This window comes from Miscanthus floridulus, chromosome 4, assembly GCF_019320115.1.
Source record: "Miscanthus floridulus cultivar M001 chromosome 4, ASM1932011v1, whole genome shotgun sequence".
Classification (NCBI taxonomy): domain Eukaryota; kingdom Viridiplantae; phylum Streptophyta; class Magnoliopsida; order Poales; family Poaceae; genus Miscanthus; species Miscanthus floridulus.
In genome coordinates, this window is record NC_089583.1 from 102,513,277 (window position 1) to 102,585,365 (window position 72,089).

A 72,089-nucleotide genomic window follows, 5' to 3' on the forward strand; every position below is an offset into this window, starting at 1 on the left:
GAGTCAAATGATTTGAACCTTGAACAAAGTTATATAGAAAAGTACTAATATTTATACTTAATATAAAATAATGAACTTATTTGACTGATGAATAATGTAATTATTATATTTTATTTAGAGTGAGGGAGCATTTTATAATAAATAAAATAAATAATATAAAAGGTAGTAAAGCCCCACCTACGGCTACGGCTACGGCTACGGAAGCAGTCATCTTCTTTTAGCCAATCTTCAAAGAAGGCTCAAACCCGACTCGCAAACCTATAAAACCCCGGAAGAATTCGCGAGCTTCCCACGCAAATGATCCGTCCGCTCTACCGACCAATCCCACCTCCCCCGCCCACGGCCGCGCCTGGAGCGGCGGGCCGCGGGCGGCCACCCTTGCCGTCATCACGCCACCGCGGGGAGCGCGGCGCCCACCCGCGCACCGTGCGCACCCTCCCCCACGTGTCCCCTCTGCCGCCCGGGGGCCCCGCCTGTCACCGACCGTCCCCGGGGTGGGCAGCCGAAAGCGACGCGTGAAGCGCTCTGCCCTGCCTGCTGCCCTCAGCGCTCGCCTCTCGTCACGCGCCCCCTCCACAACCCCCGATGCGATGGGTGCCCCTGCCCCTCGATAGCCGCGCCGCTCTCCTGCCCCCGTTCCCCATTTGCATCCTCGCCCACCTCCCTGCCCTAGCGCCGCCCTCCCCTATTCGGCCGAACGCCGCCGCCTCCGCCGCAGCCGCATAGGCCTCGCCGCCGCCTCTGCTCCGCCCCGCGGCCTCCGGAGGCGCTACCCGCGCGCGATCCGCCGCTGCGTCCGTTGCTCCGGCATCGATTCGGCGGCGCGGGGAGGTGAGATGGATCTCTACCGCGCGATTTGGCGCCACTTTTGGGCGGGTTTATGGGGGTCTTGTGTGGAATTTTGTTGTGAAATGGTTTGCCGGCGGATGGAGTTTGGGGTTAGGACGGAGACGGAGATTCGGATTTGGGCGTGGGTGGTGGCTGTGCCGTATGAGCATGTGAAGCTAGTTACAGGCGGCCAGCTGCTTTTGCAAGCTCTGATGCTTCTGCTTCTGCTGGCAGGGTCCGGTTGGGAGTTAGTCTATCTGTCTGTCTTTGCAGCTCTGTTTCTTCTGCGCTTGGGTAAAAATGCTGTGAACTCCAAAATTAGGGGGATTCAGTTCAGAGGTGAAGATTAGGGTGGATGTCCGGTCTGAAGTAGCAGTGGACTTTTGATGCCTCTGTTTGTCGTGACCTGGTTCCAGTGATAGCTGTATCGGGTGCTAGGTTATGGTTATGACAGTTTATCATATGGGCTTTTAGAGAACAGCAAGACATGGAATGTTTGTGGTAACTACTTAAGTATTGTTTTGCTAGATGAGTTATGCTACCTAGCTGTGCAAAACTGATTAGTAAGGGTTTATAGTGATCTTCCTTAATTGGTTTTGGCTATTTATTGTGTTCTGCCTTTGTATGTTAACTTCCAATTTGGGTATTAATTAATGTGATTATATTAACAAATTTATAAGCAACAACCCACTAGTTCTGGCTGATCTTGTTTCTGTCGTTTAGCTTTCACACTCAGTTATTTCCTATGCTATGAAAATTTGTTCATTTAAAGCTACTATGTAAAAGGTAGTTTATTATGTTTGCATTTGCTCTTCCACAACAATATTCTCTAAAGAGAAAAGGGAACTTTCAATTGAACCAATAGCCAAAGTAAGATGAGTAATATCCGCCTTTCTTTGTCTGGGACCTTGAGTAGAACTGTTCATTGACATCTTAGTACAATGTTATGCCTCAAAATGCCTACTGCTCTAATGCATCAGCACTCCGTATCCGTAGTGTTCTTATACTTGATTAAACCACGCTTCATCTCACTTGAGATCTGACTCTTGTCCTGTGATCGCATATGTATATTAGATTACAATAAACAATGGTTAGTTTATCTATTACGCGTTGTCTCTTTTGAACTGGGTTACTAATGACAAAAAAACATGTTTCTCCTCATTTTGATTGCAGTATGTGATATGTCTCTGGTGCAAGTGTGCTGAAGATGAAGGAGAGGAGCTCTTTATGTGAAAGCACAGCCGATGGAAACTGGGGTTTGAAATATAAAAGGAAAAGAAGCAAGTTAACAGTTAGCCCATCTAACGAGAATGAGGCTACCTCACCAACATCAGACTCTCCAATGAGCCATGCTTCCACCAAAAAGAAGTTGAAGCACGACACTAACATTTCTCCATCAGCCAAGAAGATAAGAGGGCACGATGGGGTAAATTTCTTACCTAATAACTTTTCATAGTTGACCTTAGTCTTTTGTGTAGATATTATTTGTGATCTTTTAGATACGATGTTGTGTCTGATTAATATACTGTTCTACCTTTATGTGCCGCACTTCTATAATACGAGTAGAAGGCTTAAACAATGATTTAATAATGTAGCCATTATAGAAAAGACGTTTTTTCATGGAGCACACATAGTATTATTTTTGTTAAACACCTGGGCTTCAGTTAGGTCTTCAGGAGTAGTTTTATACAAATACAAGTATAAGCAAGCCAAGTGAAAGGGAACTTACATGTTTTATTAACATGTGAACTCTCTCACAGATGAAATAGTCTGTCAGACTCCCATGTACGTGAGATATGACTGAGCCCGGAGCTCCTATGGTGCTTTTTGTTTCAATATACATGCCTGCAACTATACTGAACTGACACATCTAAGTAAATTATGATACATGGTTGTGGGGAACTTCTTAGCAACTGCAATTGAAAAAATGTTTATGAATAACAGCTGAGCAATTACATCTTTCTCCAATTATCAACAAGAACTATAGTACCCACTCTATCTCAAATTATAAGGCATTTTGACTTTTCTTGATACATTGTTTTTCCTATGCATCTAGTACATAGTGTATATCTAAGTGTATAGCAAAAGCTATGTATCTAGAAAAGCCAAAACGTCTTATAATTTGGAATAGAGGGAGTATTTTTTTAAATTTTTTTTTGAGGTTTATATACACTAGCTATTTATGAATTGCTTTGTATGTGACCTCTGTTGTGGTTTTAAAATTTGCTTATCACTTTACTTTTGTTCTTTCAGTATTTTTTTGAGTGTGTAGAATGTGATCTTGGTGGCAATTTGCTATGTTGTGATAGCTGTCCTCGTGTTTACCACTTGGAATGCCTCAATCCTCCTCTTAAGGTTTGTATTGTGCCCTCTTGTTTGGTTCAAAAGTTACAAATTTTCATTATAATGACCGGATTTTTAATCCTTGCCTTCTTCTGTCCCCAATCTAGCGTGCACCCCCTGGGAAGTGGCAATGTCCAAGATGCCGTCCAAAAAAAGGTAGCTTGAAGCTGTTAGGTAATGTAGAGGCTGACACTTCGAAACATGAAAGAAGTACAAGGATGTATGCAGGTACGGCATCAGATAATCCACCTTCGCATACAAAAGTCTCCTTTAAGACCAGGAACTCCACACAAGACAAAACTGGATCAAACGAACAAGGAAAACACTCATCTGGTGGCACAATGAAGGGGGGTGACCCTGGTATGAAGAATAATGAAGTTGAGAAAAAGAAGACACTGATATTACATTTGAAGAAGCGCTCAACCAAGGAATTATCAGAGAATGCTAAACCCTCGAAGACAGAATTTGTTGGAGAACCTTCAGAAGAGAAAATTGTTAAACATGGAAGTGTTTTGAAACTGAAGAAACATCCACACCGTATGGACTTGTCTCCAAATAAATCTAAAAGCAAGAGGCAAAATAGTCAGAGAGAGAGTAAAAGATCTGGCACAAAAAAGCTTAAATATTCAATGTCTGATGATGACAGTGTTTCCTCATCAGAACCATCGACATCTCTTGATAACAGTGAGTCACCGCCAAAAAGAAAACCCTCCAATGGCAAAGCACCTTCAGTCCAGTACCAAGAAAGGGAAAAAGAAAGTGAAATTTGTTGAGAAAAAGCACTCTGAGGTATTGAAGCTAACACTTTGCTATGTTCAAATATTCATCAACTAAATAAATTTTCCATGTTATTTGCTCAGAAATGGTCCAGATTGATTTTGTTTCTTACTGGTGATTTGATGGACAGATTAGTATCAGTTGTTCACATTGATCTGCCTCCATTTACTGTAGTGCTATGTTTTTCGTTTTCTGCATGTTATTTTTCCTTTTCATTGAAATTGACAACTTCCCTGTTATGATTACTTAAGCCTCTCTTTTTCGGTCAGTTATAACTCTTTATAAATAAACTGAATAGCTTAGGACGCAGATTCAAATTTTGATCATGTACTAACAATTCTCTTTTTTTTTTTGGGTAAACATACCATATAATGCTTTCTGATCACCTTTTGTGCATCCTGAACATAAAGCTGGCTTGATCACGTTTTTTCTTTCCTTTTTAACCTTCTGTCATCATATATTTTAGTGCCACACTTCTTTTATTCTTGTCTCTGGCTGCTAGTGTGATAGCATCATTAGGCAGCTGCCCACCCCTGTTTAGCTATTGTGTGCTCATCTGTTAACAATTGCAATTCGTTCAAGTTTTGTGGCAAGATGAATACCTGATCAGATGCTGCTCTCTTATCCAATGTCCTAGCACAGTAATTTTGCAACACAAATATGCCAGAGTGACGCTCATGTACCTGCAAACATGTTGCAGGAGCAGGGTGTAGTAGGAGACAAAATAATGACTCCCCAGGAGGATCAGCAGGTTGGTTGCAATTTACACTACATTGCATCTTCATACAAGCATTCTTAGTCTTTCCTCTGTTTTGTCCTATCATTTGTGTTATTCTCATCTGATTATCATTATATGGTGGCCTTTGCTTAGGTCGATCGCATCCTAGGCTGTCAGCTTCAGACGAGCCAAATCAACCCAACATCCCATGCTTCATTGGAGCAGTTTGAATCAGCTAATCTCAAGGTGGATGATATGGAGTCTTCTAGAAATGGTACAGTGGAGGATATATGTGCTGATGAATCAGCCAATCATAGTGGTCACAGTTTGGAAATGCAAAAGGATAGTAACAGTAAATCCCATGAAAAGGAGTCAATTAAGCAAGAACAAGCCAAGAAGATATTATCAGTATGTTCTGGTGATGAGACCAGTATAATGAAAGATGATCAAGTAGACAGAGAGAATGTTTCACATTCCAAAAAAGGTGAAGATGAGACGACATCTGATTTGCCAGCAGAAAAGGATGATACCAAACTTGCTGTCCGTAGAGCTGATACAATGGTCAGGACCAATCAAGAGCATACAGATGAAAGTAAGCAGCATGGGAAAATAGAAGAAATAACAGATAAGGACTACAATGATGCTGGATATGAGTTCTTGATCAAATGGGTTGGAAAATCAAATATCCACAACAGCTGGGTTGCTGAATCCGAGGTAAAAATATTAGCAAAAAGGAAACTAGAAAACTATAAAGCGAAGTATGGAACGAGTTTGATAAACATTTGTAAGGAACAGTGGTGCCAGCCAGAACGAGTTATTGCTCTTCGTGCTTCTGTAGATGAAGTGGAAGAGGCTTTAATCAAATGGTGTGGTCTTCCTTATGATGAATGCACTTGGGAACAAATAGATGAACCTACCCTGATGAAATATAGCCGTTTGGTCACTCAGTTCAAGAATTTTGAATGCCAGGCTTTGGATAAAGATGTGGTAAAAGATTACGCAAACACAAGGAACCGACAGGAGCTTAATGTGTTAGTTGATCAGCCAAAAGAACTTCAGGGCAGGCATGCTCTTCCCTCATCAACTGGAAGCCTTGAACTGGCTACGTAAATGCTGGTACAAGTCAAAAAATGTTATCCTTGCTGATGAGATGGGTCTTGGAAAGACAGTGTCAGCTTGTGCTTTTCTATCATCCCTATGTTGTGAATTTAAGATTAGTTTGCCATGTCTTGTCTTGGTTCCTCTTTCTACAATGCCCAACTGGATGGCTGAATTTGCATCTTGGGCTCCTCATTTAAATGTTGTGGAGTATCATGGTTCTGCAAGGTCAAGATCTATCATTCGCCAGTATGAGTGGCATGCGGGCGATGCAAGCCAGATTGGCAAAACAAAGAGATCATACAAGTTTAATGTTTTGCTTACAACTTACGAAATGGTGCTTGTTGATGCTGCATATCTTCGTTCTGTCTCATGGGAAGTTCTTATAGTTGATGAGGGACATCGCCTGAAGAATTCTAGCAGCAAACTCTTTAGTTTACTTAATTCATTCTCATTTCAGCACAGAGTTTTGTTGACTGGAACTCCCTTACAGAACAACATTGGTGAAATGTATAACTTATTGAACTTCTTACAGCCTACTTCTTTCCCTTCTCTATCATCATTTGAGGAGAAGTTTAATGACCTTACAACAGCAGAAAAAGTAGAGGAGCTGAAGAAACTTGTAGCTCCTCATATGCTTCGGAGGTTGAAAAAAGATGCAATGCAAAACATCCCCCCAAAGACAGAGCGAATGGTACCTGTTGAATTGACATCAATCCAGGCTGAATACTACCGTGCTATGCTTACAAAGAACTATCAAGTACTGCGCAACATTGGAAAAGGTGGTGCTCACCAGTCTTTATTGAACATAGTAATGCAGCTTCGGAAAGTCTGCAACCATCCATATCTTATTCCTGGAACTGAACCTGAATCTGGTTCACCTGAGTTTCTGCATGAAATGCGCATAAAGGCCTCAGCAAAGCTAGCTTTGTTGCACTCTATGCTAAAAATATTACACAAGGAAGGCCATCGTGTCCTTATTTTCTCTCAGATGACAAAACTTCTTGACATCCTTGAAGATTATCTGACTTTAGAATTCGGTCCTAAAACATTTGAAAGGGTTGATGGCTCGGTATCTGTGGCGGAGCGCCAGGCAGCAATTACTCGCTTTAACCAGGATAAGACACGTTTTGTTTTCTTGCTGTCTACACGATCATGTGGACTTGGTATTAATTTGGCAACTGCAGATACTGTTATCATATATGATTCAGATTTCAACCCACATGCTGATATACAGGCGATGAACAGGGCACACAGAATTGGGCAATCGAACAGACTTCTGGTTTACAGGCTTGTAGTACGTGCTAGTGTTGAAGAGCGTATCTTGCAATTAGCCAAGAAGAAATTGATGCTTGATCAACTTTTCGTTAACAAATCAGAATCACAGAAAGAAGTGGAAGATATCATTCGCTGGGGTACAGAGGAACTCTTTGGGAATAGTGACAGTGTGGATGATAAAGATAGCAATGAAACCTCAGGTCCTGTTGCTGATGTTGAATTTAAGCATAGAAGAAAGACCGGTGGCCTAGGTGATGTTTATGAGGACAAATGTATTGGTGGTTCTACCAAACTTGTTTGGGATGAAAATGCTATTTTGAAGCTGCTTGATAGATCAAACCTTCCATCATCAGTGGCCGAAGGCACTGATGGGGACTTGGACAACGATATGCTTGGTACTGTGAAGGTAATTTGATCTGTATGCCTAATTGCTTATTCCTAAATGGTGATTATTTATGAATTTCTTTTGGTAAATTATGATATCAGGATTTCGTTCTTATCCATGTGTCAAAATTGTTGTTAAATTATGTAATCTGTTGTCAGTATTACATATGTTACAAAGTATGTCCACTAAATTTGGATCTTCAATTTTTTATCACATGAATTAGTACTCCATCCTGAGTAAGTTGTTTGGTTGGGTACATAGCTTTTGCTATGCACCTAGATATATGCTATGTCTAGATACATAGTAAAAACTATGTATCTAGAAAAGCCAAAATGACTTACAATTTGGAAAGGAAGGAGTACATATTTACATTTTGTGGGCCCCTACATGCTGACTATGTGCTAGGAAACACCATCCCACGTAGCAGATTTATCCTGCCCAGACACCTGCCTGGACCTACGTACCACCTGACTTCTAGTGGATCACCTCTGTTATCCTTTTTTTTTTTGTATATGGTGGTCTAGGTTTACTTTGTGCTATTCATAGTTTCTCATTGGAGATCTTTCTAACACTTTTCTCTTTACTTCCCTCTGTTAAACAGTCAATAGATTGGAACGATGAGCTGAATGACGACCCTGGTACCAATGAGGATATTGCACCTATTGATAATGATGGGAGCGAGCAAGCATCTGAATCAAAGCAAGGTGCTACTAATCGTTCAGAAGAAAATGAATGGGATAAATTTTTACGTGTCAGGTACTCTGCAATACCATATAAACTTGTATCTTTTTGTCTAAGGCCTTGTTTAGATTGGGGTTAGGAATCGGTATTTGACACTGTAGCACTTTCGTTTGTATTTGACAATTATTGTCCAATCATGGCCTAACTAGGCTCAAAAGATTCGTCTCGTAATTTACAATCAAACTGTGTAATTAGTTATTTTTTATCTACATTTAATATTCCATGCATGTGTCCAAAAATTTGATGTGATGGAGAGAGAGTGAAAAAACTTGCAATCTAAACAAGGCCTAACAATCCCATCACTGTGAGAGTTAAGTAGGTGCGATGTGATGTGATGGTCCTAATGATGCACCTAAAAATCTTCCCTCATTTTAAAAAGTATACTTGTCAGAAAGCAAAACAAATGGAAGAATGAATACTCCAACACTAGCATGTATAATAAATAATTCAAAAGTGTGGTTTATCAACTTCTATGCTTTATGCCATCATAATGGAGGCAAAGTTTGTGTTATTTCTTATTTAGGGGAAAAATGTACATGCATGCACCATTCTTGATTTGTACGGTGGATGCAGTTGTGCTGAATAGACAGAATTTGGTGCCCGCATGGGCATCAAAATCTTTGGACCTAGGAAATTGTTCACAGTGAATCTATCTACCTACTTAAACATAGTTTGGTGAGACAAGGAAAGGCCTGGGTTCCTCTGTAGCAATAATTGATCTGCTTGCTTAGTGTGCTCTCTCTCTTTCGACCTTGAGGAATACTATAATAATAATAATGTTATTCAGATGGGAACAATATCAAATAGAGGAGGAGGCATCTCTTGGCCGAGGCAAACGTTTAAGGAAGGCTGTTTCTTACAGAGAGACATTTGCAACACTTCCTAATGAAGCTTTAAGTGAGGTATTTTCCTGTTGGACTGACCTTTTTGTGCACATTTCTCACTTTCCATCAAGGAAGCATTGATGATTCATTTACTGCTTTGCTACTAACTACATGAAGACTGATAAAAATCACATAGATTTGTCCTACATACTAAACACCCCCTCTGTTTTCAAATATATGTCACTTTTGACCAGGTAAATGTACCAAGGAAACCATATTGTCTTGGGCTTAAATGTGACAAGAATACCCTCTAATAGCAGCACACACTCAAATATGGCGGCATCCCTCTGTTTGCATTGTAAACTCATTTTAAGCCATGTGAACTTTTCTGAAAAGTATGTGTTGTCGTACAATTTTGAGGCTCATCTCACTCCTTTCTTCATAATAAGAGGAATATTTGGTGCTCAGGGGTGGTTGGCGCCCTCGTTAATATCATGTTGCAATGAAAAAATCATGTATGTGGTACACATAAAGTTAAGTATAGTTGCAACAATTCAATTTGAAATTCATCCTAGATGTTAAGACACGAAATAGACAAGCAGCCAACTAGCACTGTTCATCATGTGCTGACAGTGACACTTGTCTTTTTTGAATCATCAAGATGAATTTCAAACTGAATTGTTATGGTTAAACTTAACTTGGTGTACTGCATACATGATTTTTGTGATGATTTTTTTGAAACATTGCAACATGATATTTTAGTTAAAGAGGACACCATCCCCCCTGGGCACCATATAATCTTTGTTCTTCATAATGATTGCTGTGACTAATATGTGTACATTGAATGGAATATGTGAGCACTCATTATTTATTCAGCGAATTGCATTGTGGGTACATCAACTTGCACTGAAGTTGTGATCAAGGCATTTGTCTTTTAAGTTGCTCAAACATGTCACCAAATTTGGTTTCTGTGTGTATGCCTTGGACTGGGATGCTAGGATTGACATGCTTTAGGAGTCAATTTTAGAGTATAGAAGGATAGGGTTAATCGAAGGCTCATGTTTTCCTCCATAGCTCACATGAATAGCGCGTGTAAATTAATTTGTCCTGTGTAATATTGCACATTAGAAGGGCGGGCCTGGTGCAAGCGGTAGAGTCTTACCGCCTGTGACCGGAAGGTCCCGGGTTTGAGTCGCGGTCTCCTCGCATTGCACAGGCGAGGGTAAGGCTTGCCACTGACACCCTTCCCCAGACCCCGCACAGAGCTGGAGCTCTCAGCACTGGGTACGCCCTGTGTAATATTGCACATTCCAAAGGTATTTGTATGAATTGTTACTTTTCATTTGCTGTTGTCCTTTCATGCTTATCTTCCAACTGTTTATGATATCTTGCAATGATTTGCTGATATGGATATGTAGGACTCTGATGAGGGAGATGAACCAAAGAGAGAATATACAGCAGCTGGACTGGTCTTGAAGGAAAAATAGTATGCTCTCTTCTCCACTCTCTCCCTCGCTTTCTGTCATGTGTGGAATTTCGGCCCATATGCTAGCTTGCAAAGGTGCAATTTTCATCTTCAGGCACTGATCTGCCTCTGCTTTTGGCAGTGGAAAGCTTCGAGCTAGACAAAAGGAAAGGATTGCCCAGCGGCACATTATCAAGAACTATGCTGATGATAATCTTGAAGAGTTCATGACTCCATACGACTCTATTGCTAATGAACCTGCTGAAAATCCCTTGATAATCGTAGAAGACCCAAATTCTTCACAGCTATCTGGTGCGAAACGTTTTAGTGAATCAACTGGAGAAATGAGGCAATCCTCCAAGAAATCAAAGAGATATTCTGAAATCCCTCAAGATATTTATGCCAGAATTCCTGGTAATGCTGCTTCATCTAAGCACCACTCAAAGGCCACCGATGACTTCAATCCAGGGACCCCAAATCACCTGCTACCTGTACTTGGCCTTTGTGCTCCAAATGCTGATCAGGTGAACTCATACAAAAACTCACTTTGTGCACCAAGCATAAAGGAGCATATAAGGGCTAGTGGTGACATAGTCAACAAACAACTGTCAACTTCTGCTGACCATTCTAATGAGCATAGAAACGAAGCTCAACCAGCTTCTGATAAGGCCATCTTTCCTGGTGCATCTGAGGAGGCTTTGCGAAGAATAAGTAACATGATTCCAGAAAGTTATTTTCCCTTCAGTCATGTACGTCATCTTCCCTAGCCTGGCACTCAGTCCAATTAATTGTTCGTATAGTCAGTGTCTTGCTTTATCATTCTTCTTTGGTGCATTTGTTTCTTCACAAGTCAAAACTTTTAAGATAGTTTCTTTCTCACTTTCTTATTTCTTTATTATTTACAACATAGCTCAACTGTTGATATTTGATTTTATGGGTAGTATTAATATAGCAAATAAATCATTCTCAAGAGGAGCATACCTATATTTTTTTTTATCAAGTAAAGAGCGGTATTAGCAAGCAGGAAAAATAACACTAGTTCTTATGTGCAGATTCCTCCTATATCAGGGAAGGGGGTTGATCCTGTTGAAAATCCTGGACCCTCCATTGCATCATTTCAAGGGAAACTGGGTCTTCCAAACTTCAGTCTGGAAGACAACACTCCACTTAAGCATATTAAGCCTGTACCTGATATATTTCCTAACCTGTCACTGGGTGCTCATAAGGATTATATTCGTAGTGCTGTCCCAGAGTTGCCAGATAGTTCATTGTTACCGAACTTCATGGCAGATGTTGCTGGTACTTCAAAGCAAAAGTCATTTATGTCTGGTCTACTTCCTGGGCTGGGTCTTAGCCCAGGGCAATCAATCCATTCGGCTATGCCTGATAATCACAAGAAAGTCTTGGACAACATAATGATGCGTGCTCAGTATGCCTCAAACAAATTCTTGAAGAAGAGATCAAAACTAGATTATTGGTCAGAGGATGAACTTGATGCTCTGTGGATAGGAGTTCGTAGGCATGGAAGGGGAAATTGGGATGCTATGCTTAGAGATCCAAAGTTGAAGTTTTTGAACAACCGAACTAGTGAAGAGCTGGCCTCGAGATGGATTTTGGAGGAGCAAAAGATTATTGATGAACCTATGTCTACAGCCACCAGACGTTCTTACTCAACAACATTCCCTGGAATATCTGATGCAATGATGTCTCGGGCGCTGAATGAAAGTAATTTCTCTAAAATGAGGATGGAGCAGCCTAAATTGCAGTCCCACTTAACTGATATTCAGTTAGGTTCTAGTGATATCCTATCCAGATTTCCTCATATTGAGGCTGCTAATTACATTAACTCAGGGGAGGGTGGCACACCTCATGTACCATGGCAGGATTTCAAGCATAGATCAAGTTATGGTGGAGATTTTCCTGGTGGTGCATTTGACAAGTTGGAGAAATCTGATGTTGGACCAATCCCGCCATTTATGCCAAATCCTTTCATGACTGATAGCATTGGTTCACTTACCATAAACAGAAAAAACAATAGTTCCATTCCGCACAGTGAAATTAGGTCAAGTTCTCATGAGAACATTCTTCTTTCTGGTGTTTCGGATGGACAGATCAACTTGCTTCATGAGATGCAGCGTCGTGTGAGGTCAGGCAAACAACCCATCGAGATGAATCTCAACCACATAGACCACTCAAATCCTCAGCTTGATAATACTAGTGACCTTGGAGGTTTAAAATCAAACAAGTTACCTCATTGGCTTCAGGAGGCTGTACGTGCTCCTTCATCTAAGCCACCTGAACGCGAGCTACCAGCAACTGTTTCAGCAATTGCTCAGTCCGTGTGCCTTCTTCTTGGAGAACAAGAACCATCAATACCTCCATTCTTGATCCCGGGGGCCCCTCTTTCTTGCCCAAAAGATCCAAGGATTAATTCAAAGAAAAGGAAACTCCGCAAGGCTCAGCAATCTACCTCTCATGTAGAGCATTCCAAAATTGGATCTGGTGAAGGCGATTGCGTCACTACCCCAGCACACCCGTCCATTGAAGCTACAGCCGCCCCTTCTGTCGATTGGAATGATGGTGCACCTTCACTCAACTTGAACTCTGCATCGTTGTCATCTTTAGCTGGCAGCAAGGGGCAAGATGAGTTACCTCCCACATTTGAAGAATCAAACCAAACCGTGGATGGTTCAGAAGCTCTTGCAGCCAAGTTGGAGGCTCCTGAAATTGGTTGTCAGATAACTAGTTCCTCTCCAGTAGATGACAAAGCTAGCGAATCTTCTGGATCACCAGTGAAGGATACTCCTGACGCTGGAGTCAGATTGCAAGGATCAGATAACTCAGCTATGGCATTTTCTGCACTCCCACTTGTTGATGAAGCACCTGGAACAAGCAGCAGAGCAGCTGGCACGCCTGTGGCATGTGATTGCAGTGACTTGAAAGAGGATGTTCCACTAGACAACGCTGAAAGCACCGGGAACCTGGCGGAGCCGACAGACGAACTCACTCTTGCGGACACGGATGCGGTCGTCGCATCAAGTTTTTTATCTGCTAAAACAGACAACGAAGATAGAGTGGATGAAATGACCTCAGACGAGCATTAGACTTGAGCCAGTTAGCTCGACATTCCTTTCTCTTCCGTTCAGCAAAACACTGGGATTTTCCCTCTCCCAATGTTTCCAGTGTTGATGATCTCATGTTGTGTAATGATTTAGTGCAGAGTGCAGATAGGATAAAATCCAAGGACTAGTGGTACTTCTTAGCAGTAGTAGTTGGGCACTAGTCCGTCGGGAGCAACTCTTGGAAACCTGTATACAAGAAATGTATATTTTGCTAACATGGTGTTGGTTGGGTGTGTAGACTGTAGACCGCTATTCATTTATTTATGCGTATATGGTTTAGTAATTTGCCGTCTGTCTAGCGGTGGCTGTAAGAGTAGACATGATGTCATGACGATGATATTGCCCTGCCATGAGTGGTAGCCTGATAGAACATGGAACTCACTGTCCCCAGCTGTTATTGTTAATTTTTGCGGATGCATTTATGGCTGGCCTACGTGCCTCGGCAAAGAGAAGCTGAGATGCTGTGTTTATTTCGTTAGATCGGTCTTTGTGGGAGTTTGTATTTAATAAGCTGTCATATAAGCATTTATGTTAATGTCGCAATGTGTTTTTTTTTAAAAAAAGAAGAGAGAGGAAGTGAGTTTTACGAGGATGAAACTTTTTTGATATAATTATCAACTCTCTATAAGTTATGAAAATAAATATCTATAAAACCATAAAATAAAACTCCATTGACAGTGGGTATTTTATTCATGTTTTATTTTATTTTATACGATATGATAGTCTTGAAAACAATTCTTGTTACTGAGATAGGCCTTAGAAGCCTAGAAGGTCGGAGCTGAACTTCACTATTTTGCTTTTTTTTTTTTTGAAAAAGTCCTCGTGACCTTAACTATTGTTGTGCATTTGCCTTTTTTTTTTTAAAAAGTCCTCCTGACCTCTCAACTATTGTTGTGCAATTTACCTCTTCAAATTAGAAAACCAGATGTTTTGACTCCTTCAACCATTGAAGCTGTTTTTTCTCCTTGGATGGTTTTTAAGGCAGTTTCTAACATGGCGTCACATTAGATGCCACATTAGTCATGAGTGAGGTAAATTAGAGTTAGGGGTCAAATAGGCTTTACAAAAAGTTTCAGAAATAAATCTTAAAAAAAAACTACTCAATTTTTTTTTGAAAAATATAGAATTCAATTCTAAAATCTAGTTTAATCTTAAAAATCATATAAAATTTATTCTATTGTAGAAAAATATGAAACCAATTTTAGATTTTTTCTAAAATTATGCTTTATATTATAGTGCATAGACTAGATTTTATATGATCTTATATGATCTCATTTTATTTTATATTTAGTAGTATATACTCTTGCTATATATGTTATAATTAGTCTATATCGACGATTCATACTACATACAATTTAAAGTGACTTCGACAATAATATAAGTGCCATGCAACCACCTTATACTCAATCCTATTTGATATGAACACAGGTGACAACTTGACCCGGAATACGGATATGGCTGCAACCTTTTCTGGTCTGGGCAGTAACTAAACAATCTAGCTACTTGATTGGTGTCGACTCCTATATAGGTCCTACTAGATAGATATATCACCACACCACAAAGAAACATAATTTCATCGTACATGATGTTTTTTCCTTCTTGTTTGGAAACCTGTATATGATTTTTTTTTTCTGGTGAGATTTAAATTAATAGCACAAAATTGACACATGAGAATGATGTGGTAATAAGTTAGCAAAAAATTGCTAGCTGGTTTTATTCCCTGTGGTTGAATCTACTCACCTGGAGTTTAACTATGAGGTGGTTAAATGATATTATTTTTGTTATCACTGATATATTAATTATAATAGATAATGAGAGATATAAAGTAAATAAACACAAACTGAGACCATATAAGTTCCAAATATTTCCAATCTATGCACCATAATATAGAGCATGATTTTTGAAAATATCTAAAACTGGTTTCATTTTTTATAAGCTAAAGTAAATTTTCTATGATAAGACCAGATTTTGGAATATTAAATTCCTTATTTTTTTTACAAAAAATGGGTAACTTCCTAAAGATTTTTATTTAACTTTTTTTTGAAAAAGTTTATTTAACCCATCTCTGTTATCAACTTTGTTCAATTTACCTCATCGTGGACTGATGTGGTGCCACGTAGGATGTCTGGCGTGGCATCACACGTGAGACTAAACCACCTTGAAAACCATAAAAAAAGGTAAAACAACTGGTTTCAATAGTTGAAGGAGCCAAAACATCCGGTTTTCTAGTTTAAGGAGACATGGCCAACTCTAAGAACACCTCTATATTTTTCCTTATTGATAGGAATAGAGATTTTAGCGAAAAATAACCTCCAACTTCTTTAATTAGATATCTAAATATTGTCATTCTCTATTCTAGATTTCTCGCTAGTCAAAGATGGAGAGCAAGATTGACCTTTTAGAATGTGTAAGGTATAGAAAAGCTATGGCTTTTTAGAATGTGTTAGATATAGAAAAGTTATTGGAAGGTGAAAATATAGAGAGCTATTTTTATTTAAATGACTCTCTAAATGATGATTTAGAGAGTGAGTTCAAGAAAAACTCTTCAAGATGCTCTAAATCGGACCACAACGATAGTTAAAGGAGGTCAGAAGGTCTTTTTCTTTTCTTTCTGGATTGGCAAAGCCGCCGGGCAAAATGGCATCTGCCCCCACATCAACATGAGAATGCGGAGTTGGGTTACAACTTACAAGCAATTTTCAGTTATAATGCATTGTGGATTAACCCGTCTAAGTCTGTCTGAAGCAGCTCATTTTGCTGTTCTTCTCATACGCCCCCAAAAAATACTCTCATTTTACTCTTCTTATACACCCAAAAAAAAAAGGTAAAGAAATTATTGCAACCTTGAGCATATAGAAATTAGTAGGCACCGTTTTCAATCTAAACAGCAGGTTGTTGCATTTACACGTTCTCAATACTACATGCATGTATCCACATTATTTGGTGTCAGTATACATTGCTACTTCTGCAACATGTAGAAGGAATGAATTGTTGACCAACCCTGAAATTCAAAACATACCCAAGGTTGGTAATACATCAAAATTCACTGAGGCTGGCTCCTGCAGAAGAGAGTTCAAGTAGGCTATGTTAGTAACTTGTAAAAGCCCAACGAATTCTTTGCACAATAATCATTAATAGGGAAATAGAGACTCAACAATATCACAGCAGTGCAACCGGACCTCTCGAGTCTCGAATTCTCGAGGGCTTGATTGCTTAAGAAATCATGGAAAACCTTTATGTCATTCCTCATGTAACATAACCACAAGTGTGACTTTAAAACAACTGCTGCTAGAACATTGAACTCAAGGGAAAGCTCAGGGCCAATGCACACTGTGATACAGGAACACAGAACAAAATCACTCTGAATTGGACAATCTTGGGTCACTACACTGTTAAGAATGTCATTTGGAAGGCTAGGTAGGTGCCATCCAAGTGCAATTTTTTTGGAGTGACTGATACTCCAGGACAGAGCACAAGTCTGAATCAGTACAAATTTCAGACTTTGCCAGGGTGCAATGGAATGATAGAACAATTTGGTTCAGAAACAGGTTGGAGTGATCAGGGTGAGATTCACAATGCAAATGGACTGGTGAAACAGAGAAAATAAATATTTCTAATTCCCAATGTCCCAAGCGGTTGTCCAACCAGTACGCTAAACAGCAATAACAAATTATTTTTTAGGGAAAACCCAAGCAAGATTGGGTAGGTTAGAGATGAAACTTGAAAAGTAAATTTCCTGATTGTATGTTGTACCATAAAAAACAATTCTGAAACCTAAGTAGCACTATTGTACCTTTACCAAGAAAGTTAAAATGAGAATGCACTCATCATGGTTCAGTAAAACTCAACTCCATTTCTTATTGGGAAGCCGTCCATCCAGGTTCATAAGCTTCCAAAAACCCAAGCTTTGCCTTGTTTGGGAGGTCATGTGGATGGACAAATGGAACCCCTTGTGGCCATCCAATTTCAGTTCTAGTGTTCTCACACGGACTATCCAACGACTGGATGTGGCTTTCACATTCTTTGAGATTGCAAAATCTCAGCTTGATGCCTTTCTTATCTGCAATGTCCTGAACACGCTCCTTCAGGACCCTCTGTGCTTCTAGGCGAAGTCTTTTAGAAGGAGGGAGTGGCTTTGTTCTTGCATTTCCCTTCTTTTTATTCATCACAGAGTTGAATGATGCTACACCAAACAACTGAGTAAGCCATCAATACATGTTATTCCAATAAAAAGAATACAGTTCTGTAAGGCCTGTGGCCAAAAGTTTAATAACAAATAAATCATGAGCATGATCAATCACTTTCAGATTTACAAAACCATTGACAGTGAAGAGTACAAATAAAGAAAACCTTATCTAGTACACACTGATTAAGCTGCCTATCCATGGGGTTAACTCATTCATGCCAAACTTTAAGACATTTGATATATTATTGTGTTACACACAATATGAGACCATGCTTGTATAAAAGAGTTGTATCATGTTGATTTATATAATATAATTCTACAAAGTCAGTTAGATGTTTTACTTTATCACTATGCAAGAAGAAACTTTTCATAGACTAGATCACTCCAAATCTAGGCATGGCTGGTCCAGATCTCCATGTTAATATTAATGATATGCATACTATAAAGAACACTGTTCTAAAAAGACCTCAGTTGTTCTTGTTGTAGATACACTTTATTTTCTTTTTTAAACTAGGGTGTTTACACTGTCCAGGATTGAACACATAATTGCACTTGTTTTGGACTACATCTTATTATAAATTTGTATAATATTGGGAACATATTCACAACAATATGTACTGGAAACATCACGCATTGGTTATACAAATGGTCACGCACGAGGCAGGCAGCGCAATTGGTGTCACAAAGCAGTTTTCTCCAGAACCAAGTAACCAACAGATGGCCATACACATAGTATCAGGCACTCTAATTTAATGAGGGAGAAGATATCATGACATGAGACACAACAGCAGCTTTTTCATGTACTCTTTACAGTCACAAATAAGTGATGTTTTGGACATTAACATGGTCTTCAAAACACAGCTTTGACTACTAATTTTGTTATAATTTTTTTTGAAACATAGTGAGCATACTTTTTTTTGCTATAAAGATACCTGTATATCATTATAAAATATCCAAACTCAATACATAATAAATAATAGTTATAATACGCAACAAAAGTTTGGAATTGTTTACTTAGGACAACCCAAACATCACTTATTTGTGACTGAAGGGAGTACATGAAAAGTATATTTGCATATAGCAACGAGTCAGAGGCATTAACTTACCCGAATCTTGTTCTGTGTGTAATGATGGTTCAGTCTTAGGAAACAGTTGATCAGCAAAATGATCTGTCTGCATGAAATCATTAACTGGTATGGGGACCTGAAACTGAGCATCAACGCCATGGCCAGCAGCTCTCATCTCTGAACCACTCAGCCTTGCAACTGATCTAGGCATGAGCTTGAACATCAAAGAACATCGCCCAAACATACATACATGTATGTTGTCAACCTCTGTTTTATGTACAGCTGGATTTACATAGCCAGCGGTTTCCTGATAAAGCGCAAGGCCAGGATAGACAACAACATCGTGTGGACCAATATCCCCATCAACAAGAATCCAGCGTCCATGTAAGTCATTAACATATAGGCCTGACCTATCTGGCTTAACTAGGGTAAGCAAAGTCTTATCAATCTGTTGCTCCTGCTCAGAAAACATGAGCAAGTGACCATTATCTTGAGAAGCAATGCTGTGCTGATGTGCTCCTTCAAATGATGGCCTTGAATGACAACATGCTGAAAGAACAGAAGATGATACTTCCTGGCTTCTCAAGGGTATGTTGTCAAGTATCTCAGTAAACGCACAGCTACGCAAATTCAATGAGAAACTGATTGCATCCATGATATCTTGAGAAACTTTACCCAGCACCGAAAATATGTCAGGCAAACCTGACGGAGGCAATTCTATTTCACCACTGGGATCTGTTGCAGTAATACCAGGCCTGTAATCATACATTTCCAGACACATCTGAGGATCAACATAGTAACCAGAGGTCTTACACCATTCACGGGAATCATCCGAGTGGACAGCCTCGTTCGAATTATACCCTCGCTGGTGGAAGAAATAGAGAGCCGAGTCCAAACCTGACCTCAACAAGGCACCATCAGCTGGTGACAGCTGAATGATGGCTTACGCACATCTTATAGCTGTCAGAAGGCAGGCCCTCAGAGGCCGTGAGATCAACTAGATGCACGCGGCCAAGCGATGCAAGAATATTTCCTGCTGCATCATCCATTAGAATTGATGATGCTTGAGGATGTCTAGTTCAGTTCAGTGGAAGGGCGGGCTTGAGGCATGCGGGTTCACTCCCAGTCTTATGTTGGAGTAAAAGATACCCCAATACGTCTTATGGAGTCAAGTAAGATCGATCTCGATCATAAGGACTACTGATCAAATAACAACAATGTCCGAATGACTCAATCACAACGACGTCACGCGGCTACCAAATCTGCTCGACTACCTGCGTGGAGGAAGAAGAAGATTGAGATTTGGACAATCCGCAAAACAAAGATCTTCGACCGACCAAGTATCCATCAAAGAAAGCAAAGGGTACCTTACCAAGAAAAGAGAATCCACTCAGGTCAGGATGGATCCCCATTCCCCTCGGGCCAAGCAGGGTAGGAGGACTGCGGCGACTAGGCGAGAAGGATACGTGCAAGTGTCGACCTCGGCGAAGTGGATGCTATCTACGATGGACAAGGAGCCTTCGGGAAGAGAAGGGAGGAGCGACCTAGTGCCTGGACCTGGAGGTTGAAGCAGCGGCGTACCTACTAAAAGGGGAGGTAGGGAGGTCCTACCAAACTCTGGAACCCTTCACCCCTCAATTTTCCCGGCGAGATCCGGTCGCCGCCGTGTTGTTTTCTGTCGAGCGCCGCCTGCAGTCGCTGCTGCATCGAGCGGAGGAAGACGAACGAGGACGCGTAGTTGGGCGGGCCTAGATTGGCCCATCAACTGTAGGCCACCGCAGGCCGCTGCGGCCATCCACGCCGACGCCGGTGCGCTACTCTGACCGGTTGGCGCGCCAGTTGGGCCTTGTGGGTGGGTTGTGTTGGTTTTGAGTTTGAGCGAAAATAAATAGGTTACACCATAAAATATATGAGTCTAAATATGAAAAACGAGATGAAGTATATGGTTGGAAGAAAAAAACCACCATCTCCCCTTCCGTGTTTTCTTACCATTTTCATTCAACAACAACAACAACAACAACAACAACAACAACAACAATAACAATAACAATAACAATAACAATAACAATAACAATAACAATAACAATAATAATAATAATAATTCTCTTCTCTTTATCATTGTACAATTACATATATGTCATTAATATGTTTGTTCTGAAATGAGTATAATATTGGACAAGAAATAAAAAGTTAAGACTCCGTACATTGTATATGACTCGGACTCATAAACCATGCTCATACAAGTTATAACAACTCATATCTAGAGATGACATAGAGTTCGACATCTATAGTATTGGGTTCCGTTGCAACGCACAAACACATTTGCTAGTTTTAATAATCATAAATCACAGAAGAGGGTAAATAATTTGGAGATATTCTTTTACCGGTTATTTTGGATCTCTTGCATCAAAGGAGAAAAATAAACATATCAAAAAGTATATCTTGCCCGTGATGTAGGTAAGTGCGTTTGAATTTTTTTTTGCTCTTTTTCGACTGATTGTTGTTGTATCCTCTAGCCCTGAGCCTCTGTTAGATATACTCTTTTTGGAGTTTAGAGACTGGGATGACACGGGCAAACAAGTTTGATGACCTAAAGACGTTTCGTAAGTTTAGGAATCGAGATGACACAGTAAAACAAGTTTGAGGATCGTCAGTGAACTTACCTCTTATGAATTTTGGAGAGACCCGTTACATAACCTTATGCATGCAATGGCCAGTCTTAGCCGGTGATTAGGAACACTATATAGGTAAGGGTACCAATGAGTGCATCGATTTTTCGAGAAAATGGTGCAATGCATGTATGTTGTTGAAAAAAAAGATAAGTACAAACACTTTACAAGAGCGATCCTGATGCTTTTAGCTGAAATTCTATTAAAGATGGAAGTATAAGGATTGATTTGGGTCAATATGGAATTGTTACCTCATGCTCATTATTTATTCCCCCTGGTTGGTAATAATAGGAGCGGTGCAAATAATCTATGCAGCTTCAACTTCTCTTGGTCAACGAAATTTCAAAAAAAGAATAGCCTACTCCTCCGTATCTCACATGGGTTTCATAATTATAGGAATTGGTTCCATAACCAACATTGGACTAAATGGAGCTATTTTACAAATATTATCTCATGGATTTATTGGTGCTACACTTTTTTTCTTGGCGGGAACGGCTTGTGATAGAATGCGTCTTGTTTATCTCGAAGAACTGGGGGAATATGTATCCCAATGGCAAAAAAAAAAAATTACCATGTTTAGTAGCTTTTCAATGGCTTCTCTTGCCTTGCCGGGAATGAGCGGTTTTGTTGCAGAATTAGTAGTATTTTTTGGACTAATTACTAGTCCAAAATTTATGTTAATGCCAAAAATGCTAATTACTTTTGTAATGGCAATAGGAATGATATTAACTCCTATTTATTTATTATCTATATTACGGCAGATGTTCTATGGATACAATCACCTGATGTGGCCGTTGATCAACTCCAAGAGTCTATCTAAACTTTTTTTTTTGAGATGAGAGTCTATCTAAACTTCAATCCCTATAGAAAGCCATCCCAATAATATTATTTTCTTATATTTTCTTGATAGAACTATCATGGATTTAGATAGCGGTAGCGATGTAGCCTCTGCACCAGTGAAGAGCGACGATATGGTTTTAGAGGGCAGAAAAGACGAAAAATGGTCTATGAAGTAGATAGAAGCCTGTTTTTGATGTACGTGCACGTTAACACGTTGAATTGGCCACGTACGCAAGAGCAGAGAGGGTGGAGACGGAGAGAGCGCGCCGCAGGGCACGATCGATCGCTGGGGTCCGGGGGAGGGGGAGGCAGCCCAAACTGACGCGCGCATGCATCGCGCGGATTTGAAGCGTCGCTGGTGCCGTGGCCCGTGGATTTCGCCGTCGTTTCGCGAGGGGTTCCATAACGGGCGCCCACACCTCCGATCCGTCACCACTACTCTTTATAAAGGAGACCACGCGGACGTCCGCGCCACCATCATCTGATCACCTCGCCAGTTCATCTCCCACCGCCGCAAACCTAACCGCCAGTTCGGCCGGAGAGCAAAGCGATCTAGGGAAGCAAGCGCGCTGCCGCCGGCGAAGAGGCAGATCTTCGTGAAGACGCTGACGGGGAAGACCATCACGCTGGAGGTCGAGAGCAGCGACACCGTCGAAAATGTCAAGGCCAAGATCCAGGACACGGAAGGTGATCCATCTATCCATTGCCTCCTCGATCCGCCTCTCTTTCAACCTTTTTCTTGTTTATTGGATAGATCGATTAACTACCCTTCCAATTTGCCCAAAGTGGACATTGTTGACTGCCTTGCTTGCTTGAATTTTAATTTGCATGCAGGCATCCCGCCGGACCAGCAATCTTCGCCGGGAAGCAGTTAGATGACGGGCGCACCCTGGCCGTCTACAACATCCGGAAGGAGTCCACGCTGCACCTGGTCCTCCGTCTCCGCGGCGGCGGCCGTGGCGGCTACACCCACCATGCGTGTGCCGTGGGACCTCATCAACCTTGCCCGCAAGCACAATGAGAGCAAGATGGTCTGCCGCAAGTACGTGTAACCTCTGCCTGATCCTTATCGTCTACTCAGATGTTTAAACTCTAGTTAGCTCTGTCGCGCAATTATACGAACTGTGATGTGTAGTTAATAATGCCGCTCAATGCATGATACAATCTGCTAAATTGGCTTCAATGTAGTGGTCACCATATGCATGTACTAGATTATTTTTACATACATATATTCCAATCCAACACATGAATTGAAAATGTGAAATAGTTTTATATCTTGATATACTTTCATAATGTTAGATTTTTATTCGATTTTGTACATCTGGTAGTAGGTATTGTTAAATGGTTTGGCCTACAATGAATCGTTTAGTTTGTGGAGTTGCCTTCTTTTGCAGCAGCTAAATATTGCAAAATTTAGCTGTTCTTCTATCTGCAAAGTTTGGTTGATAAGAAGTTGAATCGATGCTAAAGTTTTTTTTTTCCAATGTATTTGATTTGATTTTCAGGTGCTATGCACGCCTTCACCACCCCAAGGCCGCAAACTGCCGCAAGAAGAAGTGTGGCCACAGCAACGCGGTGAGACTTATTTTTTAATTTCTCTGCCACAAGTGTCATCACTTCACCATTGTAATATCAGGAACACTCACTATTTTGTTGATCGATTAGCGTCTTCTTTATGTTGTCCTTGACCGAAATAAATCCACGGTACTTCTGAGTTCGTATTGTGGTCCTTCCGGTTATACTCCCTCTCTCCAAAAATGAATCAATTTCTAGAATCACCTTAAATCAAATTAATATCTTATATTTGATCAATTTTATAGAAAAGGGTAACATCATTTGATACTAAATAAGTATATATTATGAATATACTCCCCCTGTTCCAAATTATAAGTCGTTTTAATTTTTTTTGGTACATCTATTTTGCTATGCATCTAGACGTACCAAAAAAAAGCCAAAGCGACTTATAATTTAAAACGGAGAGAGTATATTCTATGATATATCTAGTAATGCTAATTTAGTGTCATAAGTATTAATGTTTTTCCATAAATTTGGTCGGTCTTAAAATAATTTGACTTAGGGTAGCTCTAGTCTAAGTTGATTAATACATCGGCATCAATAAAATAAAATTCCTAGTCCAAGTTTTCATTTCATACTATGCTACACAGTATCCATAATTGCGTTTTACAACAGTTTGTGCATAGGCAGGTTTAAATAATTAGCAGCCAACAGCATTAATTATTAAGTTGTAATAATCAATAATGATATTGATGTATCCGTCCTTTGATCTGATAGTTTCCGAACATTGCTCTTCTTTTCAGCTGAGGGCAAAGAAGAAGCTCATGTGAGCCATTTGGAAAGCTAGCAAGTCCGAAAGTGCCATCCGTCAACTGAATAATTGTCGATATCTGCTACTAGGGTTTTTAGTTTACCTTGTTTATTTCCCACTCGATATCAAACCTTGTTTTGCTATTCGAAAAATTCATGCCATTCTGTTGCATGGCTGAGACATGTTAAGAAATGTTTGAATTCTCCTATACTTGTTCATTCATTCGTTCATTATTTTGGCTACCTACTCAGTGCATAAGGAGCGGGGGCACATGCCCCACTCAAATTTCGTGTTTCCAAAAAATGTCTTATTCTGCATACGTACGTGTTAAGCACCAGACCAGTGATCTTCGCAATATTGGGCTGCACCACATTTCTTGCCATTTTTCGTTTTACCTGCAGCAGCGAGCTGCAACAAAATCGAGGAATCGGATCGACCAAAACCAAAAACCCTAGTCTGGTCTCTGGTTATCTCAAATATTGTGCTAGCACCACACCTACAAATAGAATGTATATTTTCTTTAAAAACAGAATTTGAGTGGGGGCACGTGCCCTGCTCCTTTTGTACTGGGTCCGCCCCTCGTTGTCATACACTACTACACAAACGATTAACCGCGACACTCCCCCGATGGCCTCCGAGGCGGGCGTCCATTTTAGCCCGCCACGGTTAATCCCGTGATTTACCGATGCGGGCATTTTTTATTTACCGTGACAGGCTCTTTTGTCCGCCACAGTAAATTAATTTACTGTGGCGGGCGTCTTAAGATGCCCGCCACGAAAAATACCCTATTAACCGTAGCGGGCATCTTAAGAAGCCCGCCACGGTAAATCGATTTACCGTGACGGGCATTTTATAAAGCCCGCTTTAAAAAATAAGGCCCAAACTCTCAGCCCAGAAGAAGCCCATCTCAGCTTTTCTACTGGGCTCGTATATAAGTGGCACTTCACTTGTGAACCCTAGCCTCACTCCACATCCCCAGCCGCCTCCCTCTCTCATCCCCGACTCATGCGACCGCGCGCCTCCTCCTCTCTTCCCTCCGCCGTGCGCCACCCCGCGACGGCGGCTCCCGGGTGCTCGCGCGGCGGTGGCCCTCCGAGCTCGCACGCGGTGGCGACCCTCGGAGCTCAAGCGCTCCCTCCTTCTCTTCCTCTCTCCCTCCCTCGTCAGCGGGGGAGGCCCCCACGGCGTGGATCCACGACGGGGGAAACGCAAGGAGGCGGTCATGGCGTGGTTTCACGGCTGCGCAAGAAGGTGGTGCCAGCCCGGATCCACGGTGGTTTCCGGCGCAAGGTGGCGGCGGCTTCTCTCCTTCGAGGTTCGTAGACAGAGGTCTAGATCCGGAGGTCGAGGAGGTCCAGATCCCCGGCCGTCTCCCTCTTCCTCTCTTCAATCTCCCTCACTCGTCCCTCTCTCCTCTTTGTAGATCGGGCCACGGCGGGTCCGGATCCGGCGGCGTCGCTCCTCCTGGTGGCGGATCCAGGGGTGGATCGACCGGATCCGGTGGTGGATCGTCCGGCGGGGGCGACGACGGCGCTGCAGCCCTGGATGGGCTCGACGAGCCTGTGGATGGGCTTGGCGGGCCTGTCCAGGGTTTTTTCTCTTTTTTTTTGTTTTTTCGGAATGATTTACCGTGGCGGACATTCTTAGTTGCCCGCCGTGGTAAATCGATTAACCGCGGCGGGCAAAGGTGCCCGCCGCGGCAAGGCCACGATTTACCGTGACCTTCTCGCCGCGGCGGACGCCTTTGCCCGCCGCGGAAAAGCAAAAACGACCGCCGCGCAAAAGCATTCTGTAGTAGTGATAGCTAGCTCCTAGTATTCACTGCCAAACATGTATGTTGCTAATATAACAACAACGACTCAAAAATATAACAACAACGCTGGTTGGAGTTGTCTGATCATTATATTGTAGTGCACTAGTTCCTTGACAAAGAACTTGCCAGTGGAGGTGATGTTGTACTGCCACGGTGAGGGGCCGCACACGCCACACAAGTTTACACCGATCAATACTACACAATGGCTGCAAAGTGACCGATCAATACTACACTATGGCTCGTTTCTGTACATGAGTTCAGATAGCATTTGCTGGGACGTCTGGTTGATGCAAAGATGAATAGGAATCACTACTGCGGGTGTGCCCTTGTGAAGTGAGCGTGAGCCCCTGTTGGCCTGTTCCCTGCGCATGTATTTGGTCGTTCCTTCCTCTTTCAGTTCACAAACTGAATAAAGCTGAACAGCCATTGTATCAGTTACATCGGGATCAAATATCTCATGTTGGCTGGCACTTCAATGCAGTTGAGACGGCGGCTTTGTCTTCACAAGACGGATCTGGGCAGATCATGGCCTCCAGGGACGGACGAAGGGGCTCATAATCGGCTAGTTGAAAGCAAGCCTTGTACTTGTTGAACCATGATAATTTCTGAATTGCACACATTATGTAAAGTGCTTTGGGTTGATAAATCAAACAAAACTTTCAATGCATAGTGTCATTGTGTTCTTTCATAGGATGGTCATAACATTTGATGTGTAACGCACAGGATTGGAGGATCATCGAATCAAATGAAACTTTTTGCCTCCAGCGCCGGTGTGGAACAGGTCCTTTTTACAGCTTGGTTGGCTCCACCCCAAATCCCCAATTCACCTCAATTCATGCAGGTTGAGAGGGACTGAGGTGGAAAATTAGTTCATTTTAATTTCTATCCTAATCTATCACAATCTATGTGGATTAGAGTGCATCCAAAGAAATTCTTAATATTCCTCCTCCCCACCATCAATGTGAGTACGTATATGCTGTGAAGTCTACAAAAAAAAAAAATTGTTATCTGTGAGTGAGCGAGCGAGCTACACGGAGCAGCGCAGACAACTTGCAGACGAAAGACAAAAAAGGGATGGAGCATTTCAACTTTGGTTGATCTTTGATTGGCACCAAATTTGGTAGAGTTTTTCTACACTACAAGGGTACTTCGACTCTGGGTAATTATATTAAGCTTATTTGAGAGCTGGCTGATTAGTTCGTCGAGAAAGAGGGGGGTTCGAGATGTACTTTTTTTTTAAAAAAAAACAACAACAAGTACGTGACGGTGCTTATTTCATTGATAAGCGGGTATTAGAAAAAGACAAAATAGTTCTTTTAAATAAAAAAATTACATTTACATAAACAAAGTTGTTAGATGTTGTGCACCTGTAATCGCTCAAGTTCGTCCTATCAAAAAAAAAAAAATCGCTCAAGTTCGTGCTTCCTCCTTTATCTTGCTCAAGAGCTAGCACATGTGCGGGCGCCAACTCCATTTGAAGGATTCAAGATGTTCTGAGAACAAGCAACTAGTACGTAGGAGGTTATTGTCTTTGGTGGTGAAATGGTGCCAAATCTTATCCAGAGCTAGCAACTCAAACATTGCAAAATATATGCCGAGCCCGAGACCTGAGTGGACAAATGGCATGAAACGGACGCAAATTCGAAGTGTGTACAAACTACTACTACATTGCTCTACTGGGCCAGCACGTTTTTCCTGGGCCGTGCCCCTGCTCCAGGCCGGCCCCAGAAAAGCCCGGACAGCCTTCGTCTATGCCGTTGCGTTGCCTACGTACAGCCGGCGACCATGCCGTTCCGGGGGGTTTCGTTGCGCGCGCGTTACTGCCGCCATGCGCTGTCACCCACCCACTCCCCCACTCCCCGGCCGTGACCGTGAGGGGAGCCTACTGTTCCGTAGAGGCCGCGTTACCCTCTTCCCCTCCCTCTCCCCTCCCTACAAAAAGGAGACGACGTGTCCGTCCCTGGCCATCACCAGTTCACCGCTCCACTCCACTACCGCCGCCACCCCCACAGGCCACAACACGACTGTCGCCCCGGCCGTAGGGGAGGGAGAGCAGGAGGAAGCGAGCGAGCAACCCACCGGCGGAGATGCAGATCTTCGTGAAGACGCTGACGGGGAAGACCATCACGCTGGAGGTCGAGAGCGGCGACACCATCGCCAACGTCAAGGCCAAGATTCAGGACAAGGAGGGTAAACTAGCAGCAAAGTCGAAAGCTTGCTCCTTTTAGCGTCTCCTATCCGCTGCTCCAAAGTCGAAAGCTTGCTCCTTTCTGTGGTCTCGATGTGTTCTTGAGCCAGTTACTTGATCATCGATGTGCATGTCAGCATGTGGTTGGGTTGATCGCGCCCTCGTCTCTCTGTCTCTCTTCGGTGTTCCGTTTGTGTGACTACGCGGGCTGCAACTTCCACCATTTAATGCTTGAAAGTTTGATCTTTTTTCATATGTTTATTACTTTCCCTTGCACGCTTTGGAATTTCACATGTTCTGGGTTTACTGATCGTGCGCCGTGTCCGATCCTGATGATTTTGGGTTAGAACAGAGCACTTTGATGTTTCGATCTGCTTAGATTAAACTCAAAAACAAAACTTTCTTTTTGATCCGGTCAAGCACAGCGCTTGGTTGCGTTTTTGAGTTATTACTTTACTAATAATCTGTGAGAGGTAGCAGTTGGGGTACGAGAGGAGTTGGCAGATACAGAGGAGGAAGAAGAAGAATATAGGCAGATGAATGATTTAGTTCGAGTTTTCTCAGTCTGTTACAATCGTGATGCCCTCCTTCCTGGAGTTCTGTTTTCCTTTATACCGATACAGAGAACATGCCTCTTTACGCACGCAGGCGGAATCAGACAGCCCAATCCCTTCCGGTGTATTTTGGGTTCTCCTTCCTGGGCCTTGGCTTGTCGGCCCGAAGCTTCGAGATCTCCTGGCCCGTCTTGCTCGTAGGCTCTTCTGAGGTTGCACCTGGTAGCTGAGTACTGACATTCCCCCTTCCTTTGGTCGCTGCTTGCCCCCAAGCAGTGGATCTTGGAAACTCCTGTCGAAGGGCTTCATAATCCTCCCAAGTGGCGAGTTCCAAAGGCAAGTTGTTCCATTTAACCAGCACTTGAGACACACGAACAGCATCGCGAACCACCGAGCGAGTCTGCAATATCTTCTCTGGAGAAAGATGTAATGCAAAATCAGTTGGGAGAGTAGGTACCACCTGATGAGATGCACCCACGGCCTTCTTGAGTTGAGAAACGTGGAAGACCGGATGAAGCAATGAATGAGCAGGTAACTCCAACTTATAAGCCACAGACCCAACACGAGCTAAGATACGGAAGGGGCCGAAGAAACGGAAGGCCAACTTCTGATGAGCACGGGGAGCAAGAGAAGACTGCACATATGGTTGGAGCGTACACCAGCTCATCCACGGCGAACGAGCGTTCGGAGCGGTGAAGATCAGCGTGTTTCTTCATACGCTGCTTGGCTCGATTGAGATGATGTTTAAGGAGCTGGTCCATCCAGTCACGACCAGAAACCCACTGAATCACTTCTTCAGTAGCTGTGGAGCCCAGAGCAACAGGAAGCAAGCGAGGCGAGTAACCATATAATGCTTCAAATGGAGTTCGTCCAGTAGCAGAATGAGTGCAGGTGTTGTACCAAAACTCAGCAGCAGTAAGCCAAGAACTCCATTTTCTGGGACAAGCATGAACAAAGCAACGTAAATATGTCTCGAGGCACTGATTGACTCGTTCAGTCTGCCCGTCGGACTGCGGATGATAGGCTGAGCTATGACAGAGCTTAACATCAGCCAATTTAAACAATTCAGACCAAAAGTGACTAGTGAAGATCCTGTCACGATCAGACCAGGCAACTTGGAACGGTCGGGCTTGGATTGCTGACAGACCGAGCAGGTTTGTACAAACTGATGAACAGCCATCTTCATTCCTTTCCACGCGAAACAGCGCTTGAGGCGACGAAAGGTCACAGGTGCACCAGAATGGCCACCCCAGGCACTGGCATGGAATTCCGACAACAGACGCTGCTGCAGAGAAACATCATGGCCAACCCAAATGCGAGAGCGATAGCGAAGGACCCTAGACTGGAGGGTGTAATTGGGCACTGCGGCTGGATCCAAAGCCAATTTAGCAATCATAGACTGAGCTGAGGAATCCTGAGCATAGCTAGCCACCACGGCTGATATCCACGATGGGACGAAAGTAGATACTGCCGCACACGACGCCATTGGAGCTGGGTGCCGTGACAGAGCATCTGCTGCCCGATTATCAGAGCCAGGACGGTAAACAATGCGGTATTGAAGACCAAGGAGCTTGGAGAAGACACGCTGTTGCCAGTAAGTATGCAATCGTTGGTCAGACAACTGAGTCAGACTCTTCTGATTGGTGAGAATCACAAATTCTTGAAATTGCAAATAAGGTCGCCAGGCTTGGACTGCCAATAAGATGGCCATGAACTCTTTCTCATAAGTAGAGAGGCCGCGAGACTTCGGCCCTAATGCCTTGCTCATAAATGCAATTGGATGGCCCTCCTGCATTAAGACAGCACCAACACCAGCCTCAGATGCATCAGTTTCAATAGCAAATGGTTTGGAGAAGTCAGGCAATGACAAAACTGGTGACTGACAGAGAGCGTCTTTCAATGTCTGAAAGGCAACAACATGATCTTGAGTCCACACAAACAAGGAGTGTTTCCTGAGTAATGCAGTCAGTGGCTTGGAGATAATACCAAAGTGGCGGACAAACCGGCGATAATAGCCAGCTAGTCCCAGAAATGATCGAAGTTCCTTGACAGAAGAAGGAGTCGGCCAATTTGCAATAGCTGTCAGCTTAGAAGGGTCTGTGCCCACACCCGCACCACTGATGATGTGCCCCAGATAGGAAATAGACGTCTGAGCAAATACACATTTGGATAACTTCAAGTGCCACTGATCCTTAGTAAGCAGCTGAAAGACAATTCTTACATGTTGGAGGTGCTCCTCCAAACTCTTACTGTATATCAAAATGTCATCGAAAAAGACCAGTGCAAACTTCCTAAGACAAGGGTGCAAAGTAGTGTTCATGGCACCTTGAAAGGTTCCAAGAGCTCCTGTCAGGCCAAATGACATCACTCTGAACTCAAATTGGCCAAAATGTGTCTGGAAGGCAGTCTTGAATTCTTCACCGTCTTTCATGCGGATTTGATGGAACCCTGCCTGCAAATCCAGAGTAGTGAAATAAGAAGCACCCGCCAGTTCATCTAACAGCTCTTCAATAATAGGCACTGGATACTTAGTTTTAGCAGTAATAGCGTTGAGCTGTCGATAATCAATGCAAAACCGCCATGTGGAATCCTTTTTCTTCACAAGTAAAACGGGAGAAGCAAAGGCACTAGAACTTGGCTGTATAATCCCTTGTTGCAGCATCTCATTTACTTGTTTTTCTATTTCAGATTTGAGGATGGGAGCATATCTGTATGGCCGTACAAAAACAGGTTGAGCACCAGCAAGCAGTGGGATAGTGTGGTCGCAGTTCCTGCTAGGAGGTAATCCTAATGGTGGGGTAAATAAATGAGCAAACTCATCCAACAATGGTTGAACCACAGGACTGACAGAAGAATGTTGAGGCTGAAGAGTTTCTAGCACTATGGACAACTGCAGAACAGAACCTGCGGGAAGAGCGGCCATATTACCCCAAAGATAGACAGACTTATCCTGATATGGAATGCAAATCCACTGTTGACTCCAATCCACTTGCATAGGACTGAAATGGGACATCCAATCAAGGCCTAGAATCATATCATAAGAGCTCAGAGGCAACAATTTCAAATCAGTGGTGAAGGAATAGCCTTGTACCGACCAACTAGCAGCAGGAATGTGGGAATCACAAGTGAGCACTGCCCCATTAGCTACCTGAACTGTTACTGCAGGAGATAACGACTGGACACCAGAGAGGGAACTAGCCAAAGCCATACTGACAAAAGAATGAGAACTACCAGAATCAAGTAAAATAGATAATGGATTGCCTTGAATATCACCAGATAAACAGAAGGTCTTGGTGGAATGAGCACCCACGACAGCAGCAACAGATAGATGCATCATAAGTTGAGCAGCAGTAGGAGCAGTAGGACCTGAGTCATCAGCAGGAATGTCTTCTTCAGGAAAAAGGTCCAGGAGCTCTTGGACGAGATGGAGCTGAACTGCTGCAGAACAGCGATGGTCGCGACTCCATTTGGCCCCACAGCGAAAACATAAGCCCTGGGCACGGCGTGCAGCACGCAGGGACTGAAACTTCTCATCAATGGTGGAAGAGGAAACGGGCCCAGAGCGTTTGCCGTCCATAGCATCAGTACGGGGTGGTGGAATAGGTAGTGGTACTCCACCATGCCACGCCGTCTTCTGGGTAGGCACCGCATCAGAACGCCTGAATACCCTCTTGGAGACACCCAGCGCCTCTTCCTACAATTCAGCCAAAACGCAGGCAGCATCGAGAGTAGACGGCTTGTGGACAAGCAAAACAGCTTTAATATCATCACGTAATCCATCAATGAATCGTTGAACATAGTATAGTGGGTCTGGGTGTTTAGCATAGGCTTTGAGTTCATCTACCAAACTGACGAACTGCTCAATATAATCGGCGACTGCACCATTCTGACGAATGCGGAACAGACGACGCAAAAGCAATTCATGCTCATCGCGGCCAAAACGAGAGAGCAACTGAGCACAAAACACATCCCACTCTATGGACTCAAGGTCATCTTCAATTGAAGAGAGCCAACGCTTGGCGGGGCCATGAAAATGCATAGTGGCAGCCGACACCCAGACAACAGACTCAACACGGTATAGGCGGAAATAGTGTATGGCTTGCTTAATCCATAGCTTCGGATGTTCCCCTTTGAACCGAGGAAAATCAAACTTAGGAAGTTTGCCTGTGTGATCCCCCCTAGAACCTCCCTGGTACCCAGACTCAAAATGGTGACTCGGTGGAGGGTGTGGTGGATGGGCTATCGGTAAAGGCAAAGGGAAAGGGGAGTGGCTAGACGACATACCCTTGGCATGTGGTGGCAACAGAGTGGTGACCACTCCGAAGCCACCCTGGTTGACGCGGTGCCCGTTGGGCTGGTTGGCTGCATATCCCGCAGATGGGCGTGGGGCAGCCTCGAAGCCACCATGCGGAACAAGAGTGTTCGGCAGAGTCGGCAGCTCCGGCTTGTAGTTCGGCGATGGAGGAGCCGTGCGGAACGTCGGGGACGGCGGTGAAGACTTGAGCGCAGGCGAACGCATGGGGTTGTTGGTGAAGATGGCCGCACTCGACGGGGCAGGGGCGGACGAGGACTTGGCGACAAGCACGGACGGCATGGAGCCATGAAGACCAGGAGTAGTGCTCGGCCCATCCACCATGGATCTCTCCATGAACTTGGAGATCTTCCCGACCTCCAGCTTGAGGGACGCCAGGCGGTTCACCTCGACCCGCAAATCGTCGATGAGGCCGTCGACTCCCGAGCGCCATTCGTCGAACACCTTGGCTGCGTTCTCCAGCGCGTCGAGGCGAGTCGATGAAGAACTCGCGGTACCGTCGATCTGCTTCTCTAGGTCGTCGAAGCGGCGGTCGATGCTGTCGAAGCGAGTGCCGAAACGGCGATCCATCTCATCGAGCAACAGCTTCTGAGTGGGATCCATCACGCCGAACTTCTTCTGGCGACGGGTGAAATGGTCGTGAGAGGCGGCGGACGGGGGATCCAGATCGGCGATTCACACCACAAGTCGCGACTCCGGGATCGGAATTATGGAATCCCCAACTCCAGCTGCAGATCACAGGCTCGAATCGGGGTTAGACCGACCAAAATCGTTGGAGTACGAGCAACCGATGGGGATGAGGGAATCGAGCGACCGGACAGTGCCGAGGATCGAAGGAATCTGATACCAAATGTGAGAGGTAGCAGTTGGGGTACGAGAGGAGTTGGCAGATACAGAGGAGGAAGAAGAAGAATATAGGCAGATGAATGATTTAGTTCGAGTTTTCTCAGTCTGTTACAATCGTGATGCCCTCCTTCCTGGAGTTCTGTTTTCCTTTATACCGATATAGAGGACATGCCTCTTTACGCACGTAGGCGGAATCAGACAGCCCAATCCCTTCCGGTGTATTTTGGGTTCTCCTTCCTGGGCCTTGGCTTGTCGGCCTGAAGCTTCGAGATCTCCTGGCCCGTCTTGCTCGTAGGCTCTTCTGAGGTTGCACCTGGTAGCTGAGTACTGACATTCCCCCTTCCTTTGGTCGCTGCTTGCCCCCAAGCAGTGGATCTTGGAAACTCCTGTCGAAGGGCTTCATAATCCTCCCAAGTGGCGAGTTCCAAAGGCAAGTTGTTCCATTTAACCAGCACTTGAGACACACGAACAGCATCGCGAACCACCGAGCGAGTCTGCAATATCTTCTCTGGAGAAAGATGTAATGCAAAATCAGTTGGGAGAGTAGGTACCACCTGATGAGATGCACCCACGGCCTTCTTGAGTTGAGAAACGTGGAAGACCGGATGAAGCAATGAATGAGCAGGTAACTCCAACTTATAAGCCACAGACCCAACACGAGCTAAGATACGGAAGGGGCCGAAGAAACGGAAGGCCAACTTATGATGAGCACGGGGAGCAAGAGAAGACTGCACATATGGTTGAAGCGTACACCAGCTCATCCACGGCGAACGAGCGTTCGGAGCGGTGAAGATCAGCGTGTTTCTTCATACGCTGCTTGGCTCGATTGAGATGATGTTTAAGGAGCTGGTCCATCCAGTCACGACCAGAAACCCACTGAATCACTTCTTCAGTAGCTGTGGAGCCCAGAGAAACAGGAAGCAAGCGAGGCGAGTAACCATATAATGCTTCAAATGGAGTTCGTCCAGTAGCAGAATGAGTGCAGGTGTTGTACCAAAACTCAGCAGCAGTAAGCCAAGAACTCCATTTTCTAGGACAAGCATGAACAAAGCAACGTAAATATGTCTCGAGGCACTGATTGACTCGTTCAGTCTGCCCGTCGGACTGCGGATGATAGGCTGAGCTATGACAGAGCTTAACATCAGCCAATTTAAACAATTCAGACCAAAAGTGACTAGTGAAGATCCTGTCACGATCAGACCAGGCAACTTGGAACGGTCGGGCTTGGATTGCTGACAGACCGAGCAGGTTTGTACAAACTGATGAACAGCCATCTTCATTCCTTTCCATGCGAAACAGCGCTTGAGGCGACGAAAGGTCACAGGTGCACCAGAATGGCCACCCCAGGCACTGGCATGGAATTCCGACAACAGACGCTGCTGCAGAGAAACATCATGGCCAACCCAAATGCGAGAGCGATAGCGAAGGACCCCAAACTGGAGGGTGTAATTGGGCACTGCGGCTGGATCCAAAGCCAATTTAGCAATCATAGACTGAGCTGAGGAATCCTGAGCATAGCTAGCCACCACGGCTGATATCCACAATGGGACCAAAGTAGATACTGCCGCACACGACGCCATTGGAGCTGGGTGCCGTGACAGAGCATCTGCTACCCGATTATCAGAGCCAGGACGGTAAACAATGCGGTATTGAAGACCAAGGAGCTTGGAGAAGACACGCTGTTGCCAGTAAGTATGCAATCGTTGGTCAGACAGCTGAGTCAGACTCTTCTGATCGGTGAGAATCACAAATTCTTGAAATTGCAAATAAGGTCGCCAGGCTTGGACTGCCAATAAGATGGCCATGAACTCTTTCTCATAAGTAAAGAGGCCGCGAGACTTCGGCCCTAATGCCTTGCTCATAAATGCAATTGGATGGCCCTCCTGCATTAAGACAGCACCAACACCAGCCTCAGATGCATCAGTTTCAATAGCAAATGGTTTGGAGAGGTCAGGCAATGACAAAACTGGTGACTGACAGAGAGCATCTTTCAATGTCTGAAAGGCAACAACATGATCTTGAGTCCACACAAACAAGGAGTGTTTCCTGAGTAATGCAGTCAGTGGCTTGGAGATAATACCAAAGTGGCGGACAAACCGGCGATAATAGCCAGCTAGTCCCAGAAATGATCGAAGTTCCTTGACAGAAGAAGGAGTCGGCCAATTTGCAATAGCTGTCAGCTTAGAAGGGTCTGTGCCCACACCTGCACCACTGATGATGTGCCCCAGATAGGAAATAGACGTCTGAGCAAATACACATTTGGATAACTTCAAGTGCCACTGATCCTTAGTAAGCAGCTGAAAGACAATTCTTACATGTTGGAGGTGCTCCTCCAAACTCTTACTGTATATCAAAATGTCATCGAAAAAGACAAGTGCAAACTTCCTAAGACAAGGGTGCAAAGTAGTGTTCATGGCACCTTGAAAGGTTCCAGGAGCTCCTGTCAGGCCAAATGACATCACTCTGAACTCAAATTGGCCAAAATGTGTCTGGAAGGCAGTCTTGAATTCTTCACCGTCTTTCATGCGGATTTGATGGAACCCTGCCTGCAAATCCAGAGTAGTGAAATAAGAAGCACCCACCAGTTCATCTAACAGCTCTTCAATAATAGGCACTGGATACTTAGTTTTAGCAGTAATAGCGTTGAGCTGTCGATAATCAATGCAAAACCGCCATGTGGAATCCTTTTTCTTCACAAGTAAAACGGGAGAAGCAAAGGCACTAGAACTTGGCTGTATAATCCCTTGTTGCAGCATCTCATTTACTTGTTTTTCTATTTCAGATTTGAGGATGGGAGCATATCTGTATGGCCGTACAAAAACAGGTTGAGCACCAGCAAGCAGTGGGATAGTGTGGTCGCAGTTCCTGCTAGGAGGTAATCCTAATGGTGGGGTAAATAAATGAGCAAACTCATCCAACAATGGTTGAACCACAGGACTGACACAAGAATGTTGAGGCTGAAGAGTTTCCAGCACTATGGACAACTGCAGAACAGAACCTGCGGGAAGAGCGGCCATATTACCCCAAAGATAGACAGACTTATCCTGATATGGAATGCAAATCCACTGTTGACTCCAATCCACTTGCATAGGACTGAAATGGGACATCCAATCAAGGCCTAGAATCATATCATAAGAGCTCAGAGGCAACAATTTCAAATCAGTGGTGAAGGAATAGCCTTGTACCGACCAACTAGCAGCAGGAATGTGGGAATCACAAGTGAGCACTGCCCCATTAGCTACCTGAACTGTTACTGCAGGAGATAACGACTGGACACCAGAGAGGGAACTAGCCAAAGCCATACTGACAAAAGAATGAGAACTACCAGAATCAAGTAAAATAGACAATGGATTGCCTTGAATATCACCAGATAAACAGAAGGTCTTGGTGGAATGAGCACCCGCGACAGCAGCAACAGATAGATGCATCATAAGTTGAGCAGCAGTAGGAGCAGTAGGACCTGAGTCATCAGCAGGAATGTCTTCTTCAGGAAAAAGGTCCAGGAGCTCTTGGACGAGATGGAGCTGAACTGCTGCAGAACAGCGATGGTCGCGACTCCATTTGGCCCCACAGCGAAAACATAAGCCCTGGGCACGGCGTGCAGCACGCAGGGACTGAAACTTCTCATCAATGGTGGAAGAGGAAACGGGCCCAGAGCGTTTGCCGTCCACAGCATCAGTACGGGGTGGTGGAATAGGTAGTGGTACTCCACCATGCCACACCGTCTTCTGGGTAGGCACCGCATCAGAACGCCTGAATACCCTCTTGGAGACACCCAGCGCCTCTTCCTACAATTCAGCCAAAACGCAGGCAGCATCGAGAGTAGACGGCTTGTGGACAAGCAAAACAGCTTTAATATCATCACGTAATCCATCAATGAATCGTTGAACATAGTATAGTGGGTCTGGGTGTTTAGCATAGGCTTTGAGTTCATCTACCAAACTGACGAACTGCTCAATATAATCGGCGACTGCACCATTCTGACGAATGCGGAACAGACGACGCAAAAGCAATTCATGCTCATCGCGGCCAAAACGAGAGAGCAACTGAGCACAAAACACATCCCACTCTATGGACTCAAGGTCATCTTCAATTGAAGAGAGCCAACGCTTGGCGGGGCCATGAAAATGCATAGTGGCAGCCGACACCCAGACAACAGACTCAACACGGTATAGGCGGAAATAGTGTATGGCTTGCTTAATCCATAGCTTCGGATGTTCCCCTTCGAACCGAGGAAAATCAAACTTAGGAAGTTTGCCTGTGTGATCCCCCCTAGAACCTCCCTGGTACCCAGACTCAAAATGGTGACTCGGTGGAGGGTGTGGTGGACGGGCTATCGGTAAAGGCAAAGGGAAAGGGGAGTGGCTAGACGACATACCCTTGGCATGTGGTGGCAACAGAGTGGTGACCACTCCGAAGCCACCCTGGTTGACGCGGTGCCCGTTGGGCTGGTTGGCTGCATATCCCGCAGATGGGCGCGGGGCAGCCTCGAAGCCACCATGCGGAACAAGAGTGTTCGGCAGAGTCGGCAGCTCCGGCTTGTAGTTCGGCGATGGAGGAGCCGTGCGGAACGTCGGGGACGGCGGTGAAGACTTGAGCGCAGGCGAACGCATGGGGTTGTTGGTGAAGACGGCCGCACTCGGCGGGGCAGGGGCGGACGAGGACTTGGCGACAAGCACGGACGGCATGGAGCCATGAAGACCAGGAGTAGTGCTCGGCCCATCCACCATGGATCTCTCCATGAACTTGGAGATCTTCCCGACCTCCAGCTTGAGGGACGCCAGGCGGTTCACCTCGACCCGCAAATCGTCGATGAGGCCGTCGACTCCCGGGCGCCATTCGTCGAACACCTTGGCTGCGTTCTCCAGCGCGTCGAGGCGAGTCGATGAAGAACTCGCGGTACCGTCGATCTGCTTCTCCAGGTCGTCGAAGCGGCGGTCGATGCTGTCGAAGCGAGTGCCGAAACGGCGATCCATCTCATCGAGCAACAGCTTCTGAGTGGGATCCATCACGCCGAACTTCTTCTGGCGACGGGTGAAATGGTCGTGAGAGGCGGCGGACGGGGGATCCAGATCGGCGATTCACACCACAAGTCGCGACTCCGGGATCGGAATTATGGAATCCCCAACTCCAGCTGCAGATCACAGGCTCGAATCGGGGTTAGACCGACCAAAATCGTTGGAGTACGAGCAACCGATGGGGATGAGGGAATTGAGCGACCGGACAGTGCCGAGGATCGAAGGAATCTGATACCAAATGTGAGAGGTAGCAGTTGGGGTACGAGAGGAGTTGGCAGATACAGAGGAGGAAGAAGAAGAATATAGGCAGATGAATGATTTAGTTCGAGTTTTCTCAGTCTGTTACAATCGTGATGCCCTCCTTCCTGGAGTTCTGTTTTCCTTTATACCGATACAGAGGACATGCCTCTTTACGCACGCAGGCGGAATCAGACAGCCCAATCCCTTCCGGTGTATTTTGGGTTCTCCTTCCTGGGCCTTGGCTTGTCGGCCCGAAGCTTCGAGATCTCCTGGCCCGTCTTGCTCGTAGGCTCTTCTGAGGTTGCACCTGGTAGCTGAGTACTGACATAATCTTTGCGCTTCTTGGGGTTAATATAGTCGGGGGTGGCATGGTCGGATTCTTGGCAACTCCACAGCTTATTTGAACTGATCAGAACCCTGTTTCCAACCTCGGATTTTGATCTATGTAGCGAACTAACCGGTCATGGAAACTGTTGTTTAACCAATTTATTTGCAGGCATCCCGCCGGACCAGCAGCGGCTCATCTTCGCCGGGAAGCAGCTGGATGACGACCGCACCCTGGCCGACTACAGCATCCAGAAGGAGTCCACGCTGCACCTGGTGCTCCGCCTCCGCGGCGGCGGCAGGGGCGGCTACCCCCTCATGAGCGTCCCGTTGGACCTCATCAACCTTGCCCGCAAGCACAATGAGAGCAAGATGATCTGCCGCAAGTACGTACCGAGGCCTTAATTCTGCTAACTCTACTGATCTCTTCTGTATGTAAATGTTATAATTTCGCGTACAGTATGTGTGGTGGCTGCGTTGTCTTGTTAGATCGAGGTAACTGAACGTCTGAACCCAAGTGGTCGCTCTCTGTTTCCATGTATATGGTCCGGTACTCCGGTCCTCTGTGTTCACTGCATGCAAATGAAGTAAATGTAATGAGATTGATGCAATGATATGTATGATATGATGTGCAAAATGGAGCTCAATACATGCCCTTTGATTCTGGCTTGTTTGTTTCAGTTAGATAGTTGATCTCATTACACAGCCACGCCTTGTTTGTATAGTTATTGTCAAATCTAATGATGAATCATAAGACATGCACAACTGCCTCTAGTTAAACACAGTAAATTTATCTATTCACTATTTTATTACCATTTATACATGTTTCTTCATTTACTAAGTTTTGCGTTGTTTACTCTTTTGTTATTATGTCTATGTTTTCATTAGCACTTGAGGATTTGTGCCTCTTCAGCTTCTTTCTTTAGCTTAAAACTGTGCCTGTAATGTCTTCGCAGGTGCTATGCGCGCCTTCCCCCTAGGTCCAAAAACTGCCGCAAGAAGAAGTGTGGCCGCAGCAACGAGGTAATTAAGCCTTGTTTTCCCCTGCCATCCAAGTGTTCTATAAGTACACCAACATTATTAATGTTCTTAGATTTGCTCTTCTACTTTAATACAATGATGCACAAATCTTTTGTGTACTCGAGAAAAAAAAATGTTCTTGGTTTTGTTGCATCGCCCATGCTATGATCTCAGTCATCATATGATGCTGGTGTAAGAGTGGATATAAAATGGCATCACTGTGTTCAAGTTATATCAATAGCATTGTAGCAGTTTAGATGTCAATGGAATCCAAGCTCATTTATTTTCATGTAATGCTTGTTCTAGTTTCTTAATTACTCTATATAAATCTACTCTTTTGAACCATGTCCTGTTTTAGAACAATTTGTTGAACCATACAGTGTAGTGATTTTTTTGTTCATTCTTTGATTTTCCCTCTAATATTACTTTTCAGCTGAGGTCAAAGAAGAAGTTCATCTCCAAGTTTACCATGTGAGCTTTGGAAAGCGACATTCTGGAGTGCCATCTGAAAGCGTCATGTATCAGTTGTTGAATCACCTTGTCAAAACATTTCTATCATGGGTGTTAGTTGTCCTACCTTAAGTTCCTATCTACGTGTTGAACATTAAATACTCCATGCTGTTTCAGCGCGTGCAGTGGCATGCCTAAGAAATGCTAGTGGCTGGAGGTTGGAATCTTTTTCACTGTCTGAATCCTTTGAGTTGTTCAGTTTGGAAGAAGAGGTGGATACTAATGGCATCTTATCAATATGCTCGTCTCTTGTGTGAATTGCAGATGCATGATCGGGGATAGTCACTTGTTAGTGATGAACTCGCTAACATTAGCACCATTTTGTTACTGATTTGTGACAAAACTGAAGTAGTATAATAGTAAATGGAGATAAACTTTCCTGTGGGGTTTGAGTCTTGGGTCCTGACTGTTTGGGTAGGACCGTAGGTGTGCGTTTGAAACATGTGATGTGGCCATCGAGTTGTGTTAATTCTAGACTGGCTCTGTTTCATCCATAGGTTTCGTTTTACACTGAATCCTTGATCAGTACTGCAGTAGCAAACTGCCGTGTTAACTGTAGCAGCTGAGAAAAGTTCTTTTGGCTGGATGCTGAAACTTTTGTTATTCTTTCTGAGGACTAGAGTTACTCAGTTTGGAAGAAGAGGGGGGATGGGAATTCGTTGGAGAGTAGCATCTATATGGTTTCTGCTCTCTTGTCTGAAGATGTTTGATCCGGAGCATTCAATCGTTAGATAGCATTTCTAGTGATTGGTGATGAACACAACTAGTATTAGCAACATGATTACTACCGAGGGATGATCTTGCTCATATCATTTGAGTCCTCGCTGTTGAGGTGTTGTGATTCTGGAAAGACAGAAAACAAGGTACATGAATGAAGTTGGGCGTTACCGACTGCTTTCCTCTCCCTCTGCATATGGATGTAATGTAACTGTCTGAGTTGTGTTCTGCACTGTCTATATTTCTGGAGTACATAGGTTTTTTGTTTTACGCTAAATCCTTGACAGCAGAGTAGTAACTTGCTACTATTTTGGATTGTTGGTAGTGGGGACTGATCGAGGTGATTGCAAATATTTTGCCACCCCAGATGAGGTTCAGATGTAGCTTTTGAAGTTTTAATTGGAATATTTGTGCTTGAATAAATGGCATACCCAGTGCAAAAAACTCCCGCTCTGTGCGGGGTCTGGGAAAGGTGTTAGTGGCAAACCTTACCCTCGTCTGTGCAATGCGAGAAGACCGCGACTCGAACCCGAGACCTTCCGGTCACATGCGGTAAGACTCTACCGCTTCCACCAAGCCTGCCCTTCAATATTTGTGCTTGAATGGCTGCAAATTTAGGTTTGAGCTGTGGAGTTTGTGAGTGTCAGATAATTGTTCAATGTGCTGGAGTGCAACAATGAAATAAATGGGCCTCTGAACGTTTAGCCACTGTCATAGCGTACACCATGCAGCTACGTGATCACTGCGATTGCCTGCTGAAGAAGCTCATGTCAATGCGGAGGCCTACAGCAGGACCCTGAGAAGATGAATCCTTCACCTGTGCAGTGTAATTACAACAGTAAAGACACTCTCCTTTCCCTAATTCAATGCCGCATGTAACTGCAACAGGAGAAGAAGCCCTTTAAACACCCCCTGAAGTCTGAACCAGCACACTGTAACTAAAACTCCACTTCCTAATTCGATGTCCACTGTAACTACATATGGGTCTCTTTGGCACGGCTTATGTCGGCTTCGGCTTCATCTATTTTACGCAAATCGAGGTACTGTAGCGTGAAGCCATCTTGTAAGTTGGGGTTAAAATGAACTGAAAGCCGGAAAAAACCAGTTTTTCTGGATTCGCCAGCTTTGGCTTCACCGGTGAAACTATTTTGGATGAGCCGTGTCAAAGGGGGCTTAAAGGGCGAACAAGTTGTCAAGACGGGAAAGAGAGGTCATCAGAGACGCAGGCAAGGAGACCAAGCTGCAGAGTTACCATGATCACCGGACTAAAGCATGAAGAGTCAAAAGGTGAAAGCAATCAATCAGTCGACCACTTTGTTTCAGCAAGCAAGAGATGCAGGCTTGGGACTTGGAACAAAATTCAAGTCCCAGAAAGCAAGGTAAAATGACCATATATTATGCTGCAAAATAAAAAAGAAATCGAACAACAAATTGGCATTTTCCTCATTCGTTTCCTACCCATGTGTCTCATACAGTGCAGCCTCAAAATTACTGGGTTCGGTTCATCATCTAATCCTCGTCTCGTCTCCCGTGGACCATTCCCCAACGAACAGGGAAGTGAACGAACGCTGTCTCCATCCATTGGGACCGCCATGGATTTCTGCAATGCCATTGAGCAGAATGGCATGAAGAAGAAGAACTGATCCGCCCGCCCTCGCCCCAAACGAGGAGCCGGTCGGGTCAGTTGCTGGAGTTGGGGCCGTAGCAGGCGCCGCGGACGGGGTTCCAGAGCCACTGCACGAGGAACCGCCGGCCGTTGACGCCGTTCACGTTGTAGGCGCTGCCATCGGGCGCGCGGGACACGTTCCCGACCAGGCCGCCCGCGCCGCCTCCGTCGCCGTAGACGCCCAGGCACAGGTCCGCGATCTCGGTCGGAGCCGTCGGCGTGTCCCCGGCGTACCACGCGTTCACCAGCGGGTTCGTGGACATCTCCGCCAGCTCGTGCCCCAGCACGATCACCATGCCGTCCACCCCGGCGTCGCCGTTGGGCGGCCGCAGCACCGCCTGGGCTCCCCCGCCGCCGTACTCGGCGGCGGCGGCGAACGGGTACGCGCACTTGCCCGGGCACTGGGTGGCGCTGTTCCCGACCCAGGCGTAGGGCACCGTGACCCCGACCACGGACGCGAAGGTGAAGTAGTGGAAGCCGCAGACGGCGCGGCAGAACTCGTCCACCTGCACGTCGGGGGACGTCAGCACCAGGTAGGCGCCGCTGTAGGGGTCCAGAGGCAGCGGGTCCGGGTACGCGTACACCGCCGACCGGATCACGGACTGCACGTCGATGCGCCGGAGCGACGCGCCGTGGGAGTAGCCCGCGTCGGAGTGCTCCCCGGCGATGGCGAAGGCTCCCGTCACGTTGGCGCCCGTCTGGTCCGCGTACATCCGCGGCGTGCGCGCCCACCAGTCGGAGACGGCCGGGAACGGCGCCGGCGCCGAGAGCGAGGCGAGGAAGTCTCGGAGCACGGCCTGCTCCGCGGCCTCCCACCGCCCGTACCAGATGAGGTAGAGGTTGGTCGGCGACCCGGACACGACGGGGCCCATGTGGTACTGCATGTCCACCAGCTGGTTCCCGTCCACCAGGTAGTCCGCGCGGTACACCGGCGCGCCCCGGACGGCAGCGAGGCTGCTGCTGGAGATGCAGATCGCCGCGGCAGCGGCGGCGGCGAGGAGGAGGGGGGAAGGGTGGCGAGGGAGCAGCCTCCCCATTTCGGTGGGATGCGTGGACTGGAGTGGGGCTGAAAGTGAGTCACCGAGCTGGCAGCTGGGTTTTTGGTGCCTTCTGAGTTTGAACAAACCCTCACGCCTTTTTTTAAAGAAAAAAGAAGTTTCGGGTACAGTATTATAAACAGACCATTGCGTTAAGACAATTAAACATACTATTGCATTAAACAGACTTTGTGTTTAAAATTAAGAGACTAGTAAGTTTCAAGTACATATCTTTTTCGAAAGATCAGTTTCAAGTACATACTGTATCAAATTTAGCGTAGAATATGTACGTCGAGTCCACTGTGCAATCAATAAATTTTCTTTAAAAGAAATGGAGAGACCCAACCTAGAAGTTTCATTTACTGAAAAGATGGAACTTTGGCATCCAAAATCGAATGTTGAGAAAGACTTGAATCAAGGTGGCTTTAATAAATTTCATTAACTCGGTATCCTAAGCTTAAGAGATTTGGCTATAATTTTTGTAATATAAGACAGCATGCATCTACGAGTAAAAAATTGATATGAAATTGCCAAGAAACAGAATCACCACCGTTTCCTATTGAGAAACCAAAATCGATATGAAACTCTTTAGGATGGGATCAAATTGACAAGAGTACAAGACCCGGACTCTCTCTAGAACGTTTTGATCCATAGAAATTACACGGTAATCCATCAACTCATGGTTTACATAGTTAATCTTATCTTGTTTCCCTACTTATGAGATTAAACCAAGTGACAGACCAATCTGATTATCTGAACCAGTGCTGGCTGTAGGAGGACTGGAGGAGGCTTTGATCTTTTCTGGTGCTGGTTGCATCTGGGCCGGGACCACGACCAGGACCAGGACCGACCTCTTGATGTTTGCCACGGACTACTTGTCAACGGTTGCGCGCAGCTCAAGGTTGCACTTATTAGAGTGTCTCCAACGGTAAGAACGTAAATACGAGACCTATTCTGAGTCACGTATAGGAAAATGGTCACGTATCCAAAACCTTTCTTCTCCAACAGCGAACCCAAAAGAAGACTCCTAGTTTTCTCCGTCCGGTGCCGCTTGCTCCTTCGTCTTCGTCTTCCCCACGGCTGGCCACCGAGATGCGAGCTCCGGCGTGAGATCCGGCGAGGCGCGCAGCCCCTTCGCGCGGACGAGCTCCGGCAGCGTCCCTGGCACGGGCCCCTTCGTCCGCCGCCTCGCGAGCGCCACCGCGAGCAAACACCACCGTGGCAACGCTGTCCCCTGCCGCGTCGTCTCGTCTTCCACACCAGTCCACCCTTCCCCGTCCCCTAGCTCGATTCAGCACGTAGCTCAAAGCAGCAGCCCAAGCAGAAGGAAGAAAAGAGCAGCGACCGAGAAGAGAAGCGCCCCGCCGCCGCCGCCGCTCGAGCTCATCCCGTCGCCGGACTTACCGATGGCCATGAGGCACAGGGCACGGTCCTCCCCCACCTCCCCGCTGACCCCGTCCGCCAGCACCAGGTGACCGACCGCCGACCGCCTCATTGCCTTGCCCCCTCTCTCCCTGCTTGCTGGTACTGGCTTCCGAGATTTGAGGCCTCGCGGGTCCCCTTGAGTTTTGTCTGTTGCCAGTTCTCGTTCGTGCGAATTTGTTGGTACCGGTGCTCGCTCCTCGCTGTAGCTAGCTGCCGGGGTGGCAGAATCTCGCGCCTAATTCTTGATTGATTCATTCCGAGCAAAGAGAGGAATCTTCTGGCTTGTTTTGATTTTGTTCTTGATGTTGTTGCTTGGATATGCTGTCAGTTTAAAGGAGCTGCCGGGGTGGTGGTGCGGCCTGGCGAGCCCGGAGGTGGGTGATGGGAGCGAGGGCGCGACGGATGCGAGCGCGGACGCCGGTATGGTGCCCGTGCCGGTGGCGCGACGATGGCTGGCTCGGCCTGCTGCAGCAGCCACTGCATGGTCTCGCCGTCGGACTTGTTGGAGCTCCGCCTGCTGCCTCTGCTCCTCGGGCTGCGCCACCACCTGCAGCTGTTGCTGTTGCTCCTTCCCTCCGCCGCCCCCGTCCTGTTGCGGCGGCTGGTGAATTTGGATTTGCAGGTGGTGCTGCGCCGGCTGCTGCTGCTGCCGGGAGGGGGCGCCGCGCGAGCCGCCTCTGTCCCCACCGCGAGCGGCACCTTCGAGATCTGGCTCTAGAGATTTGCGTCGTCTCACTCTCAAGACGCTTATTTGCGTTTCGGTTCGGCTTGAATGCAAAATGCGTCCTCTGTTTGGGTCATTTGTTAGAGCGTATTTTTTTTTTGTACCTAAAACATTATGAACGACCTATTTTGCGTTTGGGTTGTGTTGTTGGAGACAGTCTTAGTCGTCGTAACGCCAGTGCGTCTCACGTGTGGGCCATCGTGGCCGCCGCGGCGAGAAGATATTCGTTGCTGTCGTCGCCCCTGGACAAGATCAAGAGTTCTTCAGAGAAAACTACAGTGGCACAGTTCCAGCATTTGATAACTAGACGTAGTTATGACAAAAGGAGACTAAAGAGACAGATAGATTGAGATAGCATAGCAGGTGATGACCAGCCAGACAGAGTAAAAACCTTGTACAAGATTATGACTTGAGAGTTGAGAGAGTACAAACCTTGCTGGCGTGGCGAGCCTACGCCAGAGATTTTCTGTGTGTTATCTCAAGGAGCAACACGTGAGGCCTGCAGGTTGCAGTAGAAAAAACATTTTGCGTCATTCCATACACCTCTATTGCCGGAGTCAACTTTCAGTTTCCCAGTGCATCATTCTTACCCTTTCTCTTTCTTTCTCTCTCATGATTGCATCTGCACCCGTGCACACTACAATGAATTTGCTTCCGCAAGTGAAAGCGTGAGGCCAAAGTGATTGCAAGTTTAGTATTCTCAAGAAAGAAGAAACACCCCTGTTCGCTGATGCTGAAATTTATTTATACTAATATTTATATTAAAATATTGTGAAAAAAACAATGTTTTATTGTTGAAAAATAGTCTAAATAAGCTCAAGCGAACAGGACGATTTTAACAACCAGTGCTGCAAGCTGCTTTTTTTCTTTCCTTTTTTTCAAACACACCAGAGGAGACAGTAATGGCAACGCAATGACATCATGGCATGGACAGGGTGCGCAATCACACACGCTACTAACTACTCCTCCATCCATTCTAAATTATAAATTATTTTGGTATTTTCACGTACATAGCTTCTGTAATGTATATCTAGATAGAGTGAATATCTAGATAGATAGCAAGAATATAAACACCCTAATGCAACAGCCATACCAAAAGATTTGGCACCAAATCAAAAGTTTTGTCATTCTAACTTTAGGATGAGGTGTTTAGATTCATAGCAAAATTTTAGCACCATATCAATACAAGACTGATTTGGCCTTATTAATGTCATGCATGCACAGCCATGCAAGTTGCATGCAAGAGCTAGTCCCCCTTGCTGCTCGCCCTTGGTGCTGCTCGTCGAAGCTGCTCGGTGAGCTGCTCGCCCTTGCTTGGCATTGTTTAGAAACCATAAAAAAATACACTTTGTTTCACAATTATTGAATAGTTCAAGTACACAATTTAATTGTCCTCAACCATACAAATTAAAAACACGCGTTACATTTCAAATACACCATTCCAATTGTCATGATCTATTTAACAAACCGAGGGCAATCGAGTCACGGAAAGCATTCATCATTGCAGATTCATCCCTTGTCGGTGTTTGACGAGTACGTGGCTAAGAGGACGATGCTTTAGGTGGAACATAGTTCTCATCACGGTCACAATGATCAAAGTCCCTATCCACTATTCCACTCGTTCTAATGTAGTTATGTAGTGCCATGCATGCAACAATAATTTGGCTTTGCTTATGAGGTGCATAACTTGGCATTTGCAATAAAATCCTCCACTTAATCTTCAAATCTTCAAACGACCTCTCGGTGACATTTCTAAGAGATGAATGTGCGTAGTTGAAGATCTCTTTTTTACCTTGTGGCTCTGGGCCGTCTCGATACTCCGAAAGATGGTACTTGGTTTCTTTGTAGGGCGCAAGGTAACCTGGATGATTTGGGTAGCCGAAGTCCACCAGGTAAAATTTTCCTACACAATGGATCAGTTTTGTAAGATTCGACTAGTTGAACTAGAAGCTGCAAATTCAACAGTAGCAAGGTATTTACCTGTGGGTGGATGTGGAAAGACATGGCTGTACTTGGTCATAGCATCATTGAATACTCTCATGTCATGTATTGAACCAGGCCATCCAGCAAGAACAAATATGAACCTCATGTCAAAGTCACAAACAACCATCATATTTTGTGTTGTCATGCCCTTGCGGCACATGTGCTGAACTAGCCTATCACTTACCACACATGGTGTGTGAGTGTCATCTATTGCTCCTATGCAATTGTTGAAGAAGGGATGAAACCTAGGGTTTCTCAATCTAGGATGAATTGTTCTAAAGTCTGGGTCTATTGGCTTAATGATGTCTGCAGCTAGCTTAACCACACATTGCAAAATTTTCTCAAAGTTGTTGTGAACTATGCCTAGTGATCTCTCAAATCTATCCTCAGCTTACCTAACTGACTGCGGTGCTCCAAACATCCAATGGAACATTCCTAAAGCCTCAACAGAGGTACACTTGGTACTAGATATTAGGCCATATGACTCAACCAGCAGATCATGAAGTCGATGGAATACAGTTGGGCTCATTCTAAACATGTTGTAGCAGCTGTTTCTATCTCCTAGCTTTCTCTCTACCTATTCTAGTCCAGTTAGCAATGGTTGCCTCCTCTCAGCCCTATTGCAGTATATGTCATGGTGAATAGCAAACATGTACATACCGTTCATAAATTCGTTGTCATCATCCTCAAGAAGCATTCTATAGATATCCTCATCACTTGATTCATCATAATTGTCCCCATCCCTCGCTGCTTGAGCATCCTGACACATAAATGCATGGCAATCTCAGTTATATATGCCAGTTAAAAAATTGATCATGCAAGACAAGCTCACATCGCAATCACAAATGAAATTCATCACACAGTTCAACTGACATAGTGCAAACTCTCATGACATAATGCAAATGACAAACAAAGTTCAAATGACATAGTGCAAATACAACATACTTAGTTCAAATGACACCCTTACTACAATAACAGACATAGTTCACATGACATGAATTGTTCAAATGACAGACATAGTTAAGATAAGAGGATCTAGTTGTTGACCTCGACAAAGTTCTCGATGAAGCCCAGGCTTCCTATTGGTGTAGATGTTCCAATGAAGAACTCCATGCTGTCGTCATCTTTGGTGATCTTGTGTACAACATACCACAACTGCTTGTTTCCTTCATCTACACCACTCTCGAGCCAACTACTGCACATACCTAATATTTTCTGCTCTGGCAACCTCCTTCTGCTGGGCAAGCTGATAGGCAATCTGCTGCTTGTTTTCTAAACATTTCTTGAATATCAAATTCCTCTCAGCTTGAATCCTGGCGTTCTCGCTCATGAACTTCTCTATGCTCCTAACTGCTGGGCTCTTGGACTTCTTGCTGGGACTAGAGCCAGTGGTGCTTGTGCTGCTTGCTCTCTTGTGGCTACTGATGCTAACTGGGGTTTGCACATCAAGGTCCTCAGGTGGCTCCACCTCCTCTTCCTCATCCACAGCGACACTTTCTCCTAGAACAAATGAGGTGGAGCCATCAACAGCTACACCATGGAACATTTGGTCCAATTCATTGATGTAACCTGGCCACCCACTCTTGTATTTCTTCCAGTCTAGGTGGCCCTGCATAACTTATCTTTGTGAGCAAGGGTAGAGCTTACTAGACATAAACAACAAACAAGCAGTTTGGCAATTACCTTAGTGTTGTCTTCCCACCATTGATCAGTGGCATCAACAGTTCCATCAAATCTACGGCCTAAGCCAGTGTCATTGCACAATCTTTGTATGAATTGCCAATATCCCTTCAATTGCCTAATTCTATTACCGATCTGAGTTCTATCATGAACCAAATTGGTTGCAAAATAGTACCTTCCTATGACTTCCCTCATCCCTATCTTGTTCATGACACCATTCACGCAGTTACCTTTAGTAATTTGGTCGACCCAAATCTCACATAGTTTCCCGGTATTTGGTTCTGACCAATTCCCCCTATCAATTCTATCCTAAACGATGCATAACAAGAATATGTACATATATTACGAAGACGGCAAAAATCAAACAAATAGCAAATTTTTATGGGTTCTGAAAAAATACCGAGATTTGAGCGTTTGGAAAGATCTATTGGATCCCATCATCATCAGCTTCATCTAGGTTGTTGACGTCCAAGTTGTCTTCCACAACAGCTGACGTCGTGGGTCGTCAACGTCCATCGTGACTCCTGGATCCGACAGGCACGCCGGATGCAGATCCACGTGAGGTCGACAGGAGTGGAGCCTTGCTGATGGGAAACAGTTTACATGCGCGTGTTCTTGGTGCTGGTACGGTCGTTCTAAAGTTTACTTCGGGAAAGACAGTGCTATTAAAGAACGTGCAGCATGTCCCCTCCATAAAAAAGAACCTTGTTAGTGCTTCTCAGATGTGTCGCGATGGCTTTAAAATTATGCTTGAGTTCAATAAATGTGTTGTGTCGAGACATGGAATATTTGTTGGAAAAGGTTATGATTGTGGAGTCTTGTTCTGCTTATCTTTGCTTGATGATGTGTGTAATAAAGTGGTGAACAATGTTAATGTTTTGGATGAGTCGAATATATGGTATTCACGACTTTGTCATATTAATTTCGACTGTCTCACGCGGCTTGCAAATCTGAATTTAATCCCAAAATTTAACTTAGTCAAATATTCTAAGTGCCAGGTGTGTGTGCAATCGAAACAATCGCACAAGCCTCACAAGGCTGCTGAGGCAAGGAACTTGGCACCATTAGAACTCGTTCATTCTGATTTATGTGAAATGAATGGCGAATTGACTAAAGGCAGTAGACGATACTTCATGACATTTATAGATGATTGTACTAGATTTTGCTACGTGTATTTATTAAAAACTAAAGATGAAGCGTTGTATTATTTTAAAGTCTATAAAGCTGAGGTAGAAAAATCAACTTGAGAAAAAAATCAAACGTTTACAGTCCGATCGCAGGGGAGAATATTTCTCAAATGAATTTGCTGAGTTTTGCGTGGTGCATGGAATTATTCATGAGAGGACACCACCATACTCACCACAGTCCAATGGGATTGCAGAGAGAAAGAACCGCACTCTAACTGATTTGGTAAATGCCATGTTAGAGACTACAAGACTATCTAAGGAATGGTGGGGTGAGGCTATATTGACAGCATGTCATGTCCTGAATAGAGTGCCCACAAAGAACAAAGAAATTACACATGTCGGGTTCATAAACCCGGGGTCCCTCGAGGACCGTCTTCCACACCCGGGCTCGGCCCAGGAAAACAACATATATTTCATGGGTCGGCCGAAAAAACTAAAACACAGCGGGCCGAAAGGAAAGTCCGGTCGTCGACCGAAAGGTCTACCCTTAAGAACAGGCACCTGCTCATCAACTTCTTCGGCCCACCTCTCCGACCGGAGCACTCGCTTCAGGCACCAGCCGTCTCCAAGCAGTCTCTCCAATCGGAAGGCTTGGTCTAAAACGCTGCTTCCTACTCTGACCCCGTGACTCTGACCCCATGACCGGGACTCGTGGAAAGCCTACTCACCGCTCTTCTCCGACCGACGCACTGAGAGCCGACTGGAGTCATCCGACCGGGGGCTCCCTGTTCGGAGGGAACCAGAAGACGTGCGGAGAAAGGCAAGGCATGGCTCATAAGTCAAAACTACTATACCAGGGACCATACCCTACACAAAATAGTGACCTACAGCCACCCTGACATAAAGTATTGTAGGGGACTCTAGAAACTCCCATATGGTAAAGCCCCCCCCCCCCCGCGTGTCTCTGGACATCGATCGCGGTATGGGCTCTAGGATTTGCTATACCAGGTGAACATAGCGTGGCTCCTCACATGCCACTAGGCATCCAGAAGTATTTGTAGGTATCGGCGTCCATTCTTCCTGAAGAAGATAGCTCGACCCCCCGTGCACATCTGATATCCTACAGCGACATCGATAGTATTGGGAACTTCAACCACTATCCAGTTTTCATCACCATAGGCAGCAAGGCTTAGAAATATCTGTACTCTCTCCCTCTCACCTGTAAAAGCCATCCCCTTTATCTATAAAAGTGTATGCGCTCCCTCCAATGAGGGGAGGATCCAGTTTAGGAAGGTTAGACTCACTAGATCGACACCAACACCTTACAACCATAGGACCACCAAGTTCCGACCGCAACCCTTTCGGTCGGAGCCAACTGAACCTATTGTATACCCTTCCTTTCTCCTTCTCGTTTGTAACCCCACTATAGACTTCGAGCACCTGGGCTCAGGAATAAAGTCACCGACCGACCCCGACTGGATGTAGGGCATGTTGCCTGAACCAATATAAATCCTATGTCATTGAGTGCTAGGCCACCTCCGATCACAACATACAGTAAAACTACAAATATTTACTAGTTGGTCACTTTCTGTACCGATAGTTGGCATTGTCCATGGGGCAGACGCTGTACGTTCAACACTTTTTTGATAATCGGATGGCCCATTTTTCCGCCACCCCCGCCATGGCGGGCTCGGGCGATACGATTTGCTTCGACTCGCTCGAGTTCCCCGCACTCTCGCCCACCGGGATGTGGGTTCCACCTGTCTTCGAGCCATCCTAGGCCTTCTGCTTCGGGAGCCTGGACTTCATCGCCGACCAGCTCGGCGTACTCCACCTCCGTGAGGAAGCTTGCGACTCGGCACCCATCAGAGGGACATCCTCCATCGACTCCGGGACACGTGACTTCGACGGCGCGGCATCTGTGCTTCTTTTCGAGCAAACTCTCTGCTCAAACTACGTTGTAAGTAATATGTGTACTACTCGCTCTTTATTTGCTATCTCCCACCAGTCACCCAGAGGAAATGTACCGCCCACGCCACAAACGTCGTACGATTGGTTCCCCTACAGCCTTGCGTCCTCCACGGACGCCTATGCTCGGGGGCTCCAAAGAATACTAGCACCATCCCCGTTCATGTCCGAGTTCGTGGGAGTGGCGGGCTTCGTTCCTGCCATTTCCCACAAACTCCCGGATGGTGATGGTGAGAGCGACGGTTCAAGCATCGGTGATGTGGCACCCCACCACTATCCGTCCTAGGAGTGCACCATGGCGGGTGCTCCGTGACAACCGTCAGTGGTTGCGGAGTCTGTGCAAACTCACACCCCTCCGGACCCGCGTGTGGGAGCTCTCACGTCTACGCAAGCACACACTGAGGAATTACGACAACGATGGTAGAACCAGCCGTTGCCTGCACCGGTGCCATCGGTACAACGCATTGCGCCCCAAGCACCTAGCCCGATGGGTGGCGCCCGGGGTCGCACTCGTTAGGTTTAGCACGACATCGTGAGCGAGGGGAACAATGTCCCACAATTCGCCCGGGCTGGCCAGAATATCGCTGCTGCAGTAATGCTTCTCCTCGGTGTTCCCGAGCCTGTTGACCCTCAGGAACGATGTCCAATAGGCGAAAGCTCCGCACCGTGACTCTGACCCACGCCCTGTCTCCCCACCGGGGGGATGGAGACGCACCAGCCAGATTGATCCGTTCGCTCGCCACTACAGCCGGCAGGCTCGGCTTGGGGAGCGGTAGCCGCGCCATAGTCCAACTAGGCACCTACTCCACACCAACCGCACCAGGACGCTCGTAGCGTCGCTAGCAACCGTCGTCGGGCCCGACACAGCAACAACATCCGCCATACAGCAGTAGGCGACATGGACCCTGGCCGAACTATCGTGGGAAGCAGTGAAATGCGCCCCAGGCGCAATTGCCGGCCGAATAATCGGAGCCCCAGCCCTGAGGGCCCGAGGCCACGGGCCTTCAACCGACGCATTCGGAGAGCACCGTTTCCACAGCGTTTTTGGCCTCCCACCAACATCACCAAATACACCGGGGAGACAAACCCAGGCATCTGGCTCGAAGACTTCTAGCTCGCCTGTCGAGCCGAAGGGGTGGATGATGACTTTTTCATCATCCAATATCTTCCCATTTGCGTGGGGGAACATGTTCGGGCATGGCTCGAATTCCTTCCACACGACAGCATCCGCGACTGGGCAGACCTCAAGAGGGTCTTCGTCGGAAATTTCTAGGGGACGTACGTCCGCCCAGTAAACTCCTGGGACCTCAAGAGCTACCTGTAGGAGCCCAGCGAATCCCTGCGAGATTACATCCACAGGTTTTCCCAACGTTGTAACTCCCTCCCTGATGTCATCGACGCAGACATCATCAGTGCTTTCCTCTCTGGGACAAACTACAAGTCCATGATCCACAAGCTTGGCTGTCTAAAACCATGCACCACCCGCGATCTGCTCGACGTCGCCACCAACCATGCCTCTGGTGAGGAGGCGGTCGGAGCGATCTTCAGTGGAGGCCGAGACAAAGGCAAGCCCAAGCGCACGGATCCAGACGAAGGCCCCTCCACTCAGAGGGGCAAGAAGAGTAGGAAGGATCAGCGTTGGTCGGACGACACCGTGTTGATCGCCACAGCTAAACGTGCACCCAGGTAGCCCCAATAGGGACTACTTGACCACTTCAACAAACTCATGGATGGTCCATGCCCCAATCATGCCTATCCCGTCAAACACCTCTACAAGGAGTGCGAGCTCCTCAAACGTTTCCTCTGATAGGCCGGCGCACCAAAAGAGGGGGATGGCAAGGAACCGATAATCAGGAGGGGTGGCACGGCAGGTAAGGACAGGGATGGTTTGCCTAAACCTAAGGAGTGCATCATGATCTTCAGTGGGTCTGACATCATCTGGTCCAAACGCTAGCATAAGGTACGCTACAGGGAGGCATGTGCCACCGAAACGGCCGTCCCCTCCTTTCTCAGCTGGTCGGAGTCTCTGATCACCTACGATCAGAGGGACCATCCCTCCCACGTCGCAAGACTAGGACGCTATCCGCTCGTCATTGACCCCATCATCCGTAAGAAGCGGCTTATGAGGGTACTGATGGATGCCGGCAACGGCCTCAACATCATGTACATCAACACCCTCAATGCCACACACATCTCCCGATCAGAACTCCATGCGGTGGGCTCCCCCTTCCATGGGGTAATTCCAAGAGCGCAGGCATACCCGCTCGGGCAGATCGATCTACCCGTGACATTCGGTAGCCGAACCAACTTCCGCTCAGAGGTTCTCACCTTTGAGGTGGACTTTCTAGAGTCCTACCACGCCATCTTAGGGCGGCCATGCTACGCGAGATTCATGGCAATCCCCAACTACACCTACCTCAAGTTGAAGTGCTAGGACCAAATGGCGTCATCACTATGAGCAGCGTGTTCTCGCACGCCTTCACGTGTAACCATGAACACTACAAGCTCGCCACTGCGGTCGTTAACTCGTTCGAACTCCCATGGCTCGGGGAGTCATCGATCCCGGTAGCCCCGGACTGTAACCAACCAACTTCCTCATCGACCTTCCGCCCGCTCGAAGAAACTAAGGTGGTTGAAATTGATCCCACCAACCCAACCAAGATAGTTCGGGTTGGGACCTAGCTTTCGGCCAAATAGGAAAGCGAGCTTGTCGACTTCCTGCACGACAATCGTGATGTCTTCGCATGGCAGTCGCCCGACATGCTGGGGATACCCTGGGAGGTCACCGAGCACGCACTACGCCTCACCCTGGGCTCTAAACCCACCAAACAATGCCTATGTCGCTTTGATGATGAAAGGCATAGGGCCATAGGCGAGGAAATCACCAAACTCCTGGCAGCCGGGTTCATCAGGGAGGTCTTCCATTCTGTCTGGCTTGCCAATCTTGTCCTAGTCAGAAAAAAGACCGGGAAGTGGAGAATGTGCGTCGATTATACTAGACTTAACAAAGCATGCCCGAAGGATCATTTCCCATTACCACGCATAGACCAGATAATTGACTCCACCTCGGGTTGTAAAATCCTCTCCTTTCTGGATGCCTACTCAAGCTATCACCAGATCGCAATGAAAGAGTCCGATCAGCTCGCAACCTCATTCATCACCCCATATGGTTTGTACTGCTATGTAATGCCTTTTGGCCTGAAGAACGCTGGCGCCACCTACCAAAGGTGCATGCAGCAATGCTTCACCGACCAAATCGACCCGCTCGACCAGCCTAATCAGGCCGAGCGGCCAAAACCAACAATCACCATCTATGTTGATGACATAGTGGTCAAAATGGCTCAAGCTTGCGACCTGATCGCAAACTTGGCCGTGATGTTCGCAAACCTCCAAAGGTTTAACATCAAGCTAAATCCCGAAAAGTGTGTTTTTGGGGTTCCAAAGGGGAAACTGCTTGGATACATCGTATTCGAGCGCGGCATCGAAGCCAACCCCAAAAAGATCATAGCCATCTCCAACATGGGCCCTATACGCAACGTCAAGGGCGTGCAGAGACTCATCGGTTGTCTGGCTGCCTTAAGCCGCTTCATCTCCCGGCTCGGCGAACAGGGGATGCCGCTCTACAAGCTCCTCAAAAGGACGAACGCCTTCATCTAGACTAAGGAAGCCCAGCAGGCTCTCAAAAGCCTCAAAACGTCCCTAACGTCGGCCCCAATCCTTGTCGCTCACAAGCGGGGAGAACCCCTCCTCCTCTACGTCGCGACAAGTAACCATGTGGTGAGCGCCGCCCTGGTCGTAGAGAGGGAGGAACCGGGACACCAGCTCAAAGTGCAGCAACCCGTATACTTCATCGGAGAAGTGCTTGCCGACCCCAAGGTTCGGTACCCCCAGGTGCAGAAACTCCTATACGCCGTACTAATGGCGACTAGGAAGCTTCTACATTACTTCACCAACCACGAAGTCACAGTCGTCACTTCATACCCACTCGGAGACATCATCCGCAATCGTGATGCCACGGGATGAATCTCTAAGTGGGCCCTTGAACTCATGGGCCATGACATCAGGTATACCCCCTCGCACCACAATTAAATCTCAGGCTCTCGCGAATTTTGTCATTGAATGGACGGAGGTCAAGCTACCGGCCTAGGACGTCTCCCATGAGTACTAGATAATGTACTTCGACGGATCTGTAATGGCACCCGGCTTGGGGCTAGAGTGGTTCTGATCTCTCCAGATGGGAGTAGGCTCTACTACGCCATTTGCCTCCACTTTTTGGCTTCAAACAACACCGCAGAATACGAGGCCCTTATCAACGAACTACGCATCGCCATCGAGCTCGACGCTACACGACTCTATGTCCGTGATGACTCGGAACTAGTCATTGATCAAGTCATGAAGGAGTCCTCCTACAAAAGTCCCCTCATGACAGCATACTACCAAGAGGTGCGCAAGTTCGAGGACAAATTCTAGGGAATTGAACTGCATCACGTCCCTCGAAGGGACAACGCCGCCGCCGATTTCCTCGCAAAACTAGCCGCCAGGCGAGATCCGTTCCCGAGCGGAGTCTTCGTCAATGATGTCCATGAGCCACCCACCCGCATCCTAGAAGGTCCAACCCAGACACACCCCGATGGCTAGCCGGCGCTCAGAGGTTCTGATCCTAGTACCTCTATAACGACGTCACCCGCGGACGTCGCCGTATTGGTACTCGATCAAACCGATTGGCGAGTACCACTGCTCGCCTATCTCCTCAAGGAAGTTCTCCCACCTAAAAGAAATGAAGCCCAACGAATCACTTGATGCACTAAGACCTACATTGTACTCGGTAACGAACTCTACAAACGAAGTCCGTCAGGAGTACTCATGAAGTGCATTCCCACCAGCCGGGGAAAACAGATCCTCCTCAAGGTCCATTCTGGGATCTGCAGGCATCATGCGGCCTCAAGGTCCCTAGTTGGAAAAACCTTTCGCCAAGGTTTTTACTGGCTCACCACACTACGAGATGTAGAGGAGGTCATCCGCAGGTGCAAAGGGTGCTAGTTCTACACGCGACAAACCATTTACCAGCGCAAGAGCTCCAAACCATCCCAATCACCTAGCCATTCGTGGTCTAAGGCCTCAACATGGTGGGACCTCTCAAGAAAGGTCCAGGCGGTTTTACCCACCTACTCGTAGCAGTCGGCAAGTTTACCAAATGGATAGAGGCCAAGCCCATCACCAATCTCTGCTTGGAAGAGGCGGTCAAATTCTTCCTCGACATCATCTATTGATTTGGTGTTCCTAACTGTATTATTACTGACCACGGGACTAACTTCACTGGGAAGAAGTTCCAAGATTTTAGCAATGGATATGGCATCAGAATCGATTGGGCTTCGGTCAGACATCCACGAACTAACAATCAGGTCGAAAGTGCCAATGGCATGGTCCTCCAAGGACTCAAGACGCACATCTTCGACCGACTCAACAAACACGCCGGGAGGTGGGTTGTAGAGGTCCCAGCAATCCTCTAGAGCCTAAGAATGACCCTAAACCGATCCACGGGATTCACACCTTTCTTCCTATCCTACGGAGCGGAAGTTGTGTTGCCCTCCAACCTCGACCATGGTGCACCGAGAGTAAAAGCTTTCGACCACGACTGAGCCGTGGTGGCTCAACAAGACGTAGTCGACCTGCTCGAAGAGGCCCGCGAGACAACCGTCATCCGCTCCACCCGCTATCAACAAACCCTCCACAGGTACCACAAAAGAAAGATCAGAGGAAGGATTCTCGAAGTCAGTGATCTCGTGCTACGAAGGACCCAATCGACGAAGGAAAAACACAAGCTCTCTGCACCATAGGAAGGACCCTATACGGTAACCAAGGTAATCCGACCGAGCACCTACCGACTGGAGGACAACAATGGCACTATTCTCAATAACACTTGGAACATTGAATAGCTACGTCGTTTTTTCCCTTAGAATCAGTCTAAACACCATCGTTTAAAGCACATGCTCCTGTAAGAGCGCCCCCGCCCGAACACTTTCAACCCGGGTCGCTTGGGGGCTCCATAAATATACAAATATTGAGTACCACCTCCTAGTTTTGTTTACTGTTGTATGGAGAAATTCCTTCCTACCCTAACGAAGGGGTAGTTCATTCCTTTAAATTTACCTTACATAGCTTTGCTTTAAAAGAATTGCACCCTGCCTTTTCCTATGGCTACAACCGGCCAAGCCTCGTGGGCCACGCCTCGGGCTTACGAAGTTGCGACCTACAGAACAAATAGGCAGGTACGAGAAAGAAAGAAATTTAAAACAAAATTATGCTAAGGAGAAACTAAGGAACGGAAGGGAACAAGCTTCCCCGAACAGAATAACTCCATCGCAGAAAACAAAATACCATTATAGCTGTTAAGCACACGAACGTTTTATACGGGGGCTTCCCCCACAAATTTAAAACTACTATGGCCACTCGACAACTTCACTTGAACGCCAGAAGAGACAACCAGACCTCCCTGAGTTGATCGAGTCACCCAGGATAGATCAGCCGGCCTCCTGAGTCGATCGATTCACTCAAGATAAACACCTGAGATATAGGTAGGAAGCGAAGGGGCACCCCATGTGGGCCATGCCGACTCCGTCTTGAATGACGAGCATGGGTCTCGGTCGGATATTTCCAACTGAAGCTCTCCAAACCCCGTCTCTTAGGTCATCAAGGTCCTGGACAGACGTTCCCGACTAGAGCCCGACGAACCCTGTCTCTCCAGTCTTCAAGGTCCCGGATGGATGTTCCCGACTGGAGCTCGACGAACCCCGTCTCTCCAGTCTTCAAGGTAAAACACTATCAAAGCCCCTCTATTTCAATTTAAAATATTCATACATCCATACGCACATTTCATACCATACGCCTGAACCCCCCGAACGGTTAGGGCATGAACCGCCTAGGGGCTCGGGAACTAAGCATCGCACGTGTAGCGAAATACATCAGAATGCTCCGTGTTGCGCCATAAAGCGGTGGCTTGCCACATTCGACATAAGCAACTAAACAGAGCCAAGAGAGAAAACCGTAGATGAGCACCGTGCGGCCTTTGCCTGGTCTGGCAAACTAGGTCATCTCAACCTTCTCGTTCGATCCTGAACCTCTCGCTAGACCCACAGAATCCCCATCAAGGGGAGGCCGTCAGGCCACCCGGGTCGATCTACGGAATGACCTAGGCATCTGCCAGATTACAGGTAAAGGAGTAGTGGAATGCCACAAGAGGGCTATACCGACCCTGTCACGAACAACAGACCCGGATTCCACTCGATCACACCTGTTAGCGAGCTCACCGAGCTAGTCTTCGAGCCCGAGCGATCGGGACAGGCGACAAAACTTAGCCCCTCTGGTTGTGAGGAACTGGATGGGGTAGCGCAAAACAACTCACAACCCCCACGAAGGCCCGACAAGGCTTGGGGGCTTAAATGCCATGGGACCACGACTCCGAACTCGCGTCGATGGGATAGGTGACATCCGGCTGTGGCTCTTGGGACCGCGACTCCTAAACTCGCATCGATAGGATCGGTGACATCCGGCTATGGCTCTTGGGACTATGACTCCTAAACTCGCGTCGACAGGATCGATGACATCCGGCTATAGCTCTTGGGACTGCGACTCCTAAACTCGCGTCGATAGGATCGGCGACATCTAGCTACGGCTCTTGGGACCGCGACTCCTAAACTCGTGTCGACAGGATCGATGACATCCGGCTACGACTCTTGGGACCGCGACTCCTAAACTCGCGTCGATAGGATCGGCGACATCCGACTATGGCTCCTAGGACCATGACTCCTAAACTCATGTAACAGCTTTAGACGGCTTCACTAACTAAAACTAAACTCTCTCGATCCACGGCGAGCACCGACGCCTGGGTCTACTCACGACTCCACCTTACCTGATCCCACGGCGCGCACCGACACCAAAGATCGAACTCTATTACATCCAAAACTAAACTTCCTCGCTCGATCTCCAGCACGCACCGACGCTGGGATCAATAAGCTCTGTCTCAATCCAATCCCCGCGCTTAAGAACACCTCAGCTGCACAACGACGCCATGGTTAAACAAAAACACGTCTTAAAACTCAAAACACATGTACCCATAGGCACAACACAAAGAACGCCCTAGCCAGTTCTGTCCGAACCACCCGGGGGCTCGGGGGCTACACCCGCGGGTGCGCTCGCGCGCACCTGCCAGCAAGACAAAAAAATCCCCCGGACGATTTGGCTCAAATCGCCTGGGGGTTCGGGGGCTCCTGTTGGGTTCATAAACCTGGGGTCCCTCAAGGACCGTCTTCCACGCTCGGGCTTGGCCCAGGAAAACAACATATATTTCATGGGTCAGCCAAAAAACTAAAACACAGCGGGCCAGAAGGGAAGTCCGGTCATCAACCAAAAGGTCTACCCTTAAGAACAGGCGCCCGCTCGTCAACTTCTTCGACCCATCTCTCCGATCGGAGCACTCACTTTAGGCACCAACTGTCTCCAAGCAGTCTCTCCAATAGAAAGGCTTGGCCCAAAACGCTGCTTCCTACTCTGACCCCGTGACTCTGACCCCGCGATCGAGTCTCGTGGGAAGCCTGCTCACCGCTCTTCTCTGACCGACGCACTGAGAGCCGACTGGAGTCATCTGACCGGAGGCTCCCCATTCAGAGGGAACCAGAAGACGTGCGGAGAAAGGCAAGGCATGGCTCACAAGTCAAAACCACTGTATCGGGGACTATACCCTGCACGAAACAGTGCTCTGCAGCCACCCTGACACAAAGTATTGTAGGGGCCGCTAGAAACTCCCATATGGTAAAGCCCTCCTGCGTGTCTCTGGACATCGATCGCGGTATGGGCTCTAGGATTTACCATACCAAGTGAACATAGCGTGGCTCCTCACATGCCACTAGGCATCTAGAATTATTTGCAGGTATCGGCGTCCATCCTTTCTGAAGAAGATAGCTCGACCCCCCATGCACATCTGACATTCTACAGCGACATCGATAGTATTGGGGACTTCAACCATTATCCAGTTTTCATCACCGTAGATAGCAAGGCTTAGAAATATCTATACTCTCTCCCTCTCACATGTAAAAGCCATCCCCTTCATCTATAAAAGGGGATGCGCTCCCTCCAACGAGGGGAGGATCCAGTTCAGAAAGCTCAGACTCACTAGATCGACATCAACACCTTATAACCACAGGACCACCAAGTTCTGACCACAACCCTTTCGGTTGGAGTCAACCGAACCTATTGTATACCCCCTCCTTTCTCCTTCTCGTTTGTAACCCCACTACAACTTCGAGCACCTGGGCTCAGGAATAAAGTCACCGATCGACCCCTGACTAGGACGTAGGGCACTGTTGCCTAAACCAGTATAAATCCTATATCATTGAGTGCTAGGCCACCTCCGATCACAACGTACAGCAAAACTATAAATATTTACTAGTTGGTCACTTTCTGTACCGACAACACCATTCAAGGAATGGGAGAAAAAGAGATTAAATCTCTCTTACCTGTGAACTTGGGGTTGTTTGGCAAAGGTGAATGTGCCAACAAACAAAAAGCGAAAGCTTAGACCAAAGACTGTTGATGGTGTCTTTCTTGATTATGCTATTCACAACGTGGGTTATAGATTTTTTTTATTATAAACTCTAATATTCCTGTGATGGCTGTTGATACAATTATGGAATCTAGAGACGCTATATTTTTTGAGAATGAGTTTTCCCATGAAAAATACACCTAGCACAACTGGTCATGAATTTATAATTCCCCATGAGCATGAAAATTTTATTTCGATAGAACAAATTGAGGAACCCTATGTGCAAAATCCTAGGAGGATGACACTATAGTCATCCAGAAAAAGCAAGAGACAGAGGACTGCAAAGTCTTTTGGTGATGACTATATTGTGTATCTTGTGGATGACACATCCAATGACCATTGAAGAGGCATATTCCTCTCCTGATGCTGACTTATGGAAGGAAGCAGTACGGAGTGAGATGGATTCTGTTATGTCTAATGAAACTTGGGAAATTGTTGATCCGTCCCTATGGGTGCAAGCCTATAGGGTGCAAATAGGGTATTCAAGAAAAAGCTTAGTCCTGATGGTACTATTGAGAGGTACAAGGCAAGGCTTGTGGCTAAGGGTTATACTCAAAAGGAGGGATGGGGATTTCTTTGATACTTATTCACCAGGTTGCCCGATTGACCACAATTCGAGTTTTGTTTTCCTTGGTAGCCTCTTATGGTCTTATCGTTCATCAAATGGATGTTAAGACAGCTTTCCTAAATGGAGAGTTAGAGGAGGAGATCTATATGGATCAGCCTGATGGGTTTGCAGCAATTGGTCAAGAAGACAAGGTGTGTAAATTATTAAAGTCATTATACGGCCTAAAATAAGCTCCTAAGCAATGGCATGAGAAGTTCGACAGAACTTTAACATCTGTTGGCTTTGTTGTGAATGAAGCTGACAAATGTGTATACTATCGGTATGGTGGGGGTGAAGGAGCCATTTTGTGCTTATATGTTGATGACATACTGATCTTTGGATCCAGCCTCAAAGTGATCGAGGAGGTGAAGGAATTTCTATCTAAAATTTTTGAGATGAAAGATTTGGGAGAGGCTGATGATTATTCTTAATATCAAGCTTCTAAGAGAAGGTGATAGTAGGGTAACTCTGTCACAAACCCACTATGTGAAAAAGGTGCTGAGTCATTTTGGGTTCAGTGACTGTGTACCTGCTCCTACACCTTATGACCCTAGCGTGCTATTGATGAAAAATCGAAGAATAGCAAGGGATCAGTTGAGATGTTCCGAGATTATTGGTTCACTCATGTATCTTGCTAGTGCAACAAGGTCTGACATCTCACTTGTTGTGTGTAAGCTGAGCCGGTTTGTGTCAAACCCAGGAGATGATCACTGGCGTGCTCTTGAGAGAGTGATGCGCTACCTAAAAGGGACCATGAGCTATGGTATTTGTTATACCGGACATCCGAAAGTGCTGGAAGGCTATTGTGATGCCAACTGGATTTCTGATGCTGATAAGCTTTATGCCACAAGTGGATATGTGTTTTCGCTTGGAGGTGGTGCTGTTTCTTAGAAATTTTGCAAGCAGACTATCTTAACAAAGTCTACAATGAAAGCAGAACTCACATCATTAGACACTGCTGGATCTGATGCTGAGTGGCTTCGTGATCTCCTTATGGATTTATCGGTTGTTGAAAAACTCATACCGACTATTTCTATGAACTGTAATAACCAGACTGTGATTACAAAGGTTAACAGTTCTAAGGATAATATGAAGTCCACAAGGCATGTTAAGAGACGACTAAAATCTGTCAGAAAATTGAGAAACTCCGGAGTAATAGCGTTGGACTATGTCCACACGTCTGGCAGATCAGTTCACTAAGGGTCTGTCATGCAATGTGATAGAAAGTGCATCGAGAGAGATGAGTTTGAGACCCACTTAAAATTTACCATAGTGATAACATGTTCTATGTGATCGGAGATCCCGTGAAGTAGGACGATGAAACAAGCTAGTAGTAAATTATGAAGGAAAGATCCTTAGTAAGACTCATTTCTGATGCATATCTTTCATTTCTATTAAGACAGGCTGGCTTTTGCCTTAATGCGTTCCAAGTGGTTTGTCAAATTAAAGATGTTGTTCTACAGAATATCTTTTGAGGAACACACCTATATGAGTCAGACTGCTGGTCACAGTCTATGAGATTTGGATGATATCTAAATACTCATGAAAGACACTGAAGTATGACTTATATGCTTTAAATAGAGGGAATGTCTTTTGCTGCTCAGTATTAGCTAAGGACTTTAGTGACATTCACCTCACACAAAACTGTCAATTCAAGGCTTAGTCTATTGTTCAGTTGTGACTGAGTGAAACTATTGTTCTAGATGGATGTTCAACTTAACAGTCTCTATCGAAACACTGGTATATAAAAGAAATGTGGTTCTGAGACTACTTTGTTACAAACCCTAGAGTTTGGTGGGGATTGTTGGATATAATATGGGCTTGACCTATATAATATTTAATAAATCAAATAAAACTCTATGGTACGTACCATTAAGTGTTGTATGGCTTAATACCATATGAGATTTTGACTGAACGTTGACTCACCTTGTATATTATTTTTCTGGATTAAACTAATAATAAAAATGCCTAAATTTCTAGAAGGATTACTCCATAAGTGAATGTTTCCGGAGCACAGGTTGACGTTATCTGCCATCCCTCGTTTACAGGATTCTGCAGGTCGCAGGACCTAATAAAAAATAAGAGAAAAACTTTATTTCCAAAACAACCAAAACAATAATTTCTAGTCCAAATGTACAAATCTAATAGCATCACATACATTTGTGCCATCAGTTACGCTGTCAGTTGCAGTGACAGCTGTGTTTAGGGTGTTTGCAGTGGCATTCCTCCTCTTGTTATATTCCCTTCTAGTTTTCTTTTTCAACGTATCAAGAACAGTTGGGGTTGCCAGCTTCTTCTTTCGGGAACGTTTGGATTGACCTTGTGTAAGATCCCAGCCCTTTGTACGAAGAGAGATGGGCAAAGTATCATCAGTAAATTAATCCTCGTTCACAGGATTGTATGCAAAGTTGGCTGCTGAAACATGGTTGTCAACCCTTTGATCTCTTAGTGACTTCTCATATGAAATCACTTTCCCTGATTTCCCTCATGATTGACAAAGCATATTCTTTTGATTCTGAGTTCATGGAACCAAATTCCACAACCTCTGCAAAGTTTGTACAGATCATCGTAGCTTCCCAGTTCCTGATTACCTGCTGAGACAGGCTGCGATATGGAAGCACAGGTTTGTTTACAGTCCTTGCACCAGCGATGAATGATGTATTTTTGTGGAATCATCAGCACAAGATCCTGTCTCAGTACAGTGAGTGCATGCCTACTCAATATTCCTTTGGATTGGAACAAACGGCAGAGGCACCATATGTCACCTTGAACATTATCATAAGCAACTTTGTAATCTACCTTGTTTGTTTGATCGACATGCTCCGAAACTATGTATGTAACCACTGAATCATTCCGGTCAAGTATACTATAATTGTAATGAAATTAATTTCCTATTTCATTGAAGAACTTCTGAAAGATTTCTGCAGTGTACACCTTTGCTGCTTGATCTTCCGCAGGCAACCCTGTCAGCTGTCATCATTGGTGGCCTCATCTGAGCTGATCGTAAATCTTCATAATACTCCTTTTCTAAGTTGCCTTTAACAGCTTCCTCATACTTCTCTACAAACATTTTCAAAGAGGTTCCTGACGTCAACCAGCCATCAAATAGTCAGATACACTATCACTTCTGTCTGTGACAGACATTCCTGCCCAAAACTAGTCCTGATCTCATATAGTTTGGACAGCCATTCATTTCCCTCTAAATGAAAATGTTGGATGGTACCTTGCCACTCTCTGTCAAAGTCATTCTTAACATAATCATAGGCCAGTGTGGTGAATGTGGAAATAATTTCATCCTTGTTCTCCATTTCTTCCAACTTTTCAGGAAGCTCATTTAATATGTGTGAAAGGCAAAAACGGTGCCGTGCGTTAGGGAAAACCTTTTTAATAGCTATCGCTACATCATGACAGTAGTTCGTAATTATTGAATGTGGTGGCTTGGCATTCATACATCTTAACCTTGTACCAAAAAGCCACACATAAGCCCCAAGATATCTACCAGCAAGCAGGCCACAACCTAGTAGCACTGGCTGTGCATGGTGGTTAGTGCCCATGAGTGACACAAACTGCATATCATACTGATTACTAAAGTTTGTGACATTAATAGCAACAACATCACCTAAGTAGTAATTGTATGAACTACGTGATTTGGAGTCAGCCCAAAAGACAATCCTTAGCTGCCCTTGCTCATTCATATCTAAACTGTAAAAGGAACAAGGGTTTTGATCTTGCATTTTGTTGAGAAAATCCAACAGGTCCTCCAAGTCTCCTGCCAGTTTCAATTTCCTATTTCTGTCTATTTTGGTTTTGAATTCAAGATGTGTAGAAGACGACGTTACACCAGTATCACCAACTCTGATTGAATGTACAAGAGGCCAAGAGCTGAGGTGCTCTGTTGTCCCTCAGACTCGCAAATTCGAGGTGGATTTATCGAAAAAGGAGAGTTCTTCAAATGCCTCTTAAATTTAAGCAAGCTAGGATCGTTGTGCTCCAACTCAAGAACAATTACTTCCCAGCGATTTTGAAAATGGGCATCCTTCACAATCATCTTGGCCTTGCAGCCAGTCTTCATGTTTCGCTTTCTTGCAGGTCTTGTCACACCAGACCTCAGTCTAGACTGCCCTCCTTTAGAACATATGAATGTAGAGCGATAGCGGAAACCATCAAAGGTATTGTTAGATCTTCTTGTAATACCAAAACCTGCATGATAGCCATATGTCACATAGAACTGAAAGGCATCTTCCTCCGAGTAAATATCATCCCTACTTTTGGTAAACATGCTGGATCTACATCAACTGGTTTGAAGACATCACTCTCAGCAGCATTTCCTTCTCTTTCACCATCTTCTTGCATATCTTCTTCATTAGATGATTCAGTGCTATACTCTTCCTCTTCCATTGGTTCCAAAATTTTCAAGTCAGCCTGAAAATAGAGCAACTGTGTCATGAATTTTGGATAGACATTCTTAACAGAACTATTTGCATCATCATATATAAAGGTGAATGAATTGGAGCAGGTAGTGCCATAGGAATTCCACACACTCCTCTAGTCGAAATATATGTCGTTTTTAGACTTGTACACAGGAAGGAGTATATGGACCTCATTGCCCTTTAATTATTCCATCACTGGAAAAGCCAATTTCGCCTTGTTGTTCGTACTGATGGGAATCTTCTTCATACTGAAAAGGCTCTTGCTAAACTAATTATAGGCCGTGTGAAATCAAGGAATATGCATACACTGTCTAGCCTTTTTTTTTAGATAATGTCTAGCCTTTTTATTACTACGTAAAGAAGATCTAGAGCTAACTTCTCCTCAAGATTTGTGAAATCAAAATGAGTATTTCCCTAAACAAACTTACTCTTCTATAGTGTGATCCTTGGCATGACGGAAGGCTCGGATAAAACTACGTCTAAATCGAACGGGTATTATAGAGAGAGAGTCCACCTCAAAAAAATTTGCTCTTTTATAATATATACAAATGATATATAATTTTTAATACAGATAATACCATCATCAAGTCTAGCTGATTTTTTAGGAATACCATTTGGCTAGCTTTATTGATTCATAAGAATATTATGTAGTTCACTAGAGCTTCTAGATACTAGAGAGTTCATGGATCCAAATATAGTTACCTAAATGCTTCTTTCCGCACGCGCGTGCAAAAGCGCTTCAGCGCCCAAACACTAAAAGATAAAAAAAGTTGCAGATGAACTCGCCTGCCGTCGCCACCGAAGATGAAGTAGGTAGTGGCATTAGGATTCAGTGGTTTCATGGGTTTCTATGCTCTCCGCACTTAGAAGGGAGGTTGCCGGACCGGCGGTGGTCAGTGGTCATGATGGCGGTAGAGGACGGGTGGTGGGGGTGCCGCTCGCCTAGGCGGTGGGAGAGGCCGGTTGGGCAGTGCTTGCGGTGAGGGCGTCCACCGGAGTAGAGGAGAAGCTTAAGATTAGTGTGGCAGCGGTGGATGACGGTGACGGAGGCAGCGCGACGGCGGCACACACCACGGGAGCCAGGGAAGTGGAGGAGGCAGGGGCGCTCACGCCGGATCTAGAGGAGAAGCTCAGGTATAGGGGTGACCATGGTTGAGGGCGGCGTCAGAGGCGACTGTCCACGCTGCTGGAGCCGGGCAAGGTGGGCCAACCCCAAGAGCGTGAGGAAGAAGAATAGAATATACCGCATGAGGAAGAAGAGAGAAAGCGTGCATGCAGGATATGTACTTCGTATGTGTCAGTGCGCCTAGTCGAGTACTATACACTATTATAATTATATTTCACACTAAAAGCTTACTCTTTTCCTGTCTTTTCCTACTCTTTTCTCTTATAAAGAGAAGGGAGAACTCATTTGAAATGTAGGGCTAGGAAGCGACTCAGTCATGACGCCCATGACCAAGTCGCAGAACAACTCGCTCCCTGCCGTGGGAGGCTCAACCACACACGTCGACCCACACCCGCCGCCTCCGCAGGCGATCCATCCGACCCCTAGGTCCCCTTCTCCCTCCTCCTTCCTCCAAACCCTGGCGCAAACCCTAATGTCCGCCGCCGTGGACCCTTCCCGCCTCTCCGGCGAGTCCTCGCCGTCGTCCCCCACCACCTCCGGCTCCTCCTCCCACTCCTCCTCTGGTGCCTGCCGATGCCGCCGCCACCAACCTGGCCCAGACAGCATCGATCCTCCGCCCTCGGCGATGACACCGACGCCGATGCCCCCACCTCCCCGCGCGTGGGGATGTACTTCGAGACCGAGGACGACGCGTACGAGTTCTACAAGGCCTACGCGGCGCGTCTCGGCTTCGTCGTCCGCAAGTCCAACAAGTCCAAGAACTCAAGGCACACCGTCACCCGCCGCCTCTTCGTCTGCTCCAAGCAGGGCTTCCGCCAGGAGCCCAAGAAGCCCCAGCACGAGACCGCAGGCTCCGGCGTCGCGTCCTTGTCCTCGCTTGGCGCCGGCGCCTCGGTGCCCGGACTCGCGCACAGGCTGCCTAGCGTCGCTCACCATCAAGCTCATTCCTTCCGCAAACGCCTTCCGCGTTACGGACTTCGTCGCCGATCACAACCACCCGCTCACCTCTTCCGCGCCTGCTGTGTCCCTGGCCTTGCTGCCGCCAAGCTCGTCACACCACAGCATTGCCGCGGCGGCCAGCTTGCCAGACCCAAGGGATGGGCCGCGGCCTGATATGCATTTTGAGACAGAGGAGGATGCGTATGTCTTCTACAACAGGTACGCTGAGCACGTAGGCTTCAGTGTCCGCCGCTCCTACAAGAAGCGGAAGCGATGGGATGATAGTGTCGCGGATTTTTGTTTGTTCCCGCGAGGGTGTCAGCGACCGTACCAAGCAAGAGGGTGGAGCCACAGTCAGTGCAAATGGTGGTGCAGGGTCAGCAGGCACACCTAGGCCGGGTCCGCCACCAACACGGACCGGATGCCAGGCGAGAATGGTGATCAAGATCACCCCCTGCCGGACATACCGTGTAGCAAAGTTTTTTCCAGAGCATAACCATCCTCTCGCCAATCCAGAGAGCGTGCATAAGCTGCGGTCTCATAAAATGAGAGCTCGTGCACATGAGCTTGGGGCAGGGGAAATGCATCGAAGGAAGCAAGGGAAGGGTGTGCAGCTTGGGGATGCTGGCGCAGCATTGCAATACTTGGAGGAGTTGCAGGTAGAGAATCCTTCAGTGTATTATGCAGTAGGAGTGGGGCCTGATGGGAAATCCGCTGTAAATTTCTTCTGGGCTGATGCAAAATCAATAATTGACTACAGGAGTTTTGGGGATGTTGTTTGCTTTGATACAACATATGGATTGAACATTTATGGACGGCCATTTGCACTGTTTGTTGGTGTTGACAACCATAAGCAGTTACTTGTGTTTGGTGCAGCACTGCTTTATGATGAGAGCGCTCAGTCGCTGAAATGGGTATTTGAGGTGTTTACTGATGCCATGCATGCTAGGCACCCACAAACTATTTTGATTGATGAGCGTCCTGAGTGTGCCATTGCAGCAGCAGAGGTGTGGCCTGGAAGCAACCACTGCACAGGGGTGTGGCATATCTACCATAATTCAAAGAGGCACTTGAAGCAGGTGTTTGAAAGCTCAAAGAGTTTCAGCAATGCTTTGAGCCATTGTCTCTTTGACTGTGAGGATGCGATTGAGTTCTTGTCATCATGGGAAAAGCTAATTGAGAAACATGACATTAGTGAGAGTGAGTGGCTCAGCAGACTTTTCCTGGTGAAAGAAAAATGGGCTTTACCTTATCAGAGAACCATTTTTTCTGCTGATATACTCTCAACTCTTCGTAAGGATAACATGATCAATGAACTGAAACGAGTAGCTCAGTGAGCAAGAAGATATCCTGCAGTTCTTCAGGCGTTATGAGTCTATTCTGGAAGAGCATCGATCAAAGAAATTGCATGCTGATGTTGATTGCAGCCAGGTTACTCTGCCTATCCCGTCGTTGCGAATGCTAAAACAATCATCAAATGCTTATACACCTGAAGCTTTCAAGATGTTCCAGGGAGAGTTTGAGGCTTACATGAACTGCATGTCCTTCCCCTGTGGTGTGGTTGGCACAA

General features: G+C 46.0%; 3 protein-coding genes and 4 pseudogenes across 3 annotated transcripts; 4 read left to right on the forward strand and 3 right to left on the reverse strand.

Annotated features, from left to right (window-relative positions):
- The first annotated feature begins 320 nt into the window (after nt 1-320).
- On the forward strand, nt 321-13,965 carry LOC136550182 (protein CHROMATIN REMODELING 4-like). Its single transcript, XM_066541671.1, is given in 13 exon segments — nt 321-831; nt 2,002-2,254; nt 3,082-3,183; nt 3,279-3,902; nt 3,904-3,960; nt 4,649-4,699; nt 4,820-5,728; nt 5,730-7,448; nt 8,029-8,183; nt 8,956-9,070; nt 10,411-10,478; nt 10,600-11,206; nt 11,510-13,965. Coding segments are annotated over 12 exon segments (6,678 nt in total). The 5' UTR covers nt 321-831; nt 2,002-2,035; the 3' UTR covers nt 13,562-13,965.
- Nucleotides 13,966-16,210: 2,245 nt separating this feature from the next.
- On the reverse strand, nt 16,211-20,594 carry LOC136552380 (uncharacterized; annotated as a pseudogene).
- A 2,238-nt stretch (nt 20,595-22,832) lies between these two features.
- On the forward strand, nt 22,833-24,891 carry LOC136548954 (ubiquitin-ribosomal protein eL40 fusion protein-like; annotated as a pseudogene).
- Nucleotides 24,892-28,369: 3,478 nt separating this feature from the next.
- Nucleotides 28,370-41,729, forward strand: LOC136552381 (ubiquitin-ribosomal protein eL40 fusion protein-like). Its single transcript, XM_066543927.1, has 4 exons — nt 28,370-28,670; nt 40,135-40,348; nt 40,919-40,985; nt 41,416-41,729. Exons 1-4 carry the CDS (start codon nt 28,568-28,570, stop codon nt 41,455-41,457), a joined length of 426 nt encoding a protein of 141 aa, XP_066400024.1. The 5' UTR covers nt 28,370-28,567; the 3' UTR covers nt 41,458-41,729.
- A 1,792-nt stretch (nt 41,730-43,521) lies between these two features.
- On the reverse strand, nt 43,522-44,935 carry LOC136552382 (protein EXORDIUM-like 7). The gene has a single exon (XM_066543928.1). It carries the CDS (start codon nt 44,910-44,912, stop codon nt 43,890-43,892), a length of 1,023 nt encoding a protein of 340 aa, XP_066400025.1. The 5' UTR covers nt 44,913-44,935; the 3' UTR covers nt 43,522-43,889.
- A 21,057-nt stretch (nt 44,936-65,992) lies between these two features.
- Nucleotides 65,993-68,434, reverse strand: LOC136548955 (protein FAR1-RELATED SEQUENCE 6-like; annotated as a pseudogene).
- A 1,461-nt stretch (nt 68,435-69,895) lies between these two features.
- Nucleotides 69,896-72,089, forward strand: part of LOC136550183 (protein FAR1-RELATED SEQUENCE 5-like) — a 3,426-nt pseudogene continuing 1,232 nt past the window's right edge.

What these genes read in the sequence shown, in the direction of transcription:
- LOC136552381 (XM_066543927.1), top strand. Translation starts at nt 28,568, where the DNA reads ATGCAGATCTTCGTGAAGACGCTGACGGGGAAGACCATCACGCTGGAG. An exon ending in CAAGATTCAGGACAAGGAGG is followed by an intron (nt 28,671 to 40,134) that starts GTAAACTAGCAG and finishes ATTTATTTGCAG; the next exon opens with GCATCCCGCCGGACCAGCAG. An exon ending in AGTGTGGCCGCAGCAACGAG is followed by an intron (nt 40,986 to 41,415) that starts GTAATTAAGCCT and finishes ATTACTTTTCAG; the next exon opens with CTGAGGTCAAAGAAGAAGTT.
- LOC136552382 (XM_066543928.1), bottom strand. Translation starts at nt 44,912, where the DNA reads ATGGGGAGGCTGCTCCCTCGCCACCCTTCCCCCCTCCTCCTCGCCGCC.